The sequence below is a fragment of the Lucilia cuprina genome, chromosome 6 (genome assembly GCF_022045245.1).
Source record: "Lucilia cuprina isolate Lc7/37 chromosome 6, ASM2204524v1, whole genome shotgun sequence".
Lineage (NCBI taxonomy): Eukaryota > Metazoa > Arthropoda > Insecta > Diptera > Calliphoridae > Lucilia > Lucilia cuprina.
The window spans coordinates 14170404-14241682 of NC_060954.1; the positions used below are offsets into that span (position 1 = coordinate 14170404).

General features: G+C 31.1%; 1 protein-coding gene and 1 long non-coding RNA gene across 2 annotated transcripts; one reads left to right on the top strand and one right to left on the bottom strand.

Annotated features, from left to right (window-relative positions):
* Positions 1–21488: 21488 nt before the first annotated feature.
* LOC111678482 (tubulin beta-3 chain) lies at positions 21489–55372 on the bottom strand. The gene is made up of 4 exons (XM_046953814.1): positions 55002–55372; positions 28619–28727; positions 23749–23993; positions 21489–22773 (listed from the first exon to the last, which is right to left on the bottom strand). Exons 1-4 carry the CDS (start codon positions 55056–55058, stop codon positions 21820–21822), a joined length of 1365 nt encoding a protein of 454 aa, XP_046809770.1. The 5' UTR covers positions 55059–55372; the 3' UTR covers positions 21489–21819.
* A 156-nt stretch (positions 55373–55528) lies between these two features.
* LOC124420555 lies at positions 55529–60102 on the top strand. Its single transcript, XR_006941267.1, has 4 exons — positions 55529–55776; positions 56530–56549; positions 59708–59785; positions 59851–60102. It is a non-coding gene; the product is annotated as an uncharacterized LOC124420555 (long non-coding RNA).
* The last annotated feature ends 11177 nt before the right edge of the window (positions 60103–71279 follow it).

Below are 71279 nucleotides of genomic sequence, written 5' to 3' on the forward strand. Positions count from 1 at the left end.
GCTGTAAACCGTCTTCTTCTTCTTCTTCTGCTTCCAATTTTGGCCAGTTCGTTGACTGTTTACATGTGTTTTGTGTTTTTGTATTGTTGTTTTCTGTTAGTTGATTTTTTTCCATACTCCCCCGGTCAACTCTTCCGATTCTCCTTCTTCAGCTTAAGCAATGTGTGGTTACCATATTTTAGTGATGGTGTTTGTTTGATTTTCAGTGTGTCTAGTTGTCGGTCTGTCAATTTGATAGAAAAACATAGAAAAAATTCGAATAGAAGAAAAAAAAATAACCGCTTTACGTGCAAATATGTCTTGTAGTACAACATGTTCATCTACAAGTTGGAAAATATTAAAAAACAACAACAACCATATTATCATAATACTCTCGATTTCAAACAGAGGTTATAGAACTCAGATGTTGTGGTTGGCTAAGCTAGACTTGCAGGAAATTTTTATTTTTATTTTGCGGCTCAACAAAAGTAAAAACTGATATTAGAGGAAAAAAATGATTCTGGAATATTTTGGAGAGAATACTCTTTTTCAATAATTCTCAGATCGTGAAAAGGTATTAAGAATATGTCTGGCTTAAGACTTTAAAACATATCAATTCTCGAGGATTAAAGAAACACATAGAAATATAAACTCGAAATGTTTGACAGGAACTTTTCAGAAATACAAAATAAAGCTTGAGATAAAACTTTCACCGAGACATTTTGAAGCTTTTATTGTACATTATATGGACCTGCGCTAATATATAGTTTTACTATTTAGATCGAAGGCGAAGGAAACCACATCATATATGTCCATTTTGGTCATGATACGAAGCCTAACTTGTCTAAATATTACAGACTTCATAAGTATATCGCGATCACAGTCTGTACTAATAGTTCAAAATGTGTATCAAGAGATGTACGATAAACTAACTATCAGGAAAAAGGTATTTCGCTGTACCTATACCATAGGATGGCATTTTGTCACCTTATCAAACTACCACTGGGGGTTCAGCGTACATAAGTGGTGCCAAGGCTCAAGAAACGTTGCTTGATATTCCATCCATTGAAACATATTTAAGATATAAGGCGGAGCTTTTAGGATATAGGACACGTCAGCAATGTATACTAGACATATTGGAAGATTATACACAGTCATCGAACCTGCCTGATCGTATGACAGATAGAGAATATATATGAAACTTTGAAACAGATTGTCTTGTCAAGCGGAACATTAGAGCAAATACCAGAAAGAATCCGTTGTTACACGGATGGCACCAAATTCAATTCTATATTGAAGACCCAGAATCAGAAATATACCATCGTTTACCAAATCATAACATTAGCTTCCATGCAGAAGTACGATCAGTGCGTAAATTGGATTAGAATAAAAATGGCGCCCTCAGCGCTTATTATATTTACCGACAGCTAGAAGGCAGTTAGAGCGATATCAGGTGAAAGAACTAAATCTAAGATCGTATTTAACTGAATACTCTTCCAGAAGTTAGGTTTACATCATATGAGTTCCAGTCCACTCAGGAGTACTCGGCAACGAAACGGCCTGATAAACGCGAAACCATTCCACGCAACAAAAGCTAAACTAAAAAAATATGTGTAAGAGAATTCGATAAAGCCTCTTGGAATAATGAAACAGTGGGTAGAACCACGGTGACCCTAATGAGAGCAAGACGACAAATCTCCTTAAAATGAGCAAGTCTGAAGTTAGTATAATGATACGTATTCTGAGGATTATTAACACATCTATGCAAAATTGGACGTGCAGATTCAGACGTATGAAGAGCATGTGGAGAGGACAATGAAACTCTGGAGCACCTTCTTTGCCAATGCCAGACATTCGTCGACGTTATATCCAAGTATCTTGGAAGTGATGTTATTCCGGAAATAACATTTCTGACTAATACTGATTGGAAGATTCTTAGGTATTATGTCAGGTTACTGCGTTTTTGAACAGAAAATAGTAATTCATTCAGAGAACAACAAGCCCAGTAGCGGCATATGTGTATTTCTTTGGATTTGATGTAGTTAACTTCCTTCTATCAACCTTACCTAACCCCGCAACAGGCCCGATATATCGTTGTGGAGGTATTTCTTCAGATATGGACACCAGTAGGTAAGTAGTTAGATCTGAGGCCTAGAGTTCGATTACGACCTGAGGCGTTAGTAAGGGAGCTCATTATATCGTTGTGGAGACCTGGAGGTATTTCTTCAGATTTGGAGTTACAAACATCATCCTTTCAAACTATCTAACTATATATCAATCTCGAGCATTTAAAAAGAGAGAAAGGAAATGCAAAAAAATAACCCCAATCCCCTGCGGTTTTAACCGTGATCCACAGAAGAATTAAAACTAAAAAATCAATACTAACCAGACTTAGTATCTAGCTCAATGTCTCGAGATTAAGAGAAATTTCTGAAAGTGGTTATATTAAAACAGAGAGGCTTGCATATATCAAGGTAATAAAGTGGTCAAAATCGTAAAATGTTTTACTCTCCGGTCCCCATCAAATCGACACTATCTGTCAACTGAAAAATTAAAAGTTAAACCCTCATTTACAGTTCGAGAATTAAATCTATTGGATCTAATGAATCTTGAGAAGAGCTTTCGACAAACATGGTACTTGGTACATGGTATTCCCAGTATTCACTAGTGCAAACGAACGTAGCGGTAACCCTTGCCTTTAGACATAAATGCTAAAGTGCTTTACGTGAACACCTGCCATTATTGACATATTTCACGGAGGTACTTTTCAAACACTGGACGTGTTTCTGTGGCTACTTTGGTATGAACAGAGTTTTCTCCGAACATACCTGGACAAGGAACATTCATCCGACACACTCATATACACCAAACATATCACGAAATATAGACTTTAACGCGCATCAGTCTTTTAACCTCAATTCACTCTTCCAGCAAATTTAGGTTTAAACTACAGCCACTAAGTGAATTTTGAAGAAACCTCAACGAACTGACCAGCAAGGACAAGTCCAGGTTATGTTGCGGCTTTAACGCCAACGAATGTCCAATGAGTGAATTGACATCACCATTTTTAGTACTTGCAGACTTTACTTTACCCCGCAAGTGCAATACAACAAGATGATGGTATTTTATCAAGTAAACATGCCCCGGTGAAGCATAGCCACTGAAGAAAGAGCCCCGAAAGCGCCACATTTAAAGAGCCACGAATGTCGAGTGCTTAACGTGAGGGCCTTAGCCACTGAAGAAAGAGCCCCGAAAGCGCCACATTTAAAGAGCCGCGAATGTCGAGTGCTTAACGTGAGGGCCTTATTTCACGGTGGTCTTTTTCATCCACTGGGTAAACTTGAGAACAGTCTACCATCGCCCCTGAATCCTTCAATGAAGAACTCAGGTGGTAATGTTTGTACATGGATCTGCTGGTCCCGAAATATCCAACAAAATGGATCAGGATCCCTCTTTTATGATCGTATCCATCTTATTTAATTAGTTAGTGAGTTAGTTAGTTAGTTAGTTAGTTAGTTAGTTAGTTATTTAGTTAGTTAGTTACTTAGTTAATTAGTTAGTTAGTTAGTTAGTTAGTTAGTTAGTTAGTTAGTTAGTTAGTTAGTTAGTTAGTTAGTTAGTTAGTTAGTTAGTTAGTTAGTTAGTTAGTTAGTTAGTTAGTTAGTTAGTTAGGTAGTTAGTTAGTTAGTTAGTTAGTTAGTTAGTTAGTTAGTTAGTTAGTTAGTTAGTTAGTTAGTTAGTTAGTTAGTTAGTTAGTTAGTTAGTTAGTTAGTTAGTTAGTTAGTTAGTTAGTTAGTTAGTTAATTAATTAGTTAGTTAGTTAGTTAGTTAGTTACGTAGTTAGTTATTAAGTTAGGTAGTTAGTTAGTTAGCTAGTTAGTTACTTAGTTAGTTAATTAGTTAGTTAGTTAGTTAGTTAGTTAGTTAGTTAGTTAGTTAGTTAGTTAGTTAGTTAGTTAGTTAGTTAGTTAGTTAGTTAGTCAGTTAGTTAGTTAGTTAGTTAGTTAGTTAGTTAGTTAGTTAGTTAGTTAGTTAGTTAGTTAGTTAGTTAGTTAGTTAGTTAGTTAGTTAGTTAGTTAGTTAGTTTCAACTAAGATTATACAACAACATAAGTTTAATTAAAACCCGCTTACTTTGATCTTCCGTTATTTAATAATTCATTTTAGATCGGTATGAGTTAATAACCGTTAACATTTTGTTTTATAACATTAAACTACCAAAATTCTTATTAAATAATAAACTAAAGTGGTCGTTCAAGTATATCCATAGCAAAGAAGTCTTTTAGATATGGATCAGACCAGTAGTCAGTCAGTCCATCATCATCATACAAAATAAGTAATTATTCTCGTACATTGTTCTACATTTGTCACATTTTTATTAATTTTTTTCTTGACTGTTTTTTCATATTTTTTTATTAAAAAACCGGCAACAATTATGCATTTCCATGTAATTTAACGTTTTATATCGTTCATTGGTCTTTTCTGACTGTTTTAAGTCTTAAAACAAGTTTTTCTTATTAATTGCTTTTTTTGTTGTTTTGAATTATTTTTTTATTTCTTGTAGTAGATTTGTTTTTGTTTTTTAGCAGAAAATAGTCGTTGGACTCGTAATTGTAGTATCATTTACCTTTTTGGCCATATTCTTTAGCTGCTACTGCTGTTGTTGTTTAGGTTTCGTTGTTTTGTTCTAACGTTACATGATTTTCAAAAGAATTTATTAGATCCATTATTTATTTTAGCGCCTGTTGCTTGTTCTTGTTTTTGGATTGTTTTTTGCTTGTTTGTAATTTGAAAATTCTCACAACGCCTTCACCGGAAAATAATTGTTGTGCTTTGTTCCGAGAAGCGTTTTTTTATTCGGTTTTTTCTTTGTTGGTTTGAATGTCATTAAAATGCTGGAAAATGAAAAAAACTTAAAGTGTGAGAATAATTATATGGGAATTTGTTGTTGGTTCCGATTTTATAATTAAATTTTAAGGTTGATTAAATCAGTTAAAATGGGGTGATATAATTACATTAAATTTTAAACTAATCCTGGAACAATCTGTGAAATGTTGCAGTTCTAGTGTACACAAAATGAGCTGAAATGAAAGAACAAACAACTGATCTTCACTTTTAACTAAATCTTTGAAAGAACAATCAACTGATCTTTACCGAAACGTAGAATCATTTATAAATGAGTGAATAAGGGATACATGAACAAACTAAAATGGATCATTTACTTTAGATCCATATAAACATCTGTTTTATATTCCTAAGAGAAGGAGTAAGCAAATGATCTTAAATAAAATGTCGAACTGATCTTCAACTACATAAGTTGATGGCAAATCGATCAATTGATTTTCAAATAAATGTAGAGGTAATTGTAATTGAACAATCAAGTGATCTTCAACGAAATGTCAAACAGGAAAGTGTTATCCATTGATCTGCAACGAACATAAGGATCAATGACAAAACAATAAAGTGATATTCATCGAAATATATTTTCAACTATAACTAAATCAATAACTGCTATAATTTTCTATGAAATGTAAGATCACTTATAAATGTATCAACGAAGAAATATTCAACTGATCTTTTACAAAATGTCGAACAGGAAATATGAATTTTTGTTTCCAAAAAACATCAACGAAATGTAGGATTAATTACAACTGCGTTAATGAAAACACAAATAACTGATCCTCTTCTAACCACTGATCTTCAACAAACTAAATGATAAATTATAATTGATTCAATCAACTAATCTTCAACAAAATCTATGATCGATCATTTATAACTTAGTCAATGACTGACTTTTGATGAAATTTAAGATTAATTAGTACAAGTGATCTTCAATATGTAAATATTAACTGATTCAATGAAAGAATTATCAACTGATCTTTAACGAAATGCATGATCAATTAAAAATGAATCAAGAACTGAACAATACACTGATCTTCAACACCACGAAGATCTGTCAATGTCTGAAGAATATGTCAAGGGCATTAATATCCACAGATCTTCAACGATGTGTAAGATCAATTATAGATCAGTAAATGATTGAAATGTTCACTGATTTCTAACGATGTATATGATCAATTATAACTCAGTCATTGGCAGAATATTCAGTGATGCTCAAAGCAAAATAAACAGTTAAAGGATCTTTAAAGATATATCGAACTGTAAAAGATGCTATTAGTACACATTGATCTTCTGAGTCAGTGGAAAAATAATTATGTGATCTTCAACGCGAAGTCAAACTATAAACAGGAACATTAGAATCCCCCGATCTTCAACGAAATAAAAGATCAATTATAACTGAGCCAATAACCGAATAGTTAGGTGATCTTTAAGAAAATGTCAAAATGTAAAGATGTACATTAGTATCCCACGATCACAACTAAATGTTGGCATCAATTATAACTGATTCAATGAAAGAATTGTCAACTGATCTTTAACGAAATGTAAGATCCATTATAACTGAATCAATAACAGAACAATGAACTGATCTTCACCATAACGGGAATTAACTATTGCTCTGTCAATGTCTGAACAATTAACTGATCTTTAACAAAATGTCAAACTGTTAACAAAGGGACATTAATATCCACGGATCTTCAACGAAGTATAAGATCAATTATATATCAGTTACTAATCTGCAACGAAGTATATGATCAATTACAACTGAGTTATTGGCAGAATATTCTGATCTGATGTTCAACGAATTGTAAGATCAATTATAACTCAGTCAATAAGCAAACAATCAAGCGATCATCAACGAAATATCAAATTGTATAATTACTTTCCCCCAATCTTCGACGAATTGTAAGATCAATTATAACATAATAATCCATTCATCTTCAACAAAATGTATGATCAATTATAAATGTGTAACTGTTTATCAACTTTAACACTTATACGATCTACAATCTAGTGCCATTTTTCGCAGATCATGAGAGAAACACGTTACGGTCTCAATAACCGAATAGTAAGGCGATCTTTAAGAAAATGTCAAACTGTAAAGATGGACGGTCTTATAGGTATGCCCCGATTTCAACGAAATGTTAGCATCAATTATAACTAATTCAATGAAAGAATTATCAACTGATCTTTAACGAAATGTACGATCAATTATAACTGAGTCAATAACTGAACAATGAACTGATCTTCACCATAATGGGGATTAACTATTGTTCTGACAATGTCTGAACAATTAACTGATCTTCAAGAAAATGTCAAACTGTTAAGAGAGGGACATTAATATCCACGGATCTTCAACGAAGTATATGATCAATTATAAATCAGTTAATGATTGAACTATTTACTAATCTCCAACGAAATATATGATCAATTACAACTAAGACATTGGCAGAATATTCTGATCTGATCTTCAACGAAATGTAAGATCAATTATAACTCAGTCAATGAGCAAACAATCAAGCAATCTTCAACGAAATATCAAATTGTATAAAGGGACATTAGTATCCCCCAATCTTCGGCGAATTGTAAGATCAATTATAACTGAGTAAATCGCAGAATCTTGATCCATTCATCTTCAACGAAATGTATGATCAACTATAAATGTATAACTGTTTATCAACTTTAATACTTATACGATCTACAATCGAGTGCCCTTTTTCGCAGATCATGAGAGAAACATGTTACGGTCTTATAGGTATAGTAATTCTAGAATAATTATCCATCAAATTACAAAAACCAAATCTGCCCACCACTAAAAGTCTATAATGAAAATAATACCTGCAAATATGAAATACCGCCAGCCTCATAAACGGCCACAAATTGTTGTGTTTATTATAAAATTTTCTCATAAAACACGATTCATGACAGCCAAGAATTTATGAAGAACAAGTCAAAAACAACAACAATAACAACAAAAGAAACAAGTTTAGAACGCGTGCCGCTAAAAGTTCTTAAATGTTTTGTTCTACCAGATAAACGAAAAAAACCAAAAGAATAAAAACCTCAAAAAGGCAGCAACAAAAAAACGCCGGTTAATAAAGTTCTATGGAAATCATAAAAAAATATATTTTACTTGTTGTAGTTGTATATTTTTTATTATAAAAATATCTATATATTTACCTGTCTAAAAGGGGGACATAACGGAGGTAAGGTCACATGGCTGACAAAAAAAAAACTCAGCACTCAGCTTACTGCAATAAAGCTCAATTTCATTTCAGCTGAGAACAGAATTCTGTTGAACAAATTTTGGATTTATGGAAAATTAAATAAAGTGATTTTTATGTAGTTTTTATGAGAATTTGTTTTTAAAAGTCTCTGATTTAGTGTACATATGTGTGTGTTCAAGAGATTTGTACTTAAAACAATGCTGGTGGTCACGTGAGTACATTTTTCCTTTTAGATTTTTGTTGTAACAACGACCGACAGTGAAAATCTTAGAATTTCAAGGCGTCCTAATGGCTAGAATATTTTTTAGAAGTGATTTTAATGCTTAAATATAATGTGACCAACTAAAAGAAAAATACTTTAGAATAGACTATGTTGTACAAAGTAAACCCTACTGTTAGGCTATAGACTACACTATAGTTCAGATAAGAATTTAGACTGAACTAAAGATCATACTATAGAGTAGACTGCAGACAAGACTATAGACCAGATTATAAACTAGACTATAGACTAGACTATGGACTAGACTATAGACTGGACCATAGACTAGACTGTAGACTAGTCTATAGACTCGACTACAGACTAGACTATAGACTACACTATAGATTAGACTATATACTAGTTTATAGATTAGACTATAGAAGACTACACTATAGACTGGACTATAGACTGGACTATAGACTAGACTATAGACTAGACATAGACTAGACTATAGACTAGACTATAGACTAGACTATAGACTAGACTATAGACTAGACTATAGACTAGACTATAGACTAGACTATAGACTAGACTATAGACTAGACTATAGACTAGACTATAGACTAGACTATAGACTACACTATAGACTAGACTATAGACTAGACTATAGACTAGACTATAGACTAGACTATAGACTAGACTATAGACTAGACTATAGACTAGACTATAGACTAGATTATAGACTAGACTATAGACTAGACTATAGACTACTATAGACTAGACTATAGACTAGACTATAGACTAGACTAGAGACTAGACTATAGACTACACTATAGACTAGTCTATAGACTAGACTATAGACTAGACTATAGACTAGACTATAGACTAGACTATAGATTAGACTATAGACTAGACTATAGACTAGACTATAGACTAGACTATAGACTAGACTATAGACTAGACTATAGACTAGACTATAGACTAGACTATAGACTAGACTATAGACTAGACTATAGACTAGACTATAGACTAGACTATAGACTAGACTATAGACTAGACTATAGACTAGACTATAGACTAGACTATAGACTAGACTATAGACTAGACTATAGATTAGACTCTAGACTAGACTATAGACTAGACTATAGACTAGACTATAGATTAGACTCTAGACTAGACTATAGACTAGACTATAGACTAGACTATAGACTAGAATATAGACTAGACTATTGACTACACTATACACTAGACTATAGACTAGACTATAGACTAGGCTATAGACTAGACTATAGACTAGACTATAGACTAGACTATAGACTAGACTATAGACTAGACTATAGACTAGACTATAGACTAGACTATATACTAGACTATAGACTAGACTATAGACTAGTCTATAGACTAGACTATAGACTAGACTATAGACTAGACTATAGACTAGACTATAGACTAGACTATAGACTAGACTATAGACTAGACTAGAGACTAGACTATAGACTAGACTATAGACTAGACTATAGACTAGACTATAGACTAGACTATAGACTAGACTATAGACTAGACTATAGACTAGACTATAGACTAGACTATAGACTAGACTATAGACTAGACTATAGACTAGACTATAGACTAGACTATAGACTAGACTATAGACTAGACTATAGACTAGACTATAGACTAGACTATAGACTAGACTATAGACTAGACTATAGACTAGACTATAGACTAGACTATAGACTAGACTATAGACTACTATAGACTAGACTATAGACTAGACTATAGACTAGACATAGACTAGACTATAGACTAGACTATAGACTAGACTATAGACTAGACTATAGACTAGACTATAGACTAGACTATAGACTAGACTATAGACTAGACTATAGACTAGACTATAGACTACACTATAGACTAGTCTATAGACTAGACTATAGACTAGATTATAGACTAGACTATAGACTAGACTATAGACTAGACTATAGACTAGACTATAGACTAGACTATAGACTAGACTATAGACTCGACTATAGACTAGACTATAGACTAGACTATAGACTAGACTATAGACTAGACTATAGACTAGACTATAGACTAGACTATAGACTAGACTATAGACTAGACTATAGACTAGACTATAGACTAGACTATAGACTAGACTATAGACTAGACTATAGACTAGACTATAGACTAGACTATAGACTAGACTATAGACTAGACTATAGACTAGACTATAGACTAACTATAGACTAGACTATAGACTAGACTATAGACTAGACTATAGACTAGACTATAGACTAGACTATAGACTAGACTATAGACTAGACTATAGACTAGACTATAGACTAGACTATAGACTAGACTATAGACTAGACTATAGACTAAACTATAGACTAGACTATAGATTAGACTCTAGACTAGACTATAGACTAGACTATAGACTAGACTATAGACTAGACTATAGACTAGAATATAGACTAGACTATTGACTACACTATAGACTAGACTATAGACTAGACTATAGACTAGGCTATAGACTAGACTATAGACTAGACTATAGACAAGACTATAGACAAGACTATAGACTAGACTATAGATAAGACTATAGACTAGACTATAGACTAGACTATAGACTAGACTATAGACTAGACTATAGACTAGACTATAGACTAGACTATAGACTAGACTATAGACTAGATAGACTAGACTATAGACTAGACTATAGACTAGACTATAGACTAGACTATAGACTAGACTATAGACTAGACTATAGACTAGACTATAGACTAGACTATAGACTAGACTATAGACTAGACTATAGACTAGACTATAGACTAGACTATAGACTAGACTATAGACTAGACTATAGACTAGACTATAGACTAGACTATAGACTAGACTATAGACTAGACTATAGACTAGACTATAGACTAGACTATGACTAGACTATAGACTAGACTATAGACTAGACTATAGACTAGACTATAGACTAGACTATAGACTAGACTATAGACTAGACTATAAACTAGACTATAGACTAGACTATAGACTAGACTACAGACTAGACTATAGACTAGACTATAGACTAGACTATAGACTAGACTATAGACTAGACTATAGACTAGACTATAGACTAGACTATAGACTAGACTATAGACTAACTATAGACTAGAAAGACTAAGACTAGACTATAGACTAGACTATAGACTAGACTGGAGACTAGACTATAGACTAGACTAGAGACTAGACTATAGACTAGACTATAGACTAGACTATAGACTAGACTATAGACTAGACTATAGACTAGACTATAGAATAGACTGTAGACTATAGACTACACTATAGACTAGACTATAGACTAGACTATAGACTAGACTATAGACTAGACTATAGACTAGACTATAGACTGGACTATAGACTACACTATAGACTACACTATAGACTAGACTATAGACTAGACTATAGACTAGACTATAGACTAGACTATAGACTAGACTATAGACTAGACTATAGACTAGACTATAGACTAGACTATAGACTAGACTATAGACTAGACTATAGACTAGACTATAGACTAGACTATAGACTAGACTATAGACTAACTATAGACTAGACTATAGACTAGACTATAGACTAGACTATAGACTAGACTATAGACTAGACTATAGACTAGACTATAGACTAGACTATAGACTAGACTATAGACTAGACTATAGACTAGACTATAGATTAGACTATAGACTAGACTATAGACTAGACTATAGACTAGACTATAGACTAGACTATAGACTAGACTATAGACTAGACTATAGACTAGACTATAGACTAGACTATAGACTAGACTATAGACTAGACTATAGACTAGACTATAGACTAGACTATAGACTAGACTATAGACTAGACTATAGACTAGACTATAGACTAGACTATAGACTAGACTATAGACTAGACTATAGACTAGACTATAGACTAGACTAGAGACTAGACTATAGACTAGACTATAGACTAGACTATAGACTAGACTATAGACTAGACTATAGACTAGACTATAGACTAGACTATAGACTAGACTATAGACTAACTATAGACTAGACTATAGACTAGACTATAGACTAGACTATAGACTAGACTATAGACTAGACTATAGACTAGACTATAGACTAGACTATAGACTAGACTATAGACTAGACTATAGACTAGACTATAGACTAGACTATAGACTAGACTATAGACTAGACTATAGACTAGACTATAGACTAGACTATAGACTAGACTATAGACTAGACTATAGACTAGACTATAGACTAGACTATAGACTAGACTATAGACTAGACTATAGACTAGACTATAGACTAGACTATAGACTAGACTATAGACTAGACTATAGACTAGACTATAGACTAGACTATAGACTAGACTATAGACTAGACTATAGACTAGACTATAGACTAGACTATAGACTAGACTATAGACTAGACTATAGACTAGACTATAGACTAGACTATAGACTAGACTATAGACTAGACTATAGACTAGACTATAGACAGACTATAGACTAGACTATAGACTAGACTATAGACTACCTATAGACTAGACTATAGACTAGACTATAGACTAGACTATAGACTAGACTATAGACTAGACTATAGACTAGACTATAGACTAGACTATAGACTAGACTATAGACTAGACTATAGACTAGACTATAGACTAGACTATAGACTAGACTATAGACTAGACTATAGACTAGACTATAGACTAGACTATAACATAGACTATAGACTAGACTATAGACTAGACTATAGACTAGACTATAACTAGACTATAGACTAGACTATAGACTAGACTATAGACTAGACTATAAACTAGACTATAGACTAGACTATAGACTAGACTATAGACTAGACTATAGACTAGACTATAGACTAGACTATAGACTAGACTATAGACTAGACTATAGACTAGACTATAGACTAGACTATAGACTAGACTATAGACTAGACTATACTAGACTATAGACTAGACTAGAGACTAGACTATAGAATAGACTATAGACTAGACTATTGACTAGACTAGAGACTAGACTATAGACTAGACTATAGACTAGACTATAGACTAGACTATAGACTAGACTATAGACTAGACTATAGACTAGACTATAGACTAGACTATAGACTAGACTATAGACTAGACTAGACTATAGACTAGACTATATACTAGACTATAGACTAGACTATAGACTAGACTATAGACTACACTATAGAATAGACTATGGACTATAGACTACACTATAGACTAGACTATAGACTACACTATAGACTAGACTATAGACTAGACTATAGACTAGACTATAGACTAGACTATAGACTAGACTATAGACTACACTATAGACTACACTATAGACTAGACTATAGACTAGACTATAGACTAGACTATAGACTAGACTATAGACTAGACTATAGACTAGACTATATAGACTAGACTATAGACTAGACTATAGACTAGACTATAGACTAGACTATAGACTAGACTATAGACTAGACTATAGACTAGACTATAGACTAGACTATAGACTAGACTATAGACTAGACTATAGACTAGACTATAGACAAGACTATAGACTAGACTATAGACTAGACTATAGACTAGACTATAGACTAGACTATAGACTACTATAGACTAGACTATAGACTAGACTATAGACTAGACTATAGACTAGACTATAGACTAGACTATAGACTAGACTATAGACTAGACTATAGACTAGACTATAGACTAGACTATAGACTAGACATAGACTAGACTATAGACTAGACTATAGACTAGACTATAGACTAGACTATAGACTAGACTATAGACTAGACTATAGACTAGACTATAGACTAGACTATAGACTAGACTATAGACTAGACTATAGACTAGACTATAGACTAGACTATAGACTAGACTATAGACTAGACTATAGACTAGACTATAGACTAGACTATAGACTAGACTATAGACTAGACTATAGACTAGACAATAGACTAGACTATAGACTAGACTATAGACTACACTATAGAATAGACTATAGACTAGACTATAGACTTGACTATAGACAAGACTATAGTCGATAGATTATACTATACACTAAACTATAGACTAGACTATATACTAAACTATAGAGTAGACTATTGACTATACCATAGACTAGACTAGACTGTAGACAATACCGAAGGCTAAACTATTGAGTAGGGTTAACTGTAGACTAGACCAAAAGCAAGACTATTGGTAAGACTATACACTGGACTCTAAACTAGACTATAATATAGACTATTAACCAGTTGGTCTCATTCTATCACTTAGAACTTGTTTACTAACAGATTCAACCACAAACCAAGTGACAATTTATTATTTAACACAGTTGTTAGATACAAGTTTTAACAGGCAGCTAAACAGAAACGATGACAATGTGATAAAAACGGTCAGTGACTCTGTTTTTAATATAGTAAAGGGTTAATTAACAAGAAATTTTTTTATAAAAAAAAGATTACGAAGAATTAGTTTATGTGATATAATAGCATTTCTTTCGTTTTAAAGACGGCATAGTTTAGTTTATTTTGTTAATATGCAGTTATGGCTTTTTAAGCCATAAGTAATAGCAGTACATACCGGTACAAATTTATAATTATCACTTGGAAACTATTTCAAATACCAAAATAAATATTTAAACAAAACAAAGAGTTTAGTTGTAGATTTTTTGGTTTTGTTTTTTATTTAAACATTGTATTGTATTTAGGCATGCGAAAGACATAAACAAGAAAATAACAAATGACGGACAGACCGACTGACTTGGCTAACTTACAGGCTAACTGCAGTTACTTACCATAGTAAGTCCATTACAAGTCTGTCCGTATACTTGTCCATCTATCCCTCCCTTAGTCAGCCCCTGGCTTATGGTTGAATAGTTAAAAATGCTTCGTTGGTTGGCAGTTATTTTTTGCTGCCGTTTTTTTATTATTATTTTTATTTTACTTTTCAACTGCCAAAAGTGGGTCAGTGCGATGAAGTGCAGATTTTTATATCTGTTGATTTTTTTTACATTTTATTTTTTCATACTAATACTAACCGCAGAAAGAGGAAAAAATAACAACAACAACAATAATAATAATAACTAAAAATTAAATAAAATAAAATCAACAACTAAAAGTGTACGAGTACATAAGTACTAAACACAAAATTATGATGTGTTTGTGTGTCGAGTGCATGTTCATATAAACAAAAGATTTAGACAACAAACTTTTTTTAGGTTTTCTTGTTTTTTTTCCGTTTATTTTTCGGTTTTTTTTTACAACAAATCATATTTTGTAAGTTGAATAAACTTTTGGTGATAAAATTATACGATTAAACGATATGGGAAGGACAAGTCAGTTGTTATATAAAACATAATAAAATAAAATTTTTGTTTCATTTGGACAATAAAATAGTTACATGCATTTATAAAACAGCTATTTTAATAGGAAAAATTAGACCACCTAGGACCGAGCGTTTATTTTATAGTTTGTAGCTTATAACAGGTATCTTCTTTTGTATTTTTAATGTAAAAATTTTCTTTAAATCAAAAAACAAAAAAAAAAAACTTTAATAAGCCTCTTTAATCAAATAACTATTTTTATAATAAAGCTGTTTAATTGAAATGAAAATTCAGTAATTAAGTGCTCTTTTTTAGTACTTTATGATATCCGCCCAACACGCACGACATTTTCTGTACTTTTAACTACTCATAAACTATTGTAGTCCACATAATGGTTAATAGACCAGTCTGTAGTCCAATCTATAGACTATTATAGTCTATAGTCTAGTCCATAGTCTAGTCTATAGAATAGTCTATAGTCTAGTCTATAGTCTAGTCTATACTCTAGTCTATAGTCTATTCTATAGTCTAGTCTATAGTCTATAGTCTATAGTCTAGTCTATAGTCTAGTCTATTGTCTAGTCTATAGTCTAGTCTATAGTCTATAGTCTAGTCTATAGTCTAGTCTATAGTCTAGTCTATAGTCTAGTCTATAGTCTAGTCTATAGTCTAGTCTATAGTCTAGTCTATAGTCTAGTCTATAGTCTAGTCTATAGTCTAGTCTATAGTCTAGTCTATAGTGTAGTCTATAGTCTAGTCTATAGTCTAGTCTATAGTGTAGTCTATAGTCTAGTCTATAGTCTAGTCTATAGTCTAGTCTATAGTCTAGTCTATAGTCTAGTCTATAGTCTAGTCTATAGTGTAGTCTATAGTCTAGTCTATAGTCTAGTCTATAGTCTAGTCTATATTCTAGTCTATAGTCTAGTCTATAGTCTAGTCTATAGTCTAGTCTATAGTCTAGTCTATAGTCTAGTCTATAGTCTAGTCTATAGTCTAGTCTATAGTCTAGTCTATAGTCTAGTCTATAGTCTAGTCTATAGTCTAGTCTATAGTCTAGTCTATAGTCTAGTCTATAGTCTAGTCTATAGTCTAGTCTATAGTCTAGTCTATAGTCTAGTCTATAGTCTCTAGTCCTAGCTAGTCTATAGTCTAGTCTATAGTCTAGTCTATAGTCTAGTCTATAGTCTAGTCTATAGTCTAGTCTATAGTCTAGTCTATAGTCTAGTCTATAGTCTAGTCTATATCTAGTCTATAGTCTAGTCTATAGTCTAGTCTATAGTCTAGTCTATAATCTAGTCTATAGTCTAGTCTATATAGTCTAGTCTATAGTCTAGTCTATAGTCTAGTCTATAGTTAGTCTAGTCTATCTATAGTCTAGTCTAGTCTATAGTCTAGTCTATAGTCTAGTCTATAGTCTAGTCTATAGTCTAGTCTATAGTCTAGTCTATAGTCTAGTCTATAGTCTAGTCTATAGTCTAGTCTATAGTCTAGTCTATAGTCTAGTCTATAGTCTAGTCTATAGTCTAGTCTATAGTCTAGTCTATAGTCTAGTCTATAGTCTAGTCTATAGTCTAGTCTATAGTCTAGTCATAGTCTAGTCTATAGTCTAGTCTATAGTCTAGTCTATAGTCTAGTCTATATCTAGTCTATAGTCTAGTCTATAGTCTAGTCTATAGTCTAGTCTATAGTCTAGTCTATAGTCTAGTCTATAGTCTAGTCTATAGTCTAGTCTATAGTCTAGTCTATAGTCTAGTCTATAGTCTAGTCTATAGTCTAGTCTATAGTCTTAGTCTATAGTCTAGTCTATAGTCTAGTCTATAGTCTAGTCTATAGTCTAGTCTATAGTCTAGTCTATAGTCTAGTCTATAGTCTAGTCTATAGTCTAGTCTATAGTCTAGTCTATAGTCTAGTCTATAGTCTAGTCTATAGTCTAGTCTATAGTCTAGTCTATAGTCTAGTCTATAGTCTAGTCTATAGTCTAGTCTATAGTCTAGTCTATAGTCTAGTCTATAGTCTAGTCTATAGTCTAGTCATAGTCTAGTCTATAGTCTAGTCTATAGTCTAGTCTATAGTCTAGTCTATAGTCTAGTCTATAGTCTAGTCTATAGTCTAGTCTATAGTCTAGTCTATAGTCTAGTCTATTCTAGTCTATAGTCTAGTCTATAGTCTAGTCTATAGTCTAGTCTATAGTCTAGTCTATAGTCTAGTCTATAGTCTAGTCTATAGTCTAGTCTATAGTCTAGTCTATAGTCTAGTCTATTAGTCTAGTCTATAGTCTAGTCTATAGTCTAGTCTATAGTCTAGTCTATAGTCTAGTCTATAGTCTAGTCTATAGTCTAGTCTATAGTCTAGTCTATAGTCTAGTCTATAGTCTAGTCTATAGTCTAGTCTATAGTCTAGTCTATAGTCTAGTCTATAGTCTAGTCTATAGTCTAGTCTATAGTCTAGTCTATAGTCTAGTCTATAGTCTAGTCTATAGTCTAGTCTATAGTCTAGTCTATAGTCTAGTCTATAGTCTAGTCTATAGTCTAGTCTATAGTCTAGTCTATAGTCTAGTCTATAGTCTAGTCTATAGTCTAGTCTATAGCCTAGTCTATCGTCTAGTCTATAGTCTAGTCTATAGTCTAGTCTAGTCTATAATCTAGTCTATAGTCTAGCCTATAGACTAGTCTATAGTCTAGTCTATAGTCTAGTCTATAGTCTAGTCTATAGTTTAGTCTATAGTCTAGTCTATAGTCTAGTCTATAGTCTAGTCTATAGTCTAGCCTATAGACTAGTCTATAGTCTATTCTATAGTCTAGTCTATAGTCTAGTCTATAGTCTAGTCTATAGTCTAGTCTATAGTCTAGTCTATAGTCTAGTCTATAGTCTAGTCTATAGTCTAGTCTATAGTCTAGTCTATAGTCTAGTCTATAGTCTAGTCTATAGTCTAGTCTATTAGTCTATCATAGTCTAGTCTATAGTCTAGTCTATAGTCTAGTCTATAGTCTAGTCTATAGTCTAGTCTATAGTCTAGTCTATAGTCTAGTCTATAGTCTAATCTATAGTCTAGTCTATAGTCTGGTCTATAATCTAGTCTATAGTCTAGTCTATAGTCTAGTGTATTGTCTAGTCTACAGTCTAGTCTTTAGTCTAGTCTATAGTCTATTCTATAGACTAGTGCTTATTAAAATATAAAATTCTTAAAATATATATTTTTTTCTGTCACTTTAAAATAAATTGGTTTAAATACTTACTATTGTGTAGAGTTGTCTTGTAGTAAAGTCAACTACCATATTGTACAATCCATTGTGTACAAACTACACTTCTTTTATAGCATACGTTTAGGATGTATACTATTGATATTATCAATAACAAAAACTTTATAATATTACCGCCATCTATATGTCAAATATACAGTTACCTCAATAATATAACGATAATTGTTTCAAATTTTAGTTTTTCTAGATCTGAACTAGAACAGAACTAGAACTGAACTAGCACTGAACAAGAACTGAAATAGAACTAAAGTTGAACTCAACTAAATCTGATCTACTAGAACTGAGCTAGAAGTGAACTAGTAATGAACTAGAATTGAACTAGAAGTGAGCTAGAACGGAGCTAGAACTGGAACTTGAACTGAAATTCATCTAATCTAGATCAGAACTTGAAGTGAGCTAGAAGTGAAGTAGAACCGAAGTAGAACTGAACTAGAACTGAACTAGAACTGAACTAGAACTGAACTAGAACTGAACTAGAACTGAACTAGAACTGAACTAGAACTGAACTAGAACTGAACTAGAACTGAACTAGAACTGAACTAGAACTGAACTAGAACTGAACTAGAACTGAACTAGAACTGAGCTAGAACTGAACTAGAACTGAACTAGAACTGAACTAGAATTTAACAAGAACTAAACTATAACTGAACTAGATCTGAACTAGAACTGAACTAGAACTTAGCTAGAACTGAACTAGAACTTAGCTAGAACTGAACTAGACCTGAATTTGAATTGAGCTAGAACTGAAGTAGAACTGAACTAGAACAGAACTTGAACTGAACTAGAACTGAACTAAAACCGAACTATAACTTAGCTAAAATTGAACTAGAACTGAATTAGAATTAGAATTGAACTAGAACTGAACTTGAAGTGAGCTAGAACTGAAGTAGAACCAAACTAGAACTGAAATTGAACTGAACTATAACTGAATAAGAACTGAACTAAAACTGAACTAGAACTGAATAAGAACTGAACTAAAACTGAACTAGAACTTAATTAGACCTAAACTAGAACTTAACTAGGACTGAAATTGGACTGAACTTAATCTGATCTACTTGAATTGAACTAGATCTGAGCTAGCTAGCTAGCTAAAACTAAACTGGAACTTCAACTGAACTTAAACTAACCTAGATCTGAACTAGAAGTGAGCTAGAACTGAAGTAGATCTGAAATGGAAGTGAGCTAGAACTGAAGTAGATCTGAAGTAGAACTGAACTAGAACTGAACTAAACCAGGACTTAACTAGAACTAAACTAGATCTGAACTAAAACTGAACTAGATCTGACCTAAAACTGAACTAGGACTGAACTAGAACTGAACTAAAGTTAAATTAGAGCTAAAATTGAATAAAACCAGAAATAGAGTTAAATTAGCTTTAAAACTGAACTAGAAGTCTTTCGACTTGCAATTGAGACAAATAAGTCTATAGTGTCCTATGCCTCTACAATGTAGAGTCTACAGAGAGCTGAAAATGTGATTAACAAATTTCTACTTTTATAATTTATTAAAACCATTGATTTAAATTTCTACAAAAAAATCAATTTATTAATTTTTTAACAAAATTTTATTTTGATACAATTATTTGATATTTTCAAAAAAGAAGAAAAATTACATAATTTGCTTATGAATATAAAAGAGAATGAATTTTTATTTGCAAGAAAAATATGTTATATAAAAAGAGAATTATAAAAGAAAAATATTAAAATTAAAATATTATTGATAATTTAAAAAAAAAATTAATAATTAGTTTAAGAGAAATAAACTCAAGTTAAGTATGTAATGTTATAGTTGAAAAATGAAGATTTTTTTATATAAAAACAAACATTGCAATCTTTGGATAAAAGCTGTTAAAATAAATTATTGCCACATTTAAATAAAAAAAATATTAAAACTTGGAAAATAGGTTAAAAAGATAAATTATTTAATTTAATAATACGTTATTAATAAGAGAAAATTTTAAAACGAAAACTAAAAGAGATTTTGTAAAACTTTTAAGGTTTTTTTTTTGCTTTTATTAAGGGTCAGTCTTAGTTAATGAATTTGGTGTTTTTGAGAGGGAAATATTTAATTGAATTGATTAAAATTTTTCATTGTTTTGATCAACGTTTTAATACTTAAATGTCTACAAATATTAAAATGAAAGACATAGAGATGAGTTAAGAGAGTATGAGTGATGAGTGTGGTTTTTTGAAGTGACATATAGTATGAGAGTGTGAATGAGTAGTAAATAGTAGACAGAGAAATGCCTCCTAAGAGGTGCTGTTATAGGAAATAGTATAATGACTGGTGTTAATAATGAGAAAATGTTAAGTTTGATTTCTTAATTTTTGCAAATTAGTTTCTATTTAAAATTTCCTTTTTATATTTTATTAATAATAAAGTTGTTAAAAAAATCTTAAATTTAAGATAAAGTTTAAATATTTTTCAGTTTTCTTAAGCTTTTCTTAATCTCTTATAAAAAGCTTAGAACTTAATGTTTTTTGTTTTCTTTTTTAATTGAGAAGTTTTGGAACATTTCCGTTTTCTTTTTTGTTTTAAATTAATTGAGTACAACTAAGTTATCGTTTTAAACGTGAGTGTTGTCGTGAGTTTCGGTTATTATTTTTCGGCAAAACGAGACAAAAAGACAAAGAGGGAGAGAGAGTGTGTGTGTGTTGGGGTATATATTAACTTATAATTTTGTAGTGTGATCGTATGAAAAACAAACGCTTAAGCAAAGAGAATTTCAAAGAAAACACTTGAGAGTATTTAACAATGAACGTATTTCCTGTTCATAGCACACAGTTGTCTCAACTGCCACCTGACGTTCTCTTTGCAAACGTATCTCCAAAGCACACTCCTCGACATTTCTCTGACTTTTCGATTAAATGCAATCACCCTCAACCTCTTCTTGATGCACCTCAGGATCAAATTCATCATCAGCAGTCGCTTCTTGATATTGTTGATATTCCGAAACCAAATCGTTCATGTTACTTTCGGCCTCAGTGAATTCCATTTCATCCATACCCTCACCAGTGTACCAATGCAAGAAAGCTTTGCGTCTGAACATAGCGGAGAATTGTTCGGAGATACGTTTGAATAGTTCTTGAATGGCGGTGGTGTTACCTATAAAGGTGGAGGACATTTTCAAGCCCTTGGGTGGTATGTCACAAACAGCAGTCTTGACATTATTGGGAATCCATTCTACAAAGTAAGAACTGTTCTTGTTTTGTACCGCCAACATTTGTTCATCGACTTCTTTCATGGACATGCGTCCACGGAATACGGCGGCAACGGTCAAATAACGACCATGACGTGGATCACAGGCAGCCATCATATTTTTGGCATCAAACATCTGTTGAGTCAATTCGGGTACTGTTAAAGCTCTATACTGCTGAGAGCCACGTGAAGTGAGAGGAGCAAAACCAGGCATAAAGAAATGTAAACGTGGAAAAGGCACCATATTAACAGCTAATTTACGCAAATCGGCATTCAACTGGCCCGGGAAACGCAAGCAAGTGGTAACTCCAGACATTGTCAAGGAGACCAAATGATTCAAATCCCCATAACTGGGATTTGAAACCTTTAAGGTGCGGAAACAAATGTCATATAAGGCTTCATTATCAATACAATACGTTTCATCGGTATTCTCCACCAACTGATGTATGGACAAGGTGGCGTTGTAGGGCTCGACCACAGTATCCGAAACCTTGGGTGAAGGTACCACTGAATAGGTGTTCATTATGCGATCGGGATATTCTTCACGTATTTTGGATATCAATAAGGTACCCATACCAGAGCCGGTACCACCACCCAAAGAATGAGTCAATTGGAAACCCTGGAATGAAGAAAAGATGTCATTAATTTACATTTTGGAAATTTTAGTTTAGTTCTAATTCTAATTATTGTTCTGTTCCAGTCCTGTTTTAGTTCTGTTCTTGTTCTGTTCTAGTTCTGTTCTAGTTCTGTTCTAGTTCTGTTCTAGTTCTGTTCTAGTTCTGTTCTAGTTCTGTTCTAGTTCTGTTCTAGTTCTGTTCTAGTTCTGTTCTAGTTCTGTTCTAGTTCTGTTCTAGTTCTGTTCTAGTTCTGTTCTAGTTCTGTTCTAGTTCTGTTCTAGTTCTGTTCTAGTTCTGTTCTAGTTCTGTTCTAGTTCTGTTCTAGTTCTGTTCTAGTTCTGTTCTAGTTCTGTTCTAGTTCTGTTCTAGTTCTGTTCTAGTTCTGTTCAAGTTCTGTTCTAGTTCTGTTCTAGTTCTGTTCTAGTTCTGTTCTAGTTCCAGTTCTGTTCTAGTTGTGTTCTAGTTGTGTTCTACTTCGGTTCTAGTTTTTTCTAGTTCTGTTCGATTTCTGTTCTAGTTCCGTTCTAGATCTGTTCTGTTCTAGTTCTTGTTCTGTTCTAGTTCTTGTTCTGTTCTAGTCCTGTTCTAATTTTGTTCTAGTTTTTTTCTAGTTCTGTTCGATTTCTGTTCTAGTTTCGTTCTAGATCTAGTTCTGTTCTACTTCTGTTCTAGTTCTGTTCTAGTTCTGTTCTAGTTCTGTTCTAGTTCTGTTCTAGTTCTGTTCTAGTTCTGTTCTAGTTCTGTTCTAGTTCTGTTCTAGTTCTGTTCTAGTTCTGTTCTAGTTCTGTTCTAGTTCTGTTCTAGTTCTGTTCTAGTTCTGTTCTAGTTCTGTTCTAGTTATGTTCTAGTTCTAGTTTTGTTCTAGTTCTGTTTGTATACATTTCAAAAATCGTTGCCATCAACTGGTCTAGTTTATTGACTAATCACTGGTCCACAGTGACCAGAGACCAAAAGTCTTTAAAATTTTCTTAACTTACTTGTAAACAATCACAATTTTCACACTCCTTGCGTACAACATCCAAAACATTGTCCACTAACTCAGCACCTTCGGTGTAATGACCCTTGGCCCAGTTATTGCCAGCGCCTGATTGACCAAAAACAAAGTTATCGGGACGGAAGAGTTGGCCATATGGTCCAGAACGCACTGCTTCCATGGTACCGGGTTCCAAATCCAATAAAATGGCACGTGGTACATATTTGCCACCAGAGGAACGGGTAACCGCTACAAAACAAATAAAATACAAAAGAAAAGATATTAACAAAGTTAAGAAATTTTTACATTTTTCAAAAATTCCCCCTACAAGAGCTTGAATCATAGCAAAACTAATGCAGCTGTTTGAAAAACTATATTCAACACTAACAACGTCACATATTTTCTATTAACTTTCAATAAACAATAATTTATTGTTTTATTAATTTATTTTAGTTTTAAACGGGCCTGACCATTATAGGGGAAACATTGTAAAAATTGCTAAGAATTTTATTATTTATTTATATTACCAAAAAAAATATATATGTATATTAAACATTTTATGTCAATAACCCAAAAATATCGCTGTTTATATCTGAAAACCAAGTGGCTTCTGTTTAAAGTCTTTTTTTTTTTTGTAAAAATTTCACATCATATCAATTTCAATAAATCATACCTACAAGCCATCAACACTCTTGCCTCACAATACAAAAGCACAATAAACTTGGTTTAAATGCACGGCACGCGCGCATGCGTTTAATAGCGAATGACAAAAATGGAAGGAAGTTCGAAATGAAATAAAGAAGTTAAAGAACGTTCGAATGTACAAACGAACAGCTTTTGAGTAATGACGTGCATGCCACTCTGCCTCCATTCCAAACAAGGATCGAATCGATTACAATGAAATAAAGCAGTAAAGTTAAATAAAAATCTGTTGTTTAAGACATTTAGTCACAATAATAGTGATTGTAAGCAAGAGGCAGTGAGTGGGTATTGGGGTTGTAGTATCTATATAAATGTTAATAATGCGGTCAATTGCAAGTATTTCTTTGGAAGGGAAAGTGTGGGAAACTTAATGTTGCAGCAGGAATGTGTTGCAAGTCGTAGTCCTCTGAAATGGTAAAATAACGAGAATCCCAATTGTTAATTCGGTCATCGTTGATAAAAGAATAGAAACAATGTGAGTTTTAAAGTAACTAGAACAGAACTAGAACAGAACTAGAACAGAACTAGAACAGAACTAGAACAGAACTAGAACAGAACTAGAACAAAACTAGAACAGAACTAGAACAGAACTAGAACAGAACTAAGTAGAACAGAACAAGAACAGAACTAGAACAGAACTAGAACAGAACTAGAACAGAACTAGAATAGAACTAGAACAGAACTAGAACAGAACTAGAACAGAACTAGAACAGAACTAGAACATAACTAGAACAGAACTAGAACAGAACTAGAACAGAACTAGAACAGAACTAGAACAGAACTAAACTAGAACAGAACTAGAACAGAACTAGAACAGACCTAGAACAGAACTAGAACAGAACTAGAATAGAACTAGAACAGAACTAGAACAGAACTAGAACAGAACTAGAACAGAACTAGAACAGAACTAGAACAGAACTAGAACAGAACTAGAACAGAACTAGAACAGAACTAGAACAGAACTAGAACAGAACTAGAACAGAACTAGAACAGAACTAGAACAGAACTAGAACAGACCTAGAACAGAACTAGAACAGAACTAGAATAGAACTAGAACAGAACTAGAACAGAACTAGAACAGAACTAGAACAGAACTAGAACAGAACTAGAACAGAACTAGAACAGAACTAGAACAGAACTAGAACAGAACTAGAACAGAACTAGAACAGAACTAGAACAGAACTAGAACAGAACTAGAACAGAACTAGAACAGAACTAGAACAGAACTAGAACAGAACTAGAACAGAACTAGAGCAGAACTAGAACAGAACTAGAACAGAACTAGAACAGAACTAGAACAGAACTAGAACAAAACTAGAACAGAACTAGAACAGAACAGAACTAGAACAGAACTAGAACAGAACTAGAACAGAACTAGAACAGAACTAGAACAGAACTAAAACAGAACTAGAACAGAACTAGAACAGAACTAGAACAGAACTAGAACAGAACTAGAACAGAACTAGAACAGAACTAGAACTAGAACTAGAACTAGAACAGAACTAGAACAGAACTAGAACTAGAACAGAACTAGAACAGAACTAGAACTAGAACAGAACTAGAACAGAACTAGAACAGAACTAGAACTAGAATAGAACTAGAACAGAACTAGAACAGAACTAGAACAGAACTAGAACAGAACTAGAACAGAACTAGAACAGAACTAGAACAGAACTAGAACAGAACTAGAACAGAACTAGAACAGAACTAGAACAGAACTAGAACAGAACTAGAACAGAACTAGAACAGAACTAGAACAGAACTAGAACAGAACTAGAACAAAACTAGAACAGAACTAGAACAGAACTAGAACAGAACTAGAACAGAACTAGAACAGAACTAGAACAGAACTAGAACAGAACTAGAACAGAACTAGAACAGAACTAGAACAGAACTAGAACAGAACTAGAACAGAACTAGATCAGAACTAGAACAAAATTAGAACAAAACTAGAACAGAACTAGAACAGAACTAGAACAGAACTAGAACAGAACTAGAACAGAACTAGAACAGAACTAGAACAGAACTAGAACAGAACTAGAACTAGAACAGAACTAGAACAGAACTAGAACAGAACTAGAACAGAACTAGAATAAAACTAGAACAGAACTAGAACAGAACTAGAACAGAACTAGAACAGAACTAGAACAGAACTAGAACAGAACTAGAACAGAACTAGAACAGAACTAGAACAGAACTAGAACAGAACTAGAACAGAACTAGAACAGAACTAGAACAGAACTAGAACAGAACTAGAACAGAACTAGAACAGAACTAGAACAGAACTAAAACAGAACTAGAACAGAACTAGAACAGAACTAGAACAGAACTAGAACTAGAACAGAACTAGAACAGAACTAGAACAGAACTAGAACAGAACTAGAACAGAACTAGAACAGAACTAGAACAGAACTAGAACAGAACTAGAACAGAACTAGAACAGAACTAGAACAGAACTAGAACAGAACTAGAACAGAACTAGAACAGAACTAGAACAGAACTAGAACAGAACTAGAACAGAACTAGAACAGAACTAGAACAGAACTAGAACAGAACTAGAACAGAACTAGAACAGAACTAGAACAGAACTAGAACAGAACTAGAACAGAACTAGATCAGAACTAGAACAAATTAGAACAAAACTAGAACAGAACTAGAACAGAACTAGAACAGAACTAGAACAGAACTAGAACAGAACTAGAACAGAACTAGAACAGAACTAGAACAAAACTAGAACAAAACTAGAACAAAACTAGAACAGAACTAGAACAGAACTAGAACAGAACTAGAACAGAACTAGAACAGAACTAAAACTAGAACAGAACTAGAACAGAACAGAACTAGAACAGAACTGAACTAGAACAGAACTAGAACAGAACTGAACTAGAACAGAACTAGAACAGAACTAGAACAGAACTAGAACAGAACTAGAACAGAACTAGAACAGAACTAGAACAGAACTAGAACAGAACTAGAACAGAACTAGAACAGAACTAGAACAGAACTAGAACAGAACTAGAACAGAACTAGAACATAACTAGAACATAACTAGAACAGAACTAGAACAGAACTAGAATCGAACTAGAACAGAACTAGAACCGAAATAGAACAAAACTAGAACAGAACTTATATAGAACTGCACTAGACCGGAATTAAAACTGAACTCTGACGAATACTTTAGAAAAGAATGTAGTTCTTAGTGAAAGATCTGAAAATAAAGCTGATATTTCATATAGACCCAATGTATTTTCATGTTTCCCTTTCCAGTCCTCTTACAACGGATTATGCTATTAAAACAATAACAACATGAAAACAACAAAAAAGATCCGCAATGATGTTGCAAATGATTATTGATTGCCAGTCATCGTCTTGTAGTAAGTATGTCTATGTTATGTTGACACCTGCTGGGGATTTCATGATTGCACCCACAAATTGTTAAGCACTCCATAAAGTTAAAGAAGTTTATTTCTTTAGTAGTGGATTTGCAACTATTTATTGCAAATTGTACATAAATAAATTTGACGTGACTTTTTAAAACGATTAAGGAAATTTTCTTTAAAACCATAAGTTCTGTTGTGTACACTTGAAACTCTGACAGTGACCATTAGCGAAAAGGCAGGCAGGCAGTCAGACTTTAGACAGCAGAGTAACTTAAGTACTATTAACATTAATATGATCTGCACTTTATAGAAGTTTAGTAAGAATTGTAATGGGCATGTAATAAAGAAATAAAGAAAATAAACAAATTACATACTAAAATGTGATTCATCATAAAACATAAATATAAATCCAACTAGAAAAATGTTTATAAAATTATTTACAAATTGCAAATTACAAGCGTGCTGGAATGTTGTGGATGACGTTGAGTGGTATGATTCTTTTTATGCCTTCTTCGTCAGCATATGGACGGACATGTGATTTTTTGTGGTCATCATCTTTAGAATTATAAGTGGTGTACAGTAAATAATGATTACCACCGATCTACTTATTACTACCAGCACTTGAGTCACTGTTATTTCTAGCATTTCTATTTGTATATAATATTTAGATTTTAAAGATAGTAATGAGAAATCTTTGTAATCAAGAAATTCTTTTCAATAAATTACTATAGCTAGGAAGTACAATGTTGTAGGAATTTTTTAAATATCTATTTAAATTTATTTTATTATTACCTGAAGCTTCATTATAATATACACTGACACGTTCTAATTGCAAATCGCTTTCGCCATTGTAAATGCCATTACAGTCAATACCATGTTCTTCGGAGATAATTTCCCAAAACTGAAAATATAATTAAAGAAGAGAAATAAAGATTAATTTAAATTTTTGTTTTTTAATGAGGTCTTTAGCAGTAGACTACAGTTAGCTCTATAGCCTGGACAATAGTCTGGTTTATGGTTTCGAATATGGTTTGGACTATATTCTTGACTATAGGATATAGTCTCAGCTATATTCTGGTCGTAGTCTAATAAACCTGACTATACTCAACCTATATAGTTTTGAATATATTTAGGTCTATGGTCTTGACTATTGTCCGATCTATAGTCTGGTCTAAAGTATTGACTATAGACTAGTTTTTAGGATTGACTATAGTCTGGTTTTAAGGACTAACAACAGGATTGAGTCAATCGACAAGTCTTTACTATTTTATTATTAAAACTATAGTCTGATCTATAGCCTTTGTCTATAGATTTGACTTTAATCTGGACTTTAGTCTGATCTATAGTCTGTCTACAGTCTTGTCCGTCGATAGAAAATTCTAGTTTACTTTTAATTGAGTTTTCGTTCAGTTCTAGTTCAATTTTAGTCCAGTTCTAGTTCAATTTTAGTCCAGTTCTAGTTCAGTTTTAGTTCAATTCTAGTTCAGTTCTAGTTCAGATCTAGTTAAGTTCTAGTTCAGTTATAATTCAGTTCTAGTTCAGTCCTAGTTCAGTTCTAGTTCAGTTCTAGTTCAGTTCTAGTTCAGTTCTAGTTAAGTTCTAGTTAAGTTCTAGTTCAGTTCTAGTTCACTTCTAGTTCAGTTCTAGTTCATTTCTAGTCCATTTCTAGTTCAGTTCTAGTTCAGTTCTAGTTCAGTTCTAGTTCAGTTCTAGTTCAGTTCTAGTTCAGTTCTACTTCAGTTCTAGTTCAGTTCTAGTTCAGTTCTAGTTCAGTTCTAGTTCAGTTCTAGTTCAGTTCTAGTTCAGTTCTAGTTCAGTTCTAGTTCAGTTCTAGTTCAGTTCTAGTTCAGTTCTAGTTCAGTTCTAGTTCAGTTCTAGTTCAGTTCTAGTTCAGTTCTAGTTCAGTTCTAGTTCAGTTCTAGTTCAGTTCTAGTTCAGTTCTAGTTCAGTTCTAGTTCAGTTCTAGTTCAGTTCTAGTTCAGTTCTAGTTCATTTCTAGTTCAGTTCTAGTTCAGTTCTAATTGACTATTATCAGGTTAAAATTCCTTAATTAAAATTTCATGAAAAATTTCCTTTAAATATTCTAGTTCGGTTCTAGTTCAGTTCTAGTTCAGTTCTAGTTCAGTTCTAGTTCAGTTCTAGTTCAGTTCTAGTTCAGTTCTATTTCAGTTCTAGTTCAGTTCTAGTTCACTTCTAGTTCAGTTCTAGTTCAGTTCTAGTTCAGTTCTAGTTCATTTCTAGTTCAGTTCTAGTTCATTTCTAGTTCAGTTCTAGTTCAGTTCTAGTTCAGTTCTAGTTCAGTTCTAGTTCAGTTCTAGTTCAATTTTAGTTCAGTTTTAGTTCACTTCCAGTTTAGTTCTAATTTAGTTCTAGTTCAGTTCTAGTTCAGTTCCAGTTCAGTTCCAGTTCAGTTCTAGTTCAGTTCTAGTTCAGTTCTAGTTCAGTTCTAGTTCAGTTCTAGTTCAGTTCTAGTTCAGTTCTAGTTCAGTTCTAGTACAGTTCTAGTTCAGTTCTAGTTCAGTTCTAGTTCAGTTCTAGTTCAGTTCTAGTTCAGTTCTAGTTCAGTTCTAGTTCAGTTCTAGTTCAGTTCTAGTTCAGTTCTAGTTCAGTTCTAGTTCAGTTCTTGTTCAGTTCTAATTGACTATTATCAGGTTAAAATTCGTTAATTAAAATTTCATGAAAAATTTCCTTTAAATATTCTACAATTAAAATTTTATTTAAATTTCGTCTACATTTTTGGGAATGTAGCAACACCATTTTTTTATATGATTTATTCCAATACTATATATAGCATTTTTTAACTTGGAATAAAAGTGAAAACGTGCGCTATTCATATTTGTATGCAAATTAATTTTACAATTTATTTATTTTTTCGGTTTTTTGTCACAATTTCCCATTTTTTTTAGATTGAAGAAAGAAGTGTTGGCTACAATGGAGTGGAGGGATGTAAATACATTTATGTATATTTTTATTTACTACATTTTTCATATGCATATGCCTGTATACATGTATGAATGAACGCTCCTGGGGATCATAAAGTGTTACACTGTGTGATCTGTACCACATTTTTTTTTTTATTTTATTTGCTATTTTATAAATAACTGAAAAGGAAATTTCATATTTAACTCATGCATAGCTGCCAACTTATAAGAGTATCAGTTTTGTTGCTGTTGTCAGTTTTTGTAGTTTTTCTTAAATTAAAAATAGTATTTTTTTTGTTGTAGAGTATGCAAGGGTCTTGTTTTAGGTTTTAAGAAAATTATGTTGAAGGAAATTAGTCATATATGGACACACCCATACTAGAAATGGAACTATCAAGTTATAGCCTAGTTGACAATAGGTTTGACTAATGTCTAGTCCATAGTCTTGAATAAAGTTAAGTTTTGAGTATAGTTACTTAATAATCACGACTATAGTCTTGACTACAGTATAGTCGAAAAATACGACTAAAGTTTAGTCGATAGTCATGCCTATGATTGACAAAGTCTAGTCCATAAAGTATCGTTAAAAAACATGACAATTGTATGGTCAATAGTCTTGACTTTAATCATATCAATAGACCTGGCAGTAGTTTAGTCCATAGTAACTTCCAATGGCTTCAAGACAATCAAGTTCTTAGTCTGGACTAAAGTCTAATATATAATCCTCATTGCAGTCTTATCAGTAGTTTGATTATTGCTTAATCTGTAGTTTTGTAAATCACTTGAAATTTATTGGTTTTGTCTTTATTTTTGAGTCCATAAATTTTAAATCAATAAATCAAATTGAAAATGTTTAACACTCTACAACATGCCATGTTTTATATCAATACAATTTTACCATAAAGACTCTTTTTTGCAATTTTTTCTTCCCCCCCTCTATTTTACAATAAATTCATTAACAATGTAAAGTTTATTTATGTTTTTCTACAACAACTGTAAAGTGGCACATGTAACATCACTATAAAACAACATTCCTTAACGCATTTTTGTTGCTGTCATTTCGAGTGATGTTGTTGTATGTTACTGCAGATATTGTCTATTTTTTATGAAGTTCATATATAAAACAAAAAAATCAAACAATACGATCTGCTGATCATCATCATCTTCAACAACAAACACATCAACAACAACAGCAACAGCAATATTGTTGTCATCATTGAAGCGCAACATAATAAATCTATCAATTGCTACTGTATAGTACTATTGTATACTGTAGTCTGCAATACTTAGTTGTGAATAGTTTGAATGACTGACTTTTGGAGCAGTCATGGGGAGTTTCTTAAACTTTAGAACTGGTGCTAAAGCGAAAAAAATTACCAATACATATAGATATCTGCATTATAGTTGTTGTTTGGAGGAAAGAGTTTTTAGAAAAATACTGTACAAATACTTAATATTTAAGAACATATATTGCCCAACACTGCCTTTAAATTCCATTTGTAAATGTTTAATTTTCTTCTTTTTTTTTATTAACATTGTTGTATTTATTTTGTTTTGTTGATGATCATGTTGATGTTTTTATTTGTATTCATGCTGATCCTATAGATCAGTTATAAATGCCTACATGCAGAGAGTTTGTTCCATACAAAGAATTTTTTTGTTATATAAAAATAGCAATGTCAAAGAAATTCTTTTATACTATTAATCATAAATACATTAATCTAAAACCGTTGGATTATACTAAAAAGCATTTTTGTACTTCTCTGTAATTCTTTTATGACAGTTTAGATATATTTGTCTATAGTCTATATTAAGTCTAGTCTATAGTCTAGACTATAGTCTAGTCTATAGTCTAGTCTACAGTCTAGTCTATAGTCTAGTCTATAGTCTAGTCTATAGTCTAGTCTATAGTCTAGTCTATAGTCTAGTCTATAGTCTAGTCTATAGTCTAGTCTATAGTCTAGTCTATAGTCTAGTCTACAGTCTAGTCTATAGTCTAGTCTATAGTCTAGTACATAGTCTAGTCTATAGTCTAGTCTATAGTCTAATCTATAGTCTAGTCTATAGTCTAGTCTATAGTCAAGTCTATAGTCTAGTCTATAGTCTAGTTTATAATCTAGTCTATAGTCTAGTCTATAGTCTAGTCTATGGTCTAGTCTATAGTCTAGTCTATAGTCTAGTCTATAGTCTAGTCTATAGTCTAGTCTATAGTCTAGTCTATAGTCTAGTCTATAGTCTAGTCTATAGTCTAGTCTATAGTCTAGTCTATAGTCTAGTCTATAGTCTAGTCTATAGTCTAGTCTATAGTCTAGTCTATAGCCTAGTCTATAGTCTAGTCTGTAGTGTAGTCTATAGTCTAGTCTATAGTCTAGTCTATAGTCTAGTCTATAGTCAATAGTATAGTTTATAGTTTAGTCTATAGTTTGGTCTATAGTCTAATCTACAGCCTACTCTATAGTCTAGTCTACAGTCCAGACTAAAGTCTAGTCTATAGTCTAGTTTATAGTAAGTCTATAGTCTAGTTTAAAGTCTAGTCTATAGTTTTGTCTATAGTCTAGTCTGTAGTCTAGTCTATAGTCTAGTCTATAGTCTAGTCTATAGTCTAGTCTATAGTCTAGTCTATAGTCTAGTCTATAGTCTGGTCTATAGTCTAGTCTATAGTCTAGTCTATAGTCTAGTCTATAGTCTAGTCTATAGTCTAGTCTATAGTCTAGTCTATAGTATAGTCTATAGTCTAGTCTATAGTCTAGTCGATAGTCTAGTCGATAGTCTAGTCTTTAGTCTAGTCTTTAGTCTAGTCTATAGTCTAGTCTATAGTCTAGTCTATAGTCTGGTCTATAGTCTGGTCTATAGTCTGGTCTATAGTCTAGTCTATAGTCTTGTCTATAGTCTAGTCTATAGTGTACTCTATAACCTAATATATAGTCTAGTCTTTAGTCTAAACTACAGCCTTTAGTTCATTTGTTATTCTAATATCTAGGCAGTAGTCTAGTTTTCTACTGTTTTCTTCAGTCTAGTTTCTCATTGGTTTCCATATGATTTTTGTTATATTTTTGTTCTGACTACATTTTCGCAACTGACTGTATACGATAAACGTCTTAAAGATAAATCAGCTAATTCCGCTTAAGAATACATAAATTATATGATACTTTTCATATACATACATAAGTATGTAATTTACTTTACACATTTTAAAACTCATAAACAACAAGTTTTAGGTTTAATTACTCATTTAAATAGTTTAATGAAAGACTACTTTATGAAAAGAAGCTAAGAAAAGGAAAAGTAAAAGAATACATGAAATAGACTGTTTATCTTTAAATTCTCGTAAATTAAATCATTTGTCTTATTAAAAAGAAATGAAAACCACGAAAAAATATATAAGATTAAGAAATATTAAATGGGTGCAGCAGCAGTAGTTTAAAGACCCTTTAACAGGGCGACTAATTGTTAAACTGAACAAACCAAACAACAAACTGAACCAAAAGTATCTTATAGATCTTTTAGCATGCACTTAAATTAATATCTAACAATTTTTTTAATTATATTTTTATTTTTTTTTTCACATTTTAACGCCATTTTCTTTTTTCTTTATATTTAAAGTTTAATTTGCCTTATTTTAACAACTTCTTTTCTTACTATCAATATTTTAATCATCACCCGAGATTTTTATTTAATTTTTTTTTTCATTCTTCTGAAGACATGAAAATTTATTTCCAAATCACTGCACATTTTGCAATGGTATTTCACTTCTTTACAGAGATTTTTAATGGCTTTAGTCTTCAGCTAAAACTATTGTAAAAGACTCTTGTTTACAATAAAGAAATTTTACTACTTGTTAGCCATTTCTAACCTGAATACTAAGTGATCTGTAAACTTTAGCTAATTATATTTAATTAAAACTAAAACTAATAACATTATACGAATATAGAAGAAAATAAATAAAGTAATACAAATGACAATTACTTTTTTTAACAGTGTTTTTGTTTATAAAAATCAGTCTTTTGTTACGAAAAACAAAACAGTCTAGACGGACAGTTAGACAAATTAGAATTAGAAAACAATGTTTTGAATGAAAAAAAAAATTTACATGTTATGTTATTTGTAATTAGATTGTCTGATAGGAGAACAGCAGTTATAGAAAACTTGTTTAAATTCATATACATTTAATCTAGAAAAGTTGCTTTGAATTTGCCCAAAAGTTGCTCAACAACTCTCAACTTTCCTATAGAAACATGCCACAGATTCTGGCAGGAAATTCATCAAAAGTTGCTTAAATTTATATGAAATGATTTTTAGATTATGGAAACTTTTATTCCAAAAAAGTTGCACAGATTTTAAAGAAAAGTTGCTCATTTTCAAACAATTTTTAACATAAAAACATTGCTCAGTGTTTAACAACATTTTGTTGCTCATATTTGTTTAAAACATTTTTTATAATAAAGTTGCTTATTTATTGACAATTTTTTAATTTATATGAAAAGTTGTTCTCCTGTTTATTTTAGGAGAACAGCAGTTATAGATTCCTATACATTTAATCTAGAAAAGTTGCTTTGAATTTGCCCAAAAGTTACTCAACAACTCTCAACTTTCCTATAGAAACATGCCACAGATTCTGGCAGGAAATTCATCAAAAGTTGCTTAAATTTATATGAAATGATGTTTAGATTATGGAAACTTTTTGCCAAGCAACTTTTAACATAAAAACATTGTTCAGTGTTTAATAACATTTTGTTGCTCATATTTTTTTAAATATTTTGTATAATAAAGTTGCCCAGATTTTGACAATTTTTTAATTTATATGAAAATTTTGTTTAGGAAACGTTTTTTTTTTTTAAGTTGCACAGATTTTTTAAAAAAAATTGCTCATATTCATACAACTTTTAACATAAAAACATTGAAAAGTTTTTGTTTAGAAAAGTTGCTCAGATTCCAATAATATTTTATATATAAAAGTTGCTCACATTCTAGCAACCTTTAACATATTGAAATCCGACAATTTTTTTCTAGAAAAGTTGCTTGTATACTAAAAATTTTCTCTACAGAAATGTTGCTTTAATTCCGTCGACTTTTTCTATTAAAAAGATTTTCGAAAACCAACAACTTTTTTTATAAAAAAGTTGCTTGGACACTAAAAACTTTCTCTATGGAAATGTTGCTTTGATTCCGCCTTAGATAGATTTGGAGAAATTGAACTATAGAAAAGTTGCTTGGATTTGTACAACTGTTTCCATAAAAACTTGATAAGATTTAGATAACTTTTTTTATAGAAAAGTTGCTTCGATTTGGAAAACTTTCTATATGAAAAGTTGCTAGTAAGAACTGCTCAGGTTCGCCCAATTTTTTTCAATAGAAAAGTTGTTTAGATATAACAACAATATTTTCTTATAGATTTTATAGACTTGGACAACTTCTTCTATATGAAAAGTTGCTCCTATTCCATCTTTTGCAACTTTTTCTAGTAAAAAGATTTTCGAAATCCGACAATTTTTCTGAGATTTGGAAATCTTTTTCTATATAAAAAGTTTCATTGATTCCTGCAACTATTTCTATATAAGAATTTCTCCGTTTTGTTCAACTCATTCTGTATAAAATGTTTTATAGAAAAGTTGCTCGGATTTTAGTATCTATTTCTATATAAGAGTATTTCAGATTCTTAGCAACTTTTTCAGAAAAGTTGCTCATATTCCGCTAACTTTTTCTAAAAAAAATCTTGTTTTGATTCCAAAAACTTGTTGTATAGAAAAGTTGCTCGAATTTCTAAAACTTTTTTCATAGAAAATTTATCGGATTCCTACAACTTTTTATATAGAAAACTTTAACAGATTTCGACAACTTTTTGTATAGAAGAGTTGCTCGAATTCTTTAAATTTTTCTGTATAAGAGTTTCTTAGATGCTAGCAACTTTTTCTACAGTAAAATTGCACGCATTCTGATAACTTCTTTTCTATAAAAAAAACTTGTTGTATAGAAAAGTTGCTAGGATTTCGTCAACTTTTTGAGTTCTGCTCGGAATTCAACCACTTTTTGTATAGAAAAGTGAATCGCATTTCGCCAAAATTGGTATGGTAAAAATGCTCGGATTGCGGAAACTTTTTATAGAGAAAAGTTGCTTGGATTGTGGAAACTTTTTGTATAGAAAATTCGCTTGGAATTAGACAAGTGTTTGTACAAAAAAGTTGCTTGAATTTCGTCAACTTTTTGAGTTGAAAAGATCTTTGGAATTCGAAAACTTTTTGTAGAGAAAAGTTTTATAGAGAAAAGTTGCTCGGATTGTGGAAATTTTTTTGCTGGGATTTCGTCAACTTTTTGAGTAGAAAATATGCTTTTGAGTAGAAAAAAGTTGCTTGCATTGCGGCAACATTGGTATAGTAAAGATGCTCGTATTGGGGAAATTTTTTGTATAGAAAATTCGCTTAGAATTAGACAACTTTTTGAGTTGAAAAAATGTTCAGAATTCGAAAACTTTTTAAAAAAATTTTGTATTAAAATAAGTTTTACTAACGAAAACTTGATCTGTTTATGATGAGAAAGTTTTCTAGATTTGTATAAAGTTTTCTGAACATAAGATCATTATAATAATTTCCGAATTATTGGATTCTTAGAAAACCAATCTTAAGACTTAGAAAACCAAACATAACTGTGCAAAAATTTATTTCAAACAGGAAATGGCGCGTTTTACAACAATCTAGTGTATAGTTTAGTTAAACATACAGTAAACTTCCGAGTTTTAAAATTATATGGTCAAAGCATAAATGTCGGCCAACGACCCACCGCAATAAAAAAAAAATAATTTTTTTAAAGAAACAAAAAAACAACAACAAAAATGCCAAAGTATAAAAAGAATTAAAACAAATCGGAAAAAAAGTACAACAAGTACTAAGAAATTTCAGACAAGAATCCAAAGCAAGAGCAGTAGCAGAAGCAGAAGCAAGACGATGATCGAGTAGAAAGAAAGAAGCTTTTGTGGATACAACAACATCAGCAACAGTAAAAAAAGAAAGAAACAAAGAATTATTATTAAAAGAAGACACACAAAGTTATTCTTTTTTATCATGATTTTAAGATTCATACACTTGAGTGGCATTCAGCAGCTTTAGTACATGCAACACAATATTTATTAGTAACTGCCTCGTTGGCGATCATTTTTTTAAGTATTTTTTTGTTTTTTATACAGGATGACTAAATGTCTAACTGACGGAGGTGACGGACGACTGGTTGGTTGGTTGGTTGGTCGCATGTTGTAGTCAATTGTTGTTCAGTTTTTTTTTTCTTTTGTTTTTGTAATTTTCTCATCAACATTTTTTCGATATATAGCTGAAGTTGTTGCTGTGTTTCATCTTTCGTTTTAACAAGAATGAACCGCAACTTCAGCAACTAACAACAAATAACATGCAATGCAAGTAAAAGTACTTTCAACTTGCCACAAGCTATACACACAAATGCCAATTCAAATACAACAATTTCAGCCAATAAAACAAAAACAAAAATCACATACAGCAGCAGAAAAAAAATCCTCCTTAGCAACTCAAAATAATCTTAAAAATACTTATTTTTTTAACAAGACAAATATAGTTTTAACGAAAAAAAAAAAATTAGGAAAAGAACAAAACTGCAAACCAACGGTATGACATGCTGAGCGATGTTGCAAGCCAACCAAAAACACACCAAAACGTAAAACTACAACAGCAACAGCAGCAGCAGCAGCAACAACTGAGCAGCCGAGAGTCATGACAGCCAAAATAAATTAGTGGCAATCTTAAGAATCTTAAAATGTTTATTTAATAAGAAATGAAAAAAAAAAATAGAAAACTATTTAAACCAAAACGTTGCAAATGTTGCAAACACACACCCATTGAAACCGTACGTTGATTTTGAGCAACTTTATTAGAATTTTACTTCTTTAGAGGGGAATCCAACATTCATTTATCAATCTTATAGACTTTTTTCATGAAATCATATAACTTGAAACATAGGCAAAACGCAAACAGACATTTAGAAACGGAAAAACCTAAAAGATCTTGTTGGCCAAAACGTTTCATTTCACACACAACTGAGAAGAGAATTGCTTTCGTATACATTTAGCGGCATGAACATAATGATCATTATTTTCATTAAATATTTTAAACATATTTTCTTTGAAATGTTGTTGTTGTTGTTCTCTAATGAGGGCATTAGCCTTTGGTAGAGCTGGAAATAGTTTAAATCTTCTAGTTATACATATCTGAAAACTTCCATACAAACTTTCAGAAGTCAAAACAAAAGTGGTTTGAAGTATTTAGAGACTTAACATAAAGAGACATTAGATTAAGATAATTATTTCTATAGAAGAGTTGCTCTAAAAACGAGAAATATCCAATAGAAAAGTTGGTCAGAAATCGAAGATTTTTTCTATCAAAAAGTTGCTCGAATATCGACAACTTTTCCTATAGAAAAGTTACTTGAGGACCAACAGAAACTCTTATAGAAAAGTTGCTTGGAGACCTACAAATTTTCCCATAAAGAAGTTGCTCGAATAATGACAACTATCTAATGGAAAATTTGCTGGGATACTGATAACATTTTCGTATAGAAAAGTTGCTTGAAGACCAACAATTTTTCCTATAGAAAAGTTGCTCGGATACCAACAAATTTTCCCACAGAAAAGTTGCTCAAATAATGATAACTATCTAATGGAAAACTTGCTCGGATACCGGCAAACATTTTCGTATAGAAAAGTTGCTTGAAGACCAACAATTTTTCCTATAGAAAAGTTGCTCGGATACCAACAAATTTTCCCACAGAAAAGTTGCTCGAATAATGACAACTATCTAATGGAAAACTTGCTCGGATACCGATAACATTTTCGTAAAAAAAAAGTTGCTTGAAGACCAACAATTTTTCCTATAAAAAAGTTGCTTGGAGAGCAAAAAATTTTCCCATATAAAAGTTGCTCGAATAACGACAAATTGTTGTATAGAAAAGCTTCTTGGAGACTAACCACTTTTCTATAAAAAAGTTGCTTGGAGACCAAAAAAATTTCCCACAGAAAAGTTGCTCGAATAACGACAACTATGCAAAGGAAAACTTACTCGGATACCGATAACATATTCGTATAAAAATGTTGCTTTTCCTATAAAAAAAAGTTGCTCGGAGGTCGACAAGTTTTCTTATAGAAAAGCTGCTTGAAGACTAACAACTTTTCCTATAGAAAAGTTGCTCAAATACTAACAACTTTTTCTATAGAAATGCTACTCAGATACCAAAAACTTTTTCTATAGAAAAGTTGCTTGAAGACCAAAAATTTTCTTTATAGGAAAGTTGTTCATAGATTAACAACTTTTCCTATATAAAAGTTGCTATAGGAAAGTTGCTCAGAGACCAACAACTTTCTTTATAGGCAATTTGCTCATAGATTAACAACTTTTCCTATATAAAAATTCTGGAATATTAAAAACTTTTCCTATTCTATTTCTTCAGAAAAGTTTGCTCAAATTGCAACAACTTTTTCTGTAGAAAAGTTGCTCAGGATATCGATTACTTTCATGGAGTTAATTCTACTTCTTTATCGCTTCTTTGAAAGTTTCTTTTTTTGCTGGAATATTTTTCAATCAAACAAAATCATTCGAACGCAATCAAAAAGAATAGTTATCGTTCTCATAATGACTGAATCAGTCTTACAAGGAGTTAGATATCATTCCCATAATTGATCTTGACTGAACAAAAATCGCTGCCACAATTTTTACTGAATCGACATTCTTAAGACTGATTCGTTCATTTGTGTGATAGATATAGCGAGAAAGATAGATACAGCGAGCAATATAGATATAGCGAGCAAGATAGATATAGCGAGCAATATAGATAAAGCTTGAATCGTTAATTTGTGTGATAGATATAGTGAGGAATATAGTTAAAGTGAGATTATATAATGGCACCTTTGATGGACCCAATTCAGCCGGTTTTCTGATTGTCTGACTGTCTTTATATGTTTGTATTTAAAGATTTTAAATATGAATGTGGTTAGAACGACAAAGATCCAGGGTATGACCCTGTTGAGAGCAAGACTCGAAAATCTCCTCAAAATGAGCAAGTATGAACTAAGAAGGTACGTATTTTAAGTGGACACGCAGGACACATCTATGCAAAATTGAACAGGCTGATTCTGACGAATTTAGAGCATAGATTATGATGAAAGAAAAAAATTAAAGAATTATGGTGGGCCAGAAACCAGAACTGAAGATCTATGAAGATCCCGAAAACAGTGTAAAACTGATGGTCTTAAGAGATCAAAAAGAGCATAGATCTGAACATTATTTCTACATTCTGACATATCTTAGGAGAAAACGATATTGTTGAGATGAGTAAAGCAAAATAATAATTCCCGAAATTCGCCTTCAAGTAATACGATTCAAGCTGATGTTTTTAGGGATCTACAAAGAAGTATTAGATCTAAAGATCTTAACTGTCAAAAGCTGTGATTATGATTGCTTGTTAGCATTAAGAGAGTCTAGTGAAGGGCGTTCAATGGACGATAATGAGATATATAGTTCAGATAACTTTGTTGAAAACAATTTTGGCCGTAGCTAATGATTTTCTTAGATCCAGAGGAATCAATTCCTTTAATTTTAAAGAAAAGGAAGGTATGATATCAGAGGAGTTAAGAAAATTAATAATTGGCTCAATCCTTCTTTAACTACAGATATCCGGGATCTAGGTTCTAAGTACAAAGAAGATAAGTGCCTAAAACTGTTAACAACTTAAAGACATCTAACAGTATTTAGGTAAAAAGTGAGAGCTGGTGAGAAAAGGATTTTCAAGCATCTAGAGAAATGATCGCTTAGTGATAGTTGCTAAACATTTAGTTTCTTTTTCTATGAATCAATTCCTTTAAATTACTGTCAGCTTTTAAATGTTATTTTTATATGTTTCTAAATATTTTCATTTATTTTGTCTGAACTTTTATTTTTCACACATCATTAAAATAACAAAATATTCTTTGGCTCCAAAGTGTAATGAAGAATTCTTGAAAATAAACACAACTCTGTGGTGAAAACAAAATCACAGGGTTGTGTTTATTTTGAGAAGAGATCCCGACATTTCCAAGACAATTACAGGGTGTTCTTTATTTTCTAGAATTTGAGAAAACGAAAATGTTAGAAAAAAGGTACAAAAAGTACAATTTCTGAAAAAACCAGTACACTTTAACTAAAATGTAGTTTTTTCTGTGATTGAATTTGTCATAACATCTCTGTTTGGAATACCCTCTCATTAAGATCTAACATCTGCAGACTAGATTAGACATAGAAATTTAAATTATGATTCATATATGATTAAAATTTAAATGTTCGCAAACATATTTATTACACAAATGAATAGACGTTATGACGTTTTAATGACAGCTGCTGTTTTGAACTAAACAGTTAAATATGTGTTTTGAGAAAAACCACATGAATGAGAGTAAATTCAAGAGAGAAAAGATTAACATTTCATACTGTACTATTGACCTTGTACTTGTAATTTCCGTCTGCCTCGTATGTATGTCCGTCTGCCTCTCCGCTCAAACATTTGTTCAAATGTCAAGCTGTCAAAAGTTTAACACATACAGGCAAAAAAAGTGGGTTTATGTGTTTAATATGTATATTTTTTCCGAATTCCTTTTATCCAATTGTTAGCAGCAACCTCCTCTTTATTGACTTGACTCGACTGGTTGTGATTCCCTATAGTGGTGTTAATCATTTAAAACATTTGCAGATGCTTTACAAACGATATTTCAATATTTGAAATGTAATTCAACCCTGTTGATAAACAAATAAATATATTTTTATATTCTTCAGTCATAAGTTTTTTTTATCTGTAGATTGGCCTGCTGCTGCTGTTATTGCTCTCAAACAAAAAAGACAACACCCAACTTATCAGGCCATAGGAGCCAAACATATAATTTTGCACACACTTATTTCTTCCAACAAATAAACCAAGAGATACAGATAAAAATAACAAAAAAAAAAAAAAAAAAAAACAAGAAATTTAAATAAAAATCGGATTTATTTCATTATCAACCCAAAAAAAAATCAAACTAAAACAGACTCACTTCGATCATACATACATATGTGTTATATGCCCACGACTACATACCAGTATATTAACATGTATATAGAGTAGATTGCATATGTGCACATTCATGCATGCAGTTAAAACATGCAGGCAGACATGCCAACATCTCTATATATATATACACAAGATTTATATAGAGATTTTATATAGAATAATCTGCCTGGCAATTTAACCACATACTGTGCTATTGACCACCATATATACTGACTGACTAATTCCTTGTAAAAATAAAAATTAAAACCAATATTCATTTAAATACTTATTATAGATGGAGTTTTTGATCTAAAGTTAAAGAAATTTTTTTCTAATTAAAAACTACCACCCAAATAGTTTTCAAATTGAAATACTGGGAATAAGGATAAAAGTTTATGTATATGTCAGAACACATATGGAACAATAAGAGAACTAAAACAGAAATAGAAAAGAACTAGAACAGAACTAGAACATAAGTAGAACAGGACAAGAACAGAACTAGAACAGAAATAGAACAGAAATAGAACAGAACTAGAACAGTACTAGAACAAAACTAGAACAGAACTAGAACAGAACTAGAAAAGAACTAGAACAGAACTAGAACAGAACTAGAACAGAACTAGAACAGAACTAGAACAGAACTAGAACAGAACTAGAACAGAACTAGAACAGAACTAGAACGGAACTAGAACAGAACTAGAACAGAACTAGAACAAAAAAGAACTAAATGATAACTAAATGATAAATGATAACTGGAACAGAACCAGAACCAGAACTACAACAGAACTGAAAATAGCACTAATCTAGCTTGATTTTTCGCATGTATATTCTAATATTTTCAAACATGTTAGGAAGTTTTAACTGTAATCCAAATATTTATTATTTTCTTTAAAAGCTCTAATTAACAAAAAATTTGTTATTGTTTATAAATTTGTATCTATCTAACCGAAAAGTATTAAAAAAGATTTTTGTCTCAAATACAAACAAATAAAATAATGTTTATTAATAAATATTTAACTGTCATGAGAAATAAACACTTTTAAGCGCTGCTCCAAGACAAAGTATGATATTAAATTCAACTAAATTTTAATTGAATTTGACTTTTTTTCAAAATCGCACAATGACTGACTTAATTTTCGTATAAACATTTTCTCTTTTGGCCCAAGGGGGAACCAAATGATAAATGGAGGAAAAAAAAACTGAAAGAAAAAAATTGCTGAGAAAGTAAATAAATGAAAACAAAACCTTGATTTTTTTTAGGTTTTAAAGTAATAAAACTAAAAACGTATACAAAGTACATAGTATTTGAACGAGATACAGTGGTTCAAAAGAAGCGAAAATTTTTAAGAAAATTATAGAGAATGAATTCTATTTACGAATAGAGTTAGGAAGGGAACTAGTTCGGTGTTGTTTTGAAAAAAATTAATTTTTTTTTTTTTTACATTTTTTTTCATTTACTGTACCGTAAGCATTTATAAATAGATCGAATTCCCTTTTAAACTACTTTTATACAATCTGGTAACTTGAAACCTTTATAACAAAGTCCCACCAAAAAAGGACATGACTTTATTCGTAGAAAAAAAAAGAAATAAGTTAAACCAAACTTTATTTTGGAAATATAAAACAAATGGCAACAACAACAACATACAGTCCACTTGAAAACTAAGCCAAGTGTGTTATTTAAATTAAAAAAGATCTCAAATTACCTACAAAAAAAGGGCATTTAATCACTTAAAAATTTTCTTCTTCAAAATCTATAAAATATGTAGATTTATACATAACAAATATGTAAAACACATGTGTTATTAAAATGTTAAGTAGAATTGTCAAGTTGATTTTTGTACCTTCAAAATAAGCGACAATATGACTCATTTCTTTAAAAGGTTTCACATACATCAGTTAGTAAATATTTTTTTGTAAACAGCGGAAATATTTTACCCTATAGAAACGGAAGGAAGTTTGCAAAGACTCACTAAATATTTTAAAGGTTTCACTTTTAAATGTATATCGAAGTGTATGTATATGGAACGTACATAGATTGTATGTATGGGTGACATGGTAGCCTTACAATAACCCTAAATGGTAAATACTGCAATGAAGTAAGAGTCCACTAAAAATTGATTCTTTTGAAATACAAAAGAAATATCAAAATTTTAATAATATGATATTAATATCTATATTCTATAGATCGATCTATAGTCTTGTTTCTATATCAATCTCGAGTCTTGTCTATAGATCAGTCTATAGTATTGACTATAGTTTTGACTAAAGATCAATTTATAATCTTGACTATAGATAAATCTATAGTCTTGACTGTACACCAATCTATAATCTTGACTATAGATCAAACAATTGACAATAGAGCAGACTATAGTCTGGACTAAAGAGCAGACTATTGCTTGCACTATAGAGCAGACTATAGTCTTGAAAAAAGATCAATCTATAGTCTTGATTATAGATCAATCTATAGTCTTGGTATATGAATCTATAATGTTGACTATAGATCAATCTATAGTCTAGACTCTAGACTATAGATCAATCTATAATCTTGACTATAGATCAATCTATAGTCTTGACTATAGATCAATCTATAGTTTTGACTATAGATCAATCTATAGTCTTGACTATAGATCAATCTATAGTCTAGACTCTAGACTATAGATCAATCTATAGTCTTGACTATAGATCAATCTATAGTCTTGACTATAGATCAATCTATTGCCTTCACTATAGATCAATCTAGAGTCTTGACTATGGAACATACTATAATATTGAATATAAATCAATATTTATTCTTCACTATAGATTAATCCCTAGCCTTGACTATAGATCAATATATAGTAGCGACCATAGATCAATATATAGTCTTGACTATAGACCAATTTATAGTCTTGACAGTAGACCAATCTATAGTCTCTTTTATAGACCAATATATAGTATATATAAACCAATCTATAGTCTGGATTGTAGACCAATCTATAGTCTTGACTATAGACCAAACTATAGTCTTGAATATAGATCAATCTATAGTCTTGACTAAAGATCAATCTACAGTCTTGACTATAGATAATTCTATAGTTTGGACTATAGATAATTCTATAGTCTTGACTATAGATAATTCTATAGTCTTGACTATAGATCATTCTATAGTCTTGACTATAGATCATTCTATAGTCTTGACTATAGATCATTCTATAGTCTTGACTATAGATTGATCTATAGTCTTGACTATAGATTGATCTATAGTCAAAATCAATCCATAGTCTTGACTATAGATCATTCTATAGTCTTGCCTATAGATTATTCTATAGTCTTGACTATAGATCAATCTATAGTCTTGATTATAAATCCATCTATACTCTTGACTATAGATTAATCTATAGTCTTGACTACAGATCAGACACAGTCTGACAATGGATCTCTCTACTGATATCAAACCAAAGTACAGATCTAGAGTATAACTAGAACTGAACTAGATCTGAATTAGAAGTGATCTAGAACTGAACTAGAACTGAACTAGAACTGAACTAGAACTGAACTAGAACTGAACTAGAACTGAACTAGAACTGAACTAGAACTGAACTAGAACTGAACTAGAACTGAACTAGAACTGAACTAGAACAGAACTAGAACTGAACTAGAACTGAACTGAACTAGACCTGAACTAGAACTGAACTAGAACTGAACTAGAACTGAACTAGAACTGAACTAGAACTGAACTAGAACTGAACTAGAACTGAACTAGGACTAAACTAGAACTGAACTAAAACTGAACTAGAACTAAACTAGAACTGAACTAAAACTGAACTAGAACTTAACTAGAACTGAACTAGAACTAAACTATAACTGAACTAGAACTATACTAGAAGTGAAATGGAACTATCAAATATTAAATTAATTATTACACAAAATACATGTAATCAGAGTAATTAAGTGAAAATTAAAACTTATTTAAAAACCTACTCATTTCAAACAATTGATCATATTTTCCAACAATTAATTGTTTTTTTGTCTTTGTCTGAAGACAGAAAGCCACTTGTTAGTAAAAGTTGAGTAGCCACAAAAAAAATGAACAAAATTAAATTTAATTATTTTATTTTTCTTAAAGTTCATTTACTGCATTTTACTAATTTTTTTTTTATAGACGACGTTAACAATTAATGCATTCAGTCGTGCATGATGATTAATAATGTTTCTTTGCATTCAGTTGATATTAAAAGTTTTTCTTTTATTTTAATTTTTTCCTTTGCTGTGGCACTTTCTTTGGACAAACATATCAAATAACTTTAAAATTATTTTTGAAATTAGAAATAAACTGAAATATTTTTATGAGTGTAAATATGTAATGTTTAATTAACATTTATATGACTTTTGTAGTTGCTGCTGGATGGATGGTTTTTGAAATAAATGAAAAAAATTTTGTTTAATGTAAAAGTTGAAAAGAAAAGTTGAATAGAAAAAAAAGATTAATCTAATTAAGTCGTTTAGTTAATGAGCATGTGTAAATGCCTTGGTATTTTTTTGTTGTCTTTGTATAATATTTTTTAATGTCTCTGTAATTTTTGTGCAAAATTTGTTTCTTTATTTATTTTTTCATCCAGTCATTTTCAGTTTTAAAACAAAGATAATTAAACAAAGTTTTTTTTTTCTCTATTTAGAGGTGGGAACCTTTTAACAAAATATTAACAAAAACCAAGAAAAACAAACAAATTTTATGACATTTTTTGTTGCAGTATTTGTCGGTACAGTTGAAGACTTTCGCAGTCAAATAAAATCCATTAAACCCCTGGCAACTGTAACATTATAATAAAGCACAGTGGTTTTCTTAGCAAACATTTCACTCAAAAAAAACCGTTAATTTTAAAAAATTTAAAATTATTCATATAAATCCAAAGCCCTTGTAAATTTCCGAAAAAAAACCCTTAAAACCACAAACAATCTATTTGTAATTTTAAACCAGAATATAAAAAAAAGAAAACAATAATTAACAATTGTTTATTAAATATATAACAATAAAATTAATCTAGAATGATTAAGTTTTTTTTATTATTTATTTGTTATTATTTTTTTTAGAGCACAACATTATTTTCTTCTTATCAGTTTATATTTTTATAGCTTTATATATACAATTTGTTATTGTTTTTATTCTTTATGAATAATTAGACTTGATTCATATACTTCTTAGAATACCGCAATTACAAATTGTTCAGATTCATGAGTTAAGTGTAATCGGAAGTAAAATACTAATAGATTTAGATAACAATAGAAAATGTCATAAAATATTGTGAATCATTAGACAAATACTGGAAAATATATATATATGTTCAGTTTAATCGGCAAAGTTCTATTCTTAATACTCTAGAGTAATAAAGAACTAGTCTCGTGACTTTTTGGTTGGGGGTAGAAACCGGTTCTAACTCTCATACTTTATATGCAGTGAAATTGTCTTTTAAAAAAAAGAACAGTTTGCGGCACTATAGTCGGGGTGATAGTCGAACCTCGACTATAGTGCCGCAAGGGTTGATTATAGTCTTAACTATAGGACAGGCTATAGTTTTGATAATTTATCATAATTTGCTATAGAGTGTGGAACACACTGTATCCTTTAAGGTAGACGATTGTCTCAACGAAAGAATTTCGTCTGGACTATAGAACAGTCTATAGAGTAAACTATAGAATATAGAGCAGACTATAATATGGACTATAGAGCAGACTATAGTTTTTACTATATATAGCAGACTATAAACTGGACTAAAGAGCAGATTATAATCTAGACTAAAGAGCAGATTATAATCTGAACAATAGAGCAGACTATAGTCCGGACTAAAGAGCAGACTATGGTCTGGGCTATAAAAATTTCTATACTATAGTCTGGACTATAAAGCAGAATATAGTCTGTACTATAGAGCAGACTGTACTCCGGACTACAGAGCAGACTATAGTTTGGACTCTAGATTGACTATAATCTGGAATATTGGATAAATGTATAGTCTGGACTACAGAGTGGACTATGGACTGGACTATAGAGTAGACTATGAACTAGATTATAAAGTACTATAAAGAAGACTGAACTATAAAGAAGACTATAGTCTGAAATATAGAGTATATTATAGTCTGGACTACAGATCAAACTATAGAATAAAAAATAGTCTGGACTTTAGAGCAGAGTATAGTCTGGACTATAGAGCAGACTGTAGTCAGGACTCCAGACTCTGGAGTACAGAGCAGACTAGTTTTGACTATAGAGCAGTCCATACTATAGTCTATAATGAAAACTATACTAAAGTATCGAACTATAAAGAAGACTATAGTCTGGAATAAAGAGTAGATTATAGTCTTTACTACAGAGCAAACTATAGAATAGAAAATAGTCTGGATTATAGAGCAGACTATAGTCTGGACTTTAGAGCAGAGTATAATCTGGACTATAGAGTAGACTGTAGTCAGGACTTCAGACTTTGGAGTACAGAGCAGACTAGTTTTCACTATAGAGCAGTCAATACTATAGTCTATAATAAAAACTATACTAAAGTCTGGAATTAAGTCCGTTGAAGATTAGACTATAGTCTGCTCTATAGTCCAGACTATGCAGCAATCTATAGAATAGACTATAGTCTGGACTATAGAGCAGATTAGTCTTGACTATAGAACAGTTTATAGTAAGTCTATAGTACAAACTATACTATAGTATCGACTATAAGCTGGACTATAGAGCAGACTATAGATTAGACATTAGAATAGACTATAGAATAGACTATAGAATAGACTATAGGATGGAATATAGAGCAGACTACAGAACAGAATACAATATTGAATATAAAGCAGACCAATGTCTATATTATAGAGCATACTATAGTCCATACTACAAAACAGACTTTAGCTTGAAATCTACAGTGACTATAGACCGAAATATAGTGAATCGTTTGTTCTAAAGAGTAGACTATAGAGTAAGTGTGGACTATAACATAGACTATAGTCTGAACTACAGAGCAAACTATAGTCTTGACTACGGAGCAAACTTTAGTCTGAACTATAAAATAGGCTATGGTCTTGACTATAAAGTAGACTATAGTTTGGAATATAGAGTAGACTATAGAATGAACTATAGACTAGACCACAGTCGGGACTATAGTGCAGACAATAGTCTGGACTATAAAGTAGACTGTAGTATGGACTATGGAGAAGACTATAGTCTAGATTTTAGAGTAGACTAAAGTGGAGAACATATAGTAGCCTGTAGTCTAATCTATAGAGTAGAGAATATTCTGAAGTATTGAGCATACTGGAATATAGAGTAGACTATAGTCTGCACTATAGTCTGTACTATAGAGTACACTATAGTTTGCATTATAGAGCAGTCTATAGTCAAAATTATATTGAAGTCTATAGTCTGATCTAGATAGAGCGGACTAGATTTTCTATTTAAAAATGCATATTTCGAGAAATTTTCTATTTAAAGAGACATTTTCAAAAAAATATATATTAAAAGAGAAAATTTAAAAATTTATATTGAAAGAGAAATTTTCTAAAAAAAAAATAAAATTTCTATTAAAATGATATCTTCGAAAAATTGCATTAAAATACTAGGTTTCGAAAATTTATCAAAAAAAGAGAAATTTTCAAAAAAAAAATCGAAAATTTTCCATTAAAACAGACATTAAAAAAAGTATTTTTATTAAACGGTGTAGTAACAACAACAAATCAAACAAAAAGCAATATAGATCTCAGATATCCCACTATTATCGAAAGATAAGAAATTAGCATTATCAGCTATGACTGACTGATAACAAGATACTTCCAGCAAAGTAAAATTTAACCTAAAGTGACGTAGTAACTAATCAAACTAATCAAGTTAGTTGATATAGCTACTGTTATTAATTTAAAACTGAAAAAAAAGATTTTAATATTTCTAAAAGTAGGAGTAGTATAGCAGAATGAAAATAAATTTAAATCAATTTAAATTGCTTAATTTTCAGAAGACACGTACACAAATCATAAAAATATATAAATACTAATAAAAAAATAACTTAATTGACTTTAAACTTTTGTTAAAATAACAAAAAATAGTAACAAATTCATAAGAAATAAAGCTGAATCAAATAAAAAAGTGTTTTTATTTTATTTTTTTTTTTTGAGATTTATTTTCGGTTCACCCTGACATTGATTTTCCTCTGACATCAGCTGAAATCTCTAAGGAAACTAGTTCAGTGTGTAATAATTCAACAAAATTTAAAGTTTAAGTGCAATATAAAAACTAGATTGTGTTTTGAGGGGAAATACCCAATAGAAGGTGTTAGTGGGGGGCCTTTTGAAAATGGAAAATATTGAGTATTTTAAAAAGGAATAAACCTCACTTGCGAGGTTCTATTGTAGGCATTCTAAGACAGATCTCTTAACAGTTCCCGGATCTCTTAACAGTTAATGGGCCGTTAGCCTAAACTAAGACAATAAAAGATCTCCGAAATGGTTTCAAACTAAATGAAGTCCCTTTCGAAATAACTTCTATAATTAACTTATAACTATTTTTATGTCAAAATTTCATGATCACTTTATGGAATAACAATTGTCATCATTGAATAAAAATTCTATACTTTTTATAGCTATAGAGAGTTATACGATACCCTTTAACGGTTTGTTTCAAAACCACCATTATTTAAACATATAAACCGCAAGTTCTACTTGTCTCTAAGTTGTACTGAAATCATAGAAGAGATTGTGTAGAATGTATGCGCTAAACCAAATACAGTTTAAATGTTTTTCTCACTTATAATGACAGGTTTATAAAGTCGTTTGACAGTTTTACAAATATATTTTAAATATCTAAAGTTCATATGAAATTTTAAGGTTAGAAAACTATTTAATATTCAATCTCTTAGACTTATTTTGATTTAGGAAACTTTTCCGATTCTTGTAACGGATCAAAGGAGCTTTCTGAAGTCGTCCAAGTTTTTGAAACCTTAAGATTTGGAACAGCTTTTAAAGTGCGGTCTCTTAGATTCATATTTAGTTTCGTTTCATGATCCATCTCTAATTTTGATTTAGGAAACTTTTCTGATTCTTTTAACGGATCAAGAAAGCTATCTGAACTTGTCCAAGTTTTTGAAACCTCAAGATTTAAAGTCTTTTAAAGTCCGATCTCTTAGATTCACGTTTAGTTTATTTGCATGATCCGTCTCTAATTTTGATGTATAGAACTTTTCTGATTCTTTAAACGGACCAAATGAGCTCTCTGAAGTCGCCAAAGTTTTTGAAACCTTATGATTTGAAACAGCTTTGGAAGTGTGATTCATGTTTAGTTTATTTGCATGATCCGTTTAATTTTTTCCGATTCTTTAAACTGAACAAATGAGCTTTCTGAAGTCGTCCAAGTTTTTGAAACCTTAAGATTTGAAACAGCTTTTAAAGTAGGATCTCGTAAATTCATATTAAGTTTACTTGCATGATCACTCCCAACTAACTGAAGCCATCTGAGCCATTAAACTTATTAGAATTAGAACTCAGAATAGAAAAAATGAAAAGATCCTATTTAAGATTTGAAAGCCTATCTATGAAATCAGATTGGACTTCAGTTCATAACAAAGAGTAGATTCTCAGAGGTGAAACAGTACAAGTATAGATCTCTTAAACTAGCTTGTCTTTAAGATTTGAAGCAATGTTTATAAAGCCTGCCCTTTAAGATGTGTTTCCATTACATAACAAAGACAATTTTCAAGATCGTGATCATGATTACACTAACTATAGGTAAAGTTGTATTGCATCTCTAAGATTATAAAGTCTTTTTTGAAAGTCCAATATCTTAGTTTCCTTTCCAGAAGAAACGTTTTATCATCAGACAAAATAGCTGCAGGCTTCTAAATTATCAATCCGAGATAATGGCGTTCGATATCGAAGAAAAAATCTACTACATTTTAGTTAAATTTCCATATAGTTTTCGTATATTCGATACGAAAGAGACTTCGGTATTGTATGGTGTAATTCGGACTCAGAAGTGAAGAGATGATAGTAATGTCTCTTGCAAATATTTCAAATATGATATCAAATAACTTGCACATGATTTAAGTTACATCGAACTTCTCAATGGAAACCAATACTGACAGAAATATTCTCCCAATATCGAGGTACTGACACATTAGATTTCAAAGCACTCGAAATCAATATCTGTAAAACTAAACCATAAACCATTTCAAAGATGACAAGATGAAACTGTAGAGAACTCCAAATAGCAAGATCTAATTGGGATCTTAAGAAGATACAGGGTTTTCTATTGTTCGCATTTCAACTTTTTTGATTCTTGGGATCTCGAAACGATATTCGCTTCTTGAGTCTTTCTAGAACTAATTGTTTTCAAAGACTACTTTCTATATTTATCTTATCTAGATCTAATGGAAGTAGAAAGAGTTTTGAAAACATAAAGTGATCTAAATATAACATAAAATATATATGGAAACTAGTGGTCATTGAATTAAGGATCATGTATGTAGTTAATCAATGTTAATGATTCAGAAAAGTTCATACCGATTCAAAGGTTCGAATCGGGTAATACTACATTTGGTCTTTCCTCATGAAATATCTTTGTGGAAAACTCTCTTCTCCCTTCTTCTCTAGGGAGAAAACTTATTTTGACCATAAAAATTCATTACTTGTACTGAAAACAACTGATCGCTAGGAAATTCTAGATCAGTAAGAGAAACACTAAGCTCTTATTTCGACTTCTTTCGAACATAAAAAGTCTAACTTAAAATTCACTTCCTACACTGAAAACAACTGATCGCTAGAAAATTCGAGATCAATAAGAGAAACAGTAAACTTTTATTGAGAATAGTCAGCACAAATGGAGTTTCCTCTATGGATTTCATTTAAAACTTCTTTCGAACATAAAAAGCCTAACTTAAAATTCACTTCCTACACTGAAAACAAGAGATCTCTAGAAGATTCGAGATCAGCGAGAGAAACATTTAACTTCTATTGAGAACAGACAGCACAAATGAAGTTTTAGTTTGGGACTTCATTTCGACTTTTTTCGAAGAACTAAAAATTCATTTCCTATACTGAGAACAACTGATCGACAGAAAATTCGAGATCACTAAGCGAAAAAATAAACTTATATTGAGCACAGACAGCAAAAACTAAGTTTCCGTTTAGGACTTCATTTCAAGTTCTTTCAAACATAAGAAATCAAACATAAAAATTCACTTTTTACACTTAAAACAACTGATCGCTAATGAATTCCAGATCAGTAAGAGAAACATTAAACTTCTATTGAGAACAGACAACACAAATGGAGTTTACATTTGGGTCTTCATTTGGACTTCTTTCGAAAAATTCATTTGCCATACAACTGATCGCTAGAAAATTCGAGATCAGTGAGAGAAACATTAAACTTCTATTGATAAGCTTCCTTTTGGGACTTCATATCGATTTATTTCGAACACCTAAAAATTGTTTTTCTCTACTGAGAACAACTGATCGCTAGAAAATTTGCGATCAGTATGCAAAACATTAAACTTATAAAGTTTCCATTTGGGTCTTCAGTTCGACTTCTTTGGAACAACTAAAAATCTAACTTAAAACTCATTTCCTATAATGAAAACAACTGATCGCTAGAATATTCGAGATCAGTTAAACCCAAAGCAAACTTCTAATTAGAACAGACAGTAAAAACTCTTTAAATACATAACATGTAGGAATATAATTTAATTTTGCTCAATTCTGCCATTTACAGAATATTTTATAATATGCACGATCATTTACAAAATCAATTAATTACTTAATTAAATGATGATATGATCATGTCTATGAGTGTTAAAATTTCTAAAAAAGTAGGGTATCATAAGGCTGAACTTGTCAAGCCATAATATTATTATTTTTTTTTTTTTCAACAATTTCCAATGAACACAAGATACAATCTCCAAACATTTCGACATTTAGTAACGCACATCTATCACAAAATGTATTGATCGTAAAATGTGTCTTTGCTTGAATTAAATTAATTCATAAAACATCAAAATAACATTTTAAAATTCAATTCAAACGTTTTTTTTTTTTCAAGTGGCAACAACTCTCAAATAAAACTGCTGTTGTTAGCGCAAAAAGGAAACCTAACCTCTGCGACTGCGTATCAAAAATAAAATTTCAGATTCCAAATAATGAAATTAAAAAAAAAAAATAAAAATTGGAAACATAAAACTTACCTTAGCACCAATTTGGTTGCCACATTGACCGGCTTGTAAATGAACAATTTCCCTCATATTGAGATTTTTTTTCGAATTAAACTTGGAGCGTTAAAAAATTAAACTTTTATGTAAGCAAAGCTTTAAAGCACTTTTAGTTATAACTTTTTTTTAAAGAAAATGTGTAGGTGTTCTTTTTTTTGTTAACAAAAATATCCTTTTTTGTAATTTCTTTTAATTTTTATAATAAAATTTTTTTCTGATTTTGAAAAATTTCTTAAGAATTTTTTTATGTAAATATTTTTAAGTCTTCTTTTTTCAACTTTTTCAGATTTCCAGATTTAAGGGAGAAGAGAACAGCTCACTTGATATCCAATCGACTTACAAAACTCAACTGATCGTTCTGTTTTGTGTTCAGCACACAAGAAGCATTTTTGCCGGCCTCATAAAACATTTTTTTTACTTTACTTTGCTTTGCTTTTGTTTTTATATTTGTGTTTTAATCTTGTTGTTGTTGTTGCCACAAACGTCTACTGCTACCGTCAAACACTACTCGTGTGTTGCGTTAGTACTTTTTGGATTGCGAACGTAGCAAATGCACTACGAACGAGTATATTGTTCGTTTACAATCTCGAAGTCTCCAGTTGGAGACTTTTTGTGTTGTTCGAATTGCTTTTGGTTTCTTCGCACTACGTTCTGTGAATAGGGATGGTTAAGAAGTGCAGAATTGTGTGCAGAAAATACTTTTTGTTTATGCAAAAAAGTACCACATTAATATCGTGGAGTGGATTAGAAAGTGTGTTTTCGTGTTAAAAAACAGATAGAAATCAGTCCACTAACTAAGTAACTAACTAAGTAACTAACTAACTAAGTAACTAACTAACTAACTAACTAAGTAACTAACTAACTAACCAACTAACTAACTAACTAACTAACTAACTAACTAACTAGCTAATTAAATAACTAACTAGCTAATTAACTAATTACCTAACTAACTTACTAGATAACTAACTAACTAACGAACTAACTAACTAGCTAACTAACGAACTAACTAACTAACTAACTAACTAACTAACTAACTAACTAACTAACTAACTAACTAACTAACTAACTAACTAACTAACTAACTAACTAACTAACTAACTAACTATCTATCTATCTATCTATCTATCTATCTATCTATCTATCTATCTATCTATCTATCTATCTATCTATCTATCTATCTATCTATCTATCTATCTATCTATCTATCTATCTATCTATCTATCTATCTATCTATCTATCTATCTATCTATCTATCTATCTATCTATCTATCTATCTATCTATCTATTTATCTATCTATCTATCTATCTATCTATCTATCTATCTATCTATCTATCTATCTATCTATCTATCTATCTATCTATCTATCTATCTATCTATCTATCTATCTATCTATCTATCTATCTATCTATCTATCTATCTATCTATCTATCTATCTATCTATCTATCTATTTTACTTGCGAAAAATATGGCGGATAATTTTATGAACTGTGAACATAATAACAGAACGTCCACTCACAGAAGAGGTAAGAAATTTTAATTCCATAAATGAAAGAGAGCAAAATAATTTTGTTGCTATTAAATGAGAACTTAATATAGATAAATTTATTGGTTTAATGAAAAAACATTCATTGAAACCAAATAAATTCTTTGGAAATACGTACTATGAACCATTTAAAAACAAAACAGTCAGTAGAATAGCAGAAGCTTCCAAAGTAGCTTGTTGCTATAAACTATCTTTATCTTTAGTCTAGTCTATGTTCCAATCTTGTCTAGAGCTTTGCTCTATAGTCCATTATATAGTTTAGTCTAAATTCTAGTCTTCAGACTAGTCTATAGTCTATTCTATAGTCTAGTCAATAGTCTAGTCTATAGTCTAGTCTATAGTCTAGTCTATAGTCTAGTCTATAGTCTAGTCTATAGTCTAGTCTATAGTCTATTCTATAGTCTAGTCTATAGTCTAGTCTATAGTCTAGTCTATAGTCTAGTCTATAGTCTAGTCTATAGTCTAGTCTATAGTCTAGTCTATAGTCTAGTCTATAGTCTAGTCTATAGTCTAGTCTATAGTCTAGTCTATAGTCTAGTCTATAGTCTAGTCTATAGTCTAGTCTATAGTCTAGTCTATAGTCTAGTCTATAGTCTAGTCTATAGTAGTCTATAGTCTAGTCTATAGTCTAGTCTATAGTCTAGTCTATAGTCTAGTCTATAGTCTAGTCTATAGTCTAGTCTATAGTCTAGTCTATAGTCTAGTCTATAGTCTAGTCTATAGTCTAGTCTATAGTCTAGTCTATAGTCTAGTCTATAGTCTAGTCTATAGTCTAGTCTATAGTCTAGTCTATAGTCTAGTCTATAGTCTAGTCTATAGTCTAGTCTATAGTCTAGTCTATAGTCTAGTCTATAGTCTAGTCTATAGTCTAGTCTATAGTCTAGTCTATAGTCTAGTCTATAGTCTAGTCTATAGTCTAGTCTATAGTCTAGTCTATAGTCTATTTTATAGTCTAGTCAATAGTCTAGCCTATAGTCTAGTCAGTAGTCTAGTCTATAGTCTAGTCTACAATCTAGTCTATAGTCTAGTCTATAATCTAGTCTAGTCTATAGTCTAGTTTATAGACTAGTTTAAGTCTGGTCTATAGTTTAGTCTATAGTCTAGTCTAGGCTATAGTCTCTTCTAGGATATTGTCTAATCTAGGCTATAATCTAATCTAGGCTATAATCTAGTCTAGGCAATAATCTAGTCTATAGTCTAGGCTATTATCTACTCTATAGTCTAGGCTATGGTCAAGTCTATAGTCTAGTCTATTATCTAGTCTATAGTCTAGTATGTAGTCTACTCTATAATCTATAGTCTTGTCTTGTCTAGTCTATAGTCTATATTCTAGTCTATAGCCTAGTCTATAGACTAGTCTATAGTATATTCTATAGTCTATACTATAGTCTAGTCTATAGTCTAGTCTATAGTCTATTCTAGTCTATAGTCTAGTCTAGTCTGGCTATAGTCTAGGCTATAATCTAGTCTATGGTCTAGTCTATAGTCTTCTCTATAGTCTAGTTTATAGTCTAGTCTATAGTCTAGTCTATAGTCTAGTCTATAGTCTAGTCTATAGTCTAGTCTATAGTCTAGTCTATAGTCTAGTCTATAGTCTAGTCTATAGTCTAGTCTATAGTCTAGTCTATAGTCTAGTCTATAGTCTAGTCTATAGTCTAGTCTATAGTCTAGTCTATAGTCTAGTCTATAGTCTAGTCTATAGTCTAGTCTATAGTCTAGTCTATAGTCTAGTCTATTCTAGTCTATAGTCTAGTCTATAGTCTAGTCTATAGTCTAGTCTATAGTCTAGTCTATAGTCTAGTCTATAGTCTAGTCTATAGTCTAGTCTATAGTCTAGTCTATAGTCTAGTCTATAGTCTAGTCTATAGTCTAGTCTATAGTCTAGTCTATAGTCTAGTCTATAGTCTAGTCTATAGTCTAGTCTATAGTCTAGTCTATAGTCTAGTCTAGGCTATAGTCTAGTCTAGTCTATAGTCTAGTCTATAGTCTAGGCTATAGTCTAGTCTATAGTCTAGTCTATTATCTAGTCTATAGTCTAGTCTATAGTCTAGTCTATAGTCTAGTCTATAGTCTAGTCTATTGTCTAGTCTATAGTCTAGTCTATAGTCTAGTCTATAGTCTAGTCTATAGTCTAGTCTATAGTCTAGTCTAATCTATAGTCTACAGTCTATAGTATTGTCTAGTCTATAGTCTATATTACAGTCTATAGTATTGTCTAGTCTATAGTCTAGTCTATAGTCTAGTCTATAGTCTAGTCTATAGTCTAGTCTATAGTCTAGTCTATAGTCTAGTCTATAGTCTAGTCTATAGTCTAGTCTATAGTCTAGTCTATAGTCTAGTCTATAGTCTAGTCTATAGTCTAGTCTATAGTCTAGTCTATAGTCTAGTCTATAGTCTAGTCTATAGTCTAGTCTATAGTCTAGTCTATAGTCTAGTCTATAGTCTAGTCTATAGTCTAGTCTATAGTCTAGTCTATAGTCTAGTCTATAGTCTAGTCTATAGTCTAGTCTATAGTCTAGTCTATAGTCTAGTCTATAGTCTAGTCTATAGTCTAGTCTATAGTCTAGTCTATAGTCTAGTCTATAGTCTAGTCTATAGTCTAGTCTATAGTCTAGTCTATAGTCTAGTCTATAGTCTAGTCTATAGTCTAGTCTATAGTCTAGTCTATAGTCTAGTCTATAGTCTAGTCTATAGTCTAGTCTATAGTCTAGTCTATAGTCTAGTCTATAGTCTAGTCTATAGTCTAGTCTATAGTCTAGTCTATAGTCTAGTCTATAGTCTAGTCTATAGTCTAGTCTATAGTCTAGTCTATAGTCTAGTCTATAGTCTAGTCTATAGTCTAGTCTATAGTCTAGTCTATAGTCTGGTCTACAGTCTAGTCTATAGTCTAGTCTATAGTCTAGTCTATAGTCTAGTCTATAGTCTATTCTATAGTCTAGTCTATAGTCTAGTCTATTGTCTAGTCTGTAGTCTAGTCAATAGTCTAGTTTATAGTCTAGTCTATTTTCTAGTCCATAGTCTTTTCTATTTAGTCTTGTCTATTTTCTAGTCCATAGTCTAGTGTAATATATAGTCTATAGTAAACTCTATAATCTACTATTATGTCTAATAAAAGAATTTTTTTCTTCCCCTTTTTAGATGCGAATGTTCATGTTCATGCATTGCGAGCTCTCTTAACCAGCTAGAAGTTAAAACACCTGATCAACTTTTTTGAAGGTACAATTCGGTTAAAACCAGTATATTGACAAAACAAATAAAATAAATCCTATTCTTAAATTTAGATCTAAATATCACTGTTCCAGTTCTTGCCACAATGACTGCTAATGACATTTTTAACCTCACACAACAAATGAAAATTGGAGAAAAAATTCTCTTCAAATATTATTTGGAAAAATGGCGATACGAGAACGGACTGCCGACAATCGGTGAAAACTATTTTAGCGAATGTGAATTGAAAAATTCTGAAGAATTGGCTTTACAAACTTTAAATAAAATGAATATTAATTGAAAGAATTAAAAAAAAAAATCTATAATAAAAATATGTACAACTTTAAAGAAAACTTTTTTGTGCTTATTTTAACATATTTTTAGAATAAATAGTACTTTACTTAACTACCATTTTTAGTACCTAATAAAAGTACTCTTATCACTATTTATACGATCACTTTTGAATTTTGTAGAATTTTTACAGCAACAAAAGTTTTTTTTCCAGTCAGACACAGACGACACATTCATTCACTCACGCAAATACGATCAGTGATTTTTGTTGTTGCTGAGTATGTTGTTGTAATGTACATATTTTCAACTTACTCATAGATACAATACGATATTTTGATCAAACAACAACAACAAACATATCAACAAGAAGAGGGTTTATTTTTTTAAGTTTTATATAAAATTGTTTTTGTTTTTATTGGATTTTATGTAGAATGATTATGGAAATGAAAAGCAGATGTTTTCTCACTTATTCACATGTCAATGCTTTAAAAAAACACAAACAAACATTCATACACTAATACATACATATGTACTTACGACGAATAATTATGTTTATGATATATAGAAGGCATTAAGTTTTAATGAAAATATTTCATAATGTTTAATGTTAAGTTTTCTCAAATAAATCCTAATAACGATTAACGTTTGCAACATTCTAGAATGTTTTTGGAAACATGTTGCTAGCAACAAATTTAAGTTTGTGGTGTTTGTTAAGCAATTGTATATCAAGTTATTAGTTTAATTGTTGTAGTTTTAAATTTGGATTAGACCCTTTGAGATCTGAGGGACAATGACGATTAATGTGAGAATGGGGGAGAGTAGAGCTCCAATAGGGCTTGCTACAAATGACAACGGAATTTCCTTAAACGAGTCTTGATATGATGGACGGTAAGAAATTGGGTTGTTTCACAATGAAGATCCTTCATCTTTTTATGTTATCTCTCTCTCTAGAATACAAAACGCTCACTAGATCTTACTAAATTATAATCTTGTAATCTGATTCGATAATCATTGTGTCAAATTTCCATTTTACTTGGTATACATTGGATTATTATGGATACAACTGATGCATACTCTGAAACAGTCTGCCTTTTTTTGATTAAAGTTATAATGTCGTTCTGAGATGACGAAATCTTCGGTTTATTCTAGAGAAAGAGTTTGATCGTAGAGAAAAGTTTCCACCCAAACACTAGAGCTGGATCCACGGCTGCCATTAGCGACATGACCGGGTAATGTTAAAGAAATATATTGAATAATTTATATTGGGGATCAGTGTGTAAGGATTAATGCAAATAGCTCTACACTGCATGGTGTTGTGAATGATGAAAACAAAACCTGGGAAGGTCACTTCAAAAACGTTGTAAATGCTATAAAAGACAAATTGCTCATCATTTACCCTAAATAACTCTAATCCTAATGTTTTTTCTTTGTATTAGTTCTGGAAGTGCTTTAGACGAGTGACCGCCAACTCGACAAAGAGCATTTCTCCACCGCAAGGTAAGCTTTGAATGTCTCAACACCGATCTTTTGTGAATAGCAAAGAACATACTAGACCAGTTAACCGTTGCCATCATGGTAACAAGCACCCGAGAGAAGGCAACCGAAGATGTTTGGCGAAAGATGATAATTATAGCGTTGAAAATTATTTGATTTCGCGATCGTTTACAACAGGATCGACCACAGAGAGTAGTTGAAAAATTTTAACTCTAAGTCAAGCAATGCATCTACATTGCATGGGTATAGTTCTGTCAAACACTTTTTATGTATAATCCCACATTCACTCCATCCATTGTCCAGTACAAGCCCATCAATCGATTGGTTCCTGTGCAATCACTTCAAACCCTCAAAGGTACTTTAAGAACTGGTCTTATCCGAGGAATTCATTAATAACAAGTTGATGGAGGTTCGCTATGCGTCTGGGAGAAGCTAAATTGCATATCTTCGGTGCGCAATTGAGGATAAAAGTTGGTACAAGTTGTTATAGCTTTAGTCGTTCAGTTGTTGTTGTTGTTGTAACAGCTAAAACTATAAAATAATCTAATTGGGGGTTCTGCATCAATGTCCAGGCCTACAAATTCGGCTTGCGTTCATAAATCCTTTGGACAGACCGAAGTAGGGTTGGTTGGGCAGTTGAATATGTGGTGGATGTCATGGGGACCCTTACCACATGCGGGAAATTCTTTGGGGACGGCACGGTCTATACGTGTCCAGTAGTCATAGGAATTTATGTCGTTCAAAGCTGCCATATACGAGGACTGATCCAATGGATTTTGCATATATCTGCATATGCACATATCTCCTATATACGAAGATCCTTCCTGACATGCCTCGCGGCTGTCGTTCAGAAATCATCGATGTTGGTTGGACTTCGATGATGACCATAGCTTTAATAATCGTTTGGTTTTGTGATCGTTTACAACAGCGTGCTTTAAAAGTGATCGTCCACCGGGAGTGTTTAAAACGTTTTAACTTTAAATGCATCTTCATTGAATGGATATGGTTCTATAGACACTCCATCCATTGCGAAGTAAAAAAACAACCCAGCGGGCAATAAAATTCTCCTAAAATCAAGAATCAAACTTGAAGAACATTGGTTGATCCAAAGTACTGGTATTACCGTTTTTCTCGAGGATTTACACCGTCATAAGGCCGTGACAATGATATGATTCTGTTAAGCACTGTAGAACCAGGGTTAAATCTATAATAATCTAGTGCAACCATTTGCAATGGGAACGAAGAAATGCAATGAAATGAATCTCCATCAAATAGAAATGATTCCGACAAATGACTTTGAGCCATGGTCCAGGATTAAATTCAATTTATTGAGGGGTCTGTATTATAGTTCTAAAGTTCCGATATTTTTGGAATTTGTTTCATGGTTGAAAACATTCCAACTGATTTGGCAAAGTTTGGCTAAGTTTACAATATTAAGCCGATAAAGAATTGGGTTTATCTGATCCGTAGATGTTATGGAGAATTTAAAAAAACATTTGTACTTCATAAATCCATATAACACAAACATCCTGATAATATATAAATGTGTAACAACAACTATTCATCTGATACCCAACAATGTAAAGTCGATTTAAATATGACCGTTGTTTGTCTGTCTGTCTGTTTGTCTGTCTGTATGTCTGTCTGTATGTCTGTCTGTCTGTCTGTCTGTCTGTCTGTCTGTCTGTCTGTCTGTCTGTCTGTCTGTTTGTCTGTCTGTCTGTCTTTCTGTCTGTCTGTCTGTCTGTCTGTCTGTCTGTCTTTCTGTCTGTCTGTCTTTCTGTCTATATTGACGATTTTTATGACTCTTCTTTCAAATTTTCCTAATTCAATTTACAAAATTTTTAAATATTACTTCAAATTTATAATGAGTTGGAAATATATATGTTCGAATATCTTACATAAAAACTCATAAAATAATTTTTATGTAAAAATTTGTATGCACCAAAATAAGTACGAAATAAAAAAAACAGAAAAATCGACAAAATTTATGAGTTTTTCTTTTTGACAAATTTTCAGTTTATTTTCTAAAAGGAACAACAATTACCCCATAGGCACAACAACATTAAAAGTAATAATAACCACAAAAACAACAAAAAGAGCAACAGCAACAGCAAAGCGGCGTTGAACTGCAGCAAAGCAAAAATCAACTAAATGCACACAACATTATTACGGTTATAAAGTGTGAGTGTGTGAAAAAGTACACATACATATGTGTGTGTATTTATGTAAATAAATAATATAAAATGTGTTGCAAGTATATTTTCATATACACATGTACATATGTAGTTATGTTATTTTAGTGCACTTTTAGTTTAAAAATGTTGTCTCCAAATAATAACAACAGCAATAACAACAAATACAATAAGCAAGTGAAAATTATGTTTAAAATAGATCAACGCGCATCCATCTATTTCAAACTCCGCCAGAAGAAGAAGAAAAAAAAGAAATAAACCAACCTACCCAGACTCTAGCTGATGCCACAAAGATGTCAGTCAGTATGTGTTGTTTTGTTGTTTTAAAATCATGTAGGGATAATTTATTTTCTTTTTTTTAATTTATATTTATTTCTTGTAATTTTTATTTTACTACTTGGCACGTCCCCGTCGTCTTCAAGTTTGTCTCTCTAACCAAACATTTTGGCTGCAAGTCTATTTTCTTTTGGATTTTAGTTTTTTCGTTATATGTGCATGTATGTGCATGAAGCTATTTTTAATCTAATGACTTTTCCTGTTTTCTAATGAAAAAACAAAAGCAAAACTACTGCAGAGCACACAAAAAATTTGCAACTAATTTTCTTTTTGCACACAATATTTTACAAACCAGAACAAAAATTTCATTTTAGAAGTTTTTATTTGTTTGATTTATTTTTTTTTTTTTTGGTTCCTAATGATTGAGAAAAAGTGTATAGAATTTTAACGTCAGTCAGGTATCTTTTTGTCCATCTTCTTCATTAGAACGCGAGCGCACATACATATTTTAATTGAAAAATTTTATTGCTCTATAGTGGGAAATTAAATATGTCATGTTATTTGTAACCGAAGTTTGCTCAGTCCGAGTTAAAAGCCTTAAAAATTTTTGAACGAAATTTTATTATAATTTAGACCATAGAATTGCCTATAGACTAGGCTATAGACAAGAATTCGACTAGACTATGGAGCAATATATAGACTAGACTAAAGTTTAGACTAGCATATAGTCTAATTTATGACTATATGCTAGACAATAAGCTGGACTATATACAAGACTATAGATTAGAGTATGGACTAGACTATAGCTTAGACTATAGACTATACTATAGACTAGACTATACTCTTGACTATAGACTGAACTATAGACTAGAAGATAGACTCGGCTATAGAACAGACTATAGACCAGACTATAGACCAGACTATAGACTAGACTGTAAACTAGACTATAAATTGGACAATAAACTAGACAATAGACTAGACTATAGATTAGGATATTGACTAGACTATAGACTAGACTATAGACTAGACTATAGACTAAACTAAATTCTAGACTTTAGACCAGACATTAGTCTAGACTTTAAACTAGACTTTATACTAGACTATAGACTAGACTTTATACTAGACTATAGATAAGACTATAAAATAGATTGTATAGTAAACTTTAGACTAGACTTTAGAGTAGACTCTAGACTAGACTTTAGAGTAGACTCTACACTAGACTTTAGTTAGACTCAACACTAGACTTTAGTTAGACTTTAGACTAGAATTTAAAATAAACTATGGACTTGACTATAAACTTAACTATAGACTAGACTATAGACTAGACTATAAACTAGACTTTAGACTAGACTATACACTAGACTATAGGCTAGACTATTGACTAAACTACGATATCTAGACTATTGACTAGGCTATAAAATATACTATAAACTAGGTTATTGACAAGACTATAGAATACGTTATTGACTAGACTATAGACCAGACTATATGCTAGACTATAGACTAAATTAAATACTAAACTTTAGACTAGACATTAGACTAGGCTTTAGACTAGACTTTAAACTAGACTTTAAACTAGACTCTAGACTAGACTTTAGAGTAGACTTTAGACTAGACTATAGACTAGACTATAGACTAGACTATAGACTATAGACTAGACTAGACTATAGACTAGACTATAGACTAGACTATAGACTAGACTATAGACTAGACTATAGACTAGACTATAGACTAGACTATAGACTAGACTATAGACTAGACTATAGACTAGACTATAGACTAGACTATAGACTAGACTATAGACTAGACTATAGACTAGACTATAGACTAGACTATAGACTTGACTATAGATTAGACTAGGCTATATACTATACACTATACACTATACACTATACTACAGACTGGACAATAGAGAAGAATGTTAACTGGACTACGGACTAGACAACAGACTAGACTTTAGACTAGACTTTAGACTAGGCTATATACTAGACTATAGACTATAGGCAAGGCTAGACTAGAATATAAAATAGACTGTAGACTACACTTTAGACTAGACTATAGGCTAGACTATAGACTAGACTACGATATCTAGAAATCTTAAAGTAATGGACAAATGTTGAGACCAGATTTTTGCCTCTGGATTTCGATAGTGTCAGATTTGTGAAACTTTAAACGCCTTTAAAAGGGGCTACGAAATCACAAAGATTATTAATATCCTTTATGTTTAATAGATCTCAAAGCTATTTCTCAGTGTATTAACAATTCGTTGCGTGTAATCTTTTTATATTATTCTTAGAATTTAAACTTTTAATTTTAGTCTTCTTCCATGTTTTTTACAACGCCATGATAAAGTGTCAGGCCTCAACAAATTGATTTCGATTGTATAATTTTTGTCTACGTTTAAAAAGGAAAAAAAAACGAACAATCTTAAAAACATTAAAATTTAATTTAAAAACTGTCTTCTATATTACTCTAACTAATTTTTTTAAATAAATGGAACTTTTGTATTTTTAGAAAATTTAAAAGTAAACATTTCTTGCATATATGCATTTATTAAGTAGTTTCAAAACATTTTGAAATCTATTTGAGATAAAAATCTCTTTAAATCATTTTAATACTAATTGATTTGAATGTAAATGCCTGAACTTCTCTAACATTGAAGTGTTTAATGTTTTAGACCTGTCTTTTCAGCACTTTAACCTTTTGAATATTAAGAAGTTCAGAAGAAGAACGGAAAAAGGGAAGCAGGCTATTAAGTGGCTTTTTCTGGGGATTAACATTATGTTGTACATATAATCTTTTAAGTATTTTATGTTTTGATAAGAGCCTCTTTAGTTACTCAACAAAACATATTGAGACAGACAGATATTAAAATTAGATTTTGATTTTTGATTCATTCATATTGAAAACTATATAAAAGACTTAAAAGAAATGAAATTTCTTTCTTATTTATTGAAATGGACCGAAGACCACCGTGATCCATTATGATAACCGGGGAAAGCAATTATGCATTGCACGTGAAAGCAATTATGCATTGCACTTGTTCTCAATTATGCATCGCACTTGTTCTCAAGATACAACCACATTTTGGGTACCAAATACTTTGTATTTGGTAACACCAAGAGGAATCTATATATTATTAGCTTTTGAAATCTGGTCAGACCATCATAGCTAAACTGTAAGGAATGGAACTGATTCGATTTAAACGAACATTGATCAAACAACGATCAGGTTATTCGATTAGTTGTTGTTGTTATCTTGATAACACTTGATCACATGATTTAGAAGGAAGTTGTTGGAAAGTTTCATATTAGTCGCTTTACTATCTTTCATTCTCTCTCTGGAATATAAATGACTGCAGAATAATGTATGCGAAATTGACTTTATTTGTTTTTGGACATAAAAATGTTCTCATGTTGCCAGAAAGTTAAAAAAAAATTTGTGATCTACTATGGAATATACAGAATTCTCTCTTTCTCTACCCCTGAGATATACTTCACTTCAAAACTGATTATCCGAAATTGCCTTAATTCGTTTTTGGACATAAAGGTTATCCAATGTTGCCAGAAAGTTAAAAAAATGTGTGATCTAACAATGGCTAATATTGCTCTGAATTTGGATAGACAAAAACAGAGAATCTATACAGGACTCTCTCGCTATGGGATATACTTTACTTTAGAACAGATTATCCGAAATTTTCTTAATTCGTTTTTTGCCATAAAAGTGATCTAATGTGTGTAGTCTAACAATAGCTAATACTCTCCGGTATTTGGATGAACTTAAACAGGGAACCTATACAGTACTCTCCCTTTCTCTGTCTCTCACCAGAAAGTTAAAAAATTTTGTGATCTAAGAACGGCTAATACTGCTCTGTATTTGGATAGACTAAAACAGAGAATCTATACAGAATTCTCTCTTTCTCTCTCTGGGATGATCCCAGTGGGATTTACATCACTTCAGAACAGATTATCCGAAATTGTCTTAATTCGTTTTTGGACATAAAATCTTGCCAGAAAGATGAAAATATGTGTGATGTAACAATAGATTATACTGCTCTGGACAGACATGGAAACGTAATGATTTAGAAAGAAACGATCGATGATCATGAATACAAAACTGTCCGAAATCAATCGAAGGCATGTTCTATCAAAATTTAAACAACTAATCATCGTCACTAGAAATCTCTTTAAGGGAATCATTAAAAATTTGTGATGAAAGATATATAATTACTTTCAATTTAAAATAAAATCAATTTTCTAATAAATCTTCAACTTTAAACCTGCAACATCTTGCTTATAAGGATTTCATAGAAAAAAATAAAAGAAAAAACATAAAAATAATATGACAAATCTATTATTGCCTCCCGCAAACTCTGCCCTTTCCTCCGCTCTTTAAACGTTTAACAATAAGCAAATTTAAATTTCCACAAAAACCAATAAAAAGGTTAAGTGGGCAAAATGGACGTTTTGATGCCATTAAAATTTGTTCCATATTTTATTTTAACACCCTTCGACTGAACAACGACTGAAAAAATTCAACACCATATGGAAACCAGACATTAAGGTTGACTATAAGTACACGTACTAGGAAGTACTATAAAACTCACTTGGCATAGTGAGTGAAAGTTAAAATATTTAGGGAACAAAAAAAAGTAACTGAAAAACAAAAACTTGATTTGTTTCTCTAACAAATGTTGCCAAAATGATTGCTATTTGCCCACTACTACTAATACTTATTGTTGTTGCTTATATAACTGCTGAGACTTATATTAGAAGTTTGCTTGGTTGCTGCTACTCCAGCTGCTGCGGTGGCTTAGAGTCATAAATAACGGTACTTTTTGTCATTTAAACACATAAATTGCAATGGACGAATATACAGCAACATCTTTCTATAACATTTTAAACTCCCCTCCTCCTTTCTCCTGATATTGGATTAATATTAAAGCACAAATTGCCCAGTGCCAAGAGCAAGGAACTTGTTTTATTTTTTTTGCATAGATTTTTATATGTATGTGTATTGGCATTTCTCTACCACAAAGGTCCTTTTTTTCTTTAAAACAAATACAAAAAAAGATCTATGAATGTCTATAAACAGATGTTACGATTTATTATAGATACATATTTGCCAATATTAAGAGTTTTATGTGACCAACAGTCGTTACTTTGAATGTTTAAAGTGTTTTATTGTTATAGATTTTTATCAATAAAAATATTTTTTTTTTCAGGAATAATTGTTGGTTGGAGGGAGGGGATGTCATTAGATGTTGCAATAATTTGTAATGAAATTTATAACAAAAATTTTTTCGCGATATTTTTACTGAAACTTTTATGACTGTATTCTAAAAATTTAATAGATATATAGATAGCAAGATGCATAGATAGATAGATAGATAGATAGATAGATAGATAGATAGATAGATAGATAGATAGATAGATAGATAGATAGATAGATAGATAGATAGATAGATAGATAGATAGATAGATAGATAGATAGATAGATAGATAGATAGATAGATAGATAGATAGATAGATAGATAGATAGATAGATAGATAGATAGATAGATAGATAGATAGATAGATAGATAGATAGATAGATAGATAGATAGATAGATAGATAGATAGAACAAAAAACCTGCAATATAATCTTTCCCCCCATAATCTTTCAACTGTGACCAACCACATATACATACATACCTATCTGAGAAACTTCAAATCCAAAAGAATTTCGTTATTAAAATATTTATTCTATTTATAATACGTCATTATTAGTCTTTGAAAGTCTTTAAATCACATTTCTCTTCCGCAAGTCTTTTTTAAGTAATTTTCATTACTTCATTGCTTTAAATCAAGCGTAACATGTTAATTGTTATACATTTTCTTGTCAACAAACAATTCTTGTATAATTTCAATTAATCATTGATTAGTTTCCAAAAACCGAATTTTTTGTTAATTTTTAATTTTAATGGAAAAAAACAACTTTATTGCAGGTTAATCGACCATAAACTTAAGAACAAATTATGTTGATTTGACATTAATATAAAATACATCAGCAAACAGTATATAATGACTCCCGTTAGGATCCCAGCGGATAAAGACTATTCTGAAATTTTACAGCAGATGAGCTAATCAGAACGGCTTCTAACAAATCTATAAAGGAATGCAGTCAGTAGTACTGTTTAGTTGATACTATATTTGATCAAGAATTCGCTTAAATATACAACATCCAACTGAGAAGTAGTATTCCAAAATCTGTTTCATTTAAGTAAAAACTTTAAATTTAAGTATTTTTTTATTAAAGTATTTTGTATCGACTTGTTTTTATTCCATTTAATTTTGTGTTACAAATAAAATAATAATAAAAATAACAAATATTTTGTTTTTCGCATAAATGGTTTTTGTGTTTATTTATTTTTGTAAAAAAAAAATGTTCACCAATTTTATAACTTAAAACATTTTTCCAATGGAAAATTTACATGTGCGAAAATTCACAGACTATCCAAAAGGGTTTGCTGTGGATATTATGAATTTCAATTTAAGTATGTATGTAAATATAAATATGTATATATGTGCATATGTATGTAAATTTTTTAATTTATTACCATAAAAATATTTTGTAAAATAATTGAATTTTCTAGAAAAAATATTAAAGAAAATCTATAATTTAATTTAAAAAAAATGTATTGTAATCTTTAAAAACATTTTATTAAATTTTAAAGAAATTTTATGTTACATTTTATCTTATTGTACATTTTTTTGTATTTGGTCAGTTAAACATTTTCAAACTCCACAAACTTCGTCCCCCTTTTTTGTGAGTAAATCACATAAAATTTATAAAAACAAACAAAGAAACAAAAACTACAGAAAAACAAACATAAAAACAGTTAAACAAACAAGTGGCGCTATTGCGATAAATTTGTCATATCCTTACTTAATGTCCTACAGGATAAAATAATCCAAATTTATGGTTTATAGATGTTGGTTTTATTTCTTTGTATTTGTAAAAGAATGTGTGAGTGAGTTGTGTGAATGTTTTTTGCATGTGTTGCTACTTTTCTTTGTATTTGATCATTGTTTTTTTTTTGTGTTTTTACACCTAGGATAAGGTTTAATTTGTATGTGTATGGGTATGTTTGTTTATTTAATATCTATCTATGTATCTATCTATCTATCTATCTATCTATCTATCTATCTATCTATCTATCTATCTATCTATCTATCTATCTATCTATCTATCTATCTATCTATCTA

Excerpts from the sequence above, each read along its gene's own strand:
- LOC111678482 (XM_046953814.1), bottom strand. The coding sequence starts at position 55,058 with ATGAGGGAAATTGTTCATTTACAAGCCGGTCAATGTGGCAACCAAATT. Across the intron at positions 23,994-28,618 it reads ATATTATAATGAAGCTTCAG|CGGTTACCCGTTCCTCTGGT; the intron begins GTAATAATAAAA and ends TTTGTTTTGTAG. Across the intron at positions 22,774-23,748 it reads AAAATTGTGATTGTTTACAA|GGTTTCCAATTGACTCATTC; the intron begins GTAAGTTAAGAA and ends TCTTCATTCCAG.